The sequence below is a fragment of the Haliotis cracherodii genome, unplaced genomic scaffold, assembly GCF_022045235.1.
Source record: "Haliotis cracherodii isolate W230 unplaced genomic scaffold, xgHalCrac1.p SCAF_1, whole genome shotgun sequence".
NCBI lineage: Eukaryota > Metazoa > Mollusca > Gastropoda > Lepetellida > Haliotidae > Haliotis > Haliotis cracherodii.
In genome coordinates this window covers 47009031-47081119 of record NW_027266264.1, presented here as the reverse complement: position 1 = coordinate 47081119, position 72089 = coordinate 47009031, and the positions used below count along the sequence as shown (strand labels likewise).

General features: G+C 39.0%; 1 protein-coding gene across 1 annotated transcript; it reads right to left on the bottom strand.

Moving 5' to 3' along the window:
• Window positions 1–13539: 13539 nt before the first annotated feature.
• LOC139464874 (limbic system-associated membrane protein-like) lies at window positions 13540–62813 on the bottom strand. Its single transcript, XM_071246441.1, has 8 exons — window positions 62320–62813; window positions 28774–28901; window positions 25900–26104; window positions 24030–24179; window positions 23725–23853; window positions 21797–22084; window positions 21223–21468; window positions 13540–15934 (listed from the first exon to the last, which is right to left on the bottom strand). Exons 1-8 carry the CDS (start codon window positions 62393–62395, stop codon window positions 15810–15812), a joined length of 1347 nt encoding a protein of 448 aa, XP_071102542.1. The 5' UTR covers window positions 62396–62813; the 3' UTR covers window positions 13540–15809.
• Between the last annotated feature and the right edge of the window lie 9276 nt (window positions 62814–72089).

Below are 72089 nucleotides of genomic sequence, written 5' to 3'. Positions count from 1 at the left end.
CTTCATCAAAATTCATTCATCCCTTGTCCTCACTTGTGTCTTAACCGTCCCGGTAAGTAGTATTGATCTCTTCTCAATCTTGCCCCGTCTCAGATCGACATCAGTCGACCCCGATCTCTTTCGACGAACCCCCACAGTGACCAGAAACAGAGAAGACAGACATACCGTAGTTCTTCTCACAACTATCTATCCTGATACATATCGGCCCGCAGTGGAACCAATGTTGATGCCAAATCGTACCATTCAGAAGATAACAATTTAGATAGAGAAACGGTGGTTTCACGTATTGATGACATGTGATTGTAAAAGGTGATGCGTGATCATATTCTTGCTCAACTATTAAGTATAACTTTCTAAATAGAAGAACAACGGGGGAAATAAAGAGAGCAATGGATATTTATACAAATATTTTCGTCTTGACCGATTGCACGCCCTTTGATTGTTGTTACTAACGAGTGTACAAGTCATTTAACAACTTACTTCGATATTTAACATGAAGATGCAGCTTCGCGAGTGCGAAGACGAGCCGTAAACATTGCGAAGGGACATTCTCAACGAGGGAACTATTTTCCAAATTTTAATGCATGGAGGGAAAAACGATATTTAATGATGCTTGTGCATGACAACAATAGGTTAATATGCCCTTTGTTTCACAAATGGTATTCAATATGTGTATCAACAGTTTTAGGGATAAATGTATTCAGATAAAAAGGACATCGGACAAGAAATGTTTAAATCAGGGCAATGAGAACTTAAGGTATTCTGCTGATATATGATGTCATTCTCACCGTTGCGATGTGTGATGTAGGTAGGCAGTGTCGTTAATTGTTCAACTCAAGGGATCCCAAAATATTGGCATGATCGTCACATTACCCTGTCACTCGATATAGTCCTCTGAACTCAAAATATCCCGTGTGATTGGGTCCTACTTTGGAGATGCACCTGCAAAACATAGCTACTGAATGCACTTCGGAGGTCGGATAATGGATTACTTGTCGTCAGTTCAATTATTGTATATATGATGAAGCTATTGGCGGACGATCCTAACGCTGAGTACGTTATTGAAGAACTCCAGAATGCCCTACCCGTTGTCACCAGACCAGCATGCTCATGTCGAAGAGAGGAGTCAAGAAGACCTTCATCCATGGTTTGCATTCAGCTCACAGTAGGGGAATAGTTAGGTCACACTAATTGCTGTGCCATTAGCTCCGAGTCATTGAAAGACACCATACCACACATATCCGACTAATATGGCTGTGGATAAAATACAGCAGCAATCTTTTTTAAAACCCTTTTTCGGGCCATCGATCGCTGAGACATCCGACTATAGATGCCGGTGTATTTCCCTCTGTATCGTCCACTAATTTGGAAGGAGAAGTGATCCTATTCTATGTTGGGAAGACGGTATCCTTCATTACAGACCAAGACAGTACAGTAGTAGTTTAAACACAAGTAACACATGTTCTGTTCTGAGACAGTTTACGTTTTATCTAGCTTGGAGTTTGCCCCGACCCGTTGCGGGGTATTTGTCATTGTGAAGTAGAAATGTGCTAACAGTTTCGTTTATTAAAGTTTAATTGATTTAAGTCAAAGGATATACGACAACGACATGTACATGCAGAACACATACTAGTTTACGTCATGTGTTGTTTTTATGTAAAAACATGGTGTGTCATGACAGACACATCCACCCACCACAAATTTCTTTGTTCACGTGAATTTGAAGTGGATCCAGGAATCATAGACCAAGACAATTTCATATTTCTCGTCTCCTGCTGATATATTATATTAACGCGTTCTATTTGTATGTGTACACACTATAAAGTGTAGGATTACGAATGCCAGAACAAATCATGTGGGTGTGGCCCTGAAATAATTACTTTCCAATAAACATGACGCTGACGATATCTTAGTGTCGTGTAGATAAAAGTGGCATCGTTTGTAATGGAAAGGTAGTTTAACCGAGGACACAACAGAATCTGATCAGGACTACCAGCTGATATGCTGTATCGATCTCTATCTATTTCCGAGATGCGCTGATGACTGTCGCGTATTCGTTTCGTTAGATTTCCAAGTCTTGTATGGTGTTCCCGATTATATGCATGGTGATTTGGCATACTTTACACGCGTATCATGGATAATATCAAGGGCAAATAATGTCTAGACCGCATAACCCGGGCGCTCTCTGCAATTCTTGCTATTTATGAAATTGTTCGTGGTCACATGATATTCACCCGCTGTGAATATGATGCTGTATGATCAAGATTGGCTGCTACCAACACGCGTCTATTTCGCCATGTTATTAAAGCTGAAAAACAATCTAATATTCCGGCATATAACGCCTGACTGTACAATATTGCCATCAGTTGATCGTTTTGTGGATCACTTCATCAATAATCTATAGCACTGCGCGTTTAAAGCTAACAACCGGCGTTATAACCTAACGTCTTGACGTCAAGCGTTGGCGTCCAGCACCGCACAACACCGGCTTCATGTGTACGTGAGTGTCTGTTTACGGTTTGTACCCACCGATGTATCTGTTGTGACAGCGAATGCTGCTTCTGACAGGTTTTTAAATGGGCTGTCTGCGGGATTCTTTTGCATATTGTATCTTATGAAAACGCTTTCTCTTATGTCGGAATCGTAATTGCCTCGTATCCGAATCTCTAACAAAACCTGCAATGCCTAATTACATTTGGCCATTATAAACGGGACAATATTCTTTTATTGGTTTGAAAATTAATATGGCAACAAGTATTATTTCTCTTAGACGATTCAAATGATGATTTGTTCTTCTCTTGGATGTAATGAATTTACGGATGAAGAACTGATTTTGTACAATTCATTTTCCTTATCACGACTGATTATCTTTTGTCTCTTTGTGCAGTGTATCCTGAAACATTACATATTTACGTTACTTCTCTTTATCCTTCGGTGTCATCTACAGATGCTAAATGTCTTTGAAGAAGAGATAATTGGAAAGGTTTGAGTAGAATGATTCTACTGCCATGAAGTTACACAAGATTCCCCGACACATTTTGCGCCAAGAAGAACGTTACAAATTCATCTACTAGCTGGCATAAACTTCATACAATACTTGTATGTTGTTCTAAATCCATTACCAAACAACGGCACCATATCTTGGGATAGATGGTATATCTGTTTACGTCAAATCTTCTTGCACAGGTGAATAGTCAAGGATGAGGATGTTATTCAGTGAGTTTGAGAAAAAAAAACGCTTTTATTTCTTAGCAAGTGATCACAACGAAATATAAAAACACTTACGTGAAAACCATGTGTACAATCAAATGGAGGTTAAAATCAATGAGCTTCTCATTAACAACATTTTTTCGGAGAGGACAAAAGTGTAAATGCAATAAACATTGAAGATAACTTATTCAGAAGAGTAAATTGCATTTTCGATTTTCGAAGGTAGAGTGGGAAAAACTGCCATACCAAAATTGTGAGATCAGCTCAAGATCTTTCCCCCGCTGCTAGTAAAATTGAATCTAGAGAAATGCAGCTAAAAAGCATCGCCTTTCCCGACAATGTTGTGCGAAGACGGGTCCTTCAAGTTCCAATTATAGTTCTCACAGAGGGGACTGGGATTAATTTGCAACACTGACTTAATTGTTAGGATGTCTACATTGCCCTTTTGAGAAATTACAGATGTGTTAGGTTTTTATGATCAATTTATTTACATCCAAATTCCTCCCTTGATGACTTAAAAAGTCATGTGACAATCCACCGCGCATGCGCTTGAATATGGCATTTAGTGTCTGGACATTGTTTGGATCTGTATTTATGCACTCAAATGCCTCGAATAATGCACTTACAAGTTGAGTAATCACAGGACGTCCAGGGATAACAACACATTCTGTATCACTACTGATACGTTTTTCTTTCGTAGATTGTATGATAAAATCAAATCTAATATCGCATACTGGTACCCAAGTTGAAACCGGCAAAGGTTTATTGACGGCCATGATAGTAAGTAGGTGTACAATTTTTCATTTATTAGGTAAGCAATGTAATGTCATATGTCACATACAACTCTTGAATGGATTTGTGTCCTCCAATCGCCCCGCTGTAAAACGTACCTGCTCATTTGTACCATTCAATCTGGCTTATAATGCAGGGAGTGGACATTGTGCAACCATGTCCGTGTAAAATGCCAAATACATTTACCATTATATAATGATATTTCATATAAAGTGTAGACAGCCTCCGTGGTCTAGTGGTAGAGCGTCCACCCTGAGAGTGGAAGGTAGGTGGTTCGATCCCCGGCTGCGTCATACCAAGAGAGGTTGAAAGATGGTACTTGTTGTTACGCTGCCTGGCGCGCGGCCTTAAGGGGTTAAAACAAAAACTGGTCGGCTAGGAGTCGACTGTATCTGAGTGGAGTATTCATGTTAAACTGCGGCATGTTATCTCAGTGGACTAGCACTAGAAATCGGCATTGGTCCGGACTAGTACCAACAGCCACACACAGCCACACACAGCCACACACACACAGCCACAGCCACACACACACACACACACACACACACACACACACACACACACACACACGCACACACGCACGCACGCACGCACGCACACACACACACACACGCACACACACACACACATGCATGCACGTTGCTATATAAGTGCAATAATCTTGGTCGCGACGTAAAACTCCATTTCACCTAACCTCAAATAAGTGTAGGTTTACCCGAAAATGATAATTGTATGCATCTACATTGTTAACGCACACATCCCAATTCAAATGTCAAATCCTCGCACTTACCCCCGTCCAATACTGTCCATTTGATATGTTGATTCTTATTTCCACTCTATCATCGAGTATTTACATTTTCATAATACTGTAATCTTAGGGAAATGTACATGTCCTCCCGATCTTAATATACACATCAACCTGTAGGAATTGTTGGTTGTAATAGCGCCCCGATACCACATGTTTGGAAGAGTCGATTACATCGGGATCGGGTGGACAAGTCATGTGACTCATGCCCAGATGGGGTGGGTGTTTGCTCATGCTTTCAAACACTGGTATTCACGATCCTGGCTAAATATTTGATGTTACTGGACTATTGCCTATCGTGACGTTATACAGCCATATACTCTGTCACACATATACAGACTATTCCCCGGGACACCGTTCTTACGTATCAGAAACATTTCACGTAATGCGGGCGATTATGTAAAGTAAGAAACTATCAGTTTGCAGAACATGCCCTGGAATACATCAACAAGTTTATCCACTACATGAAAAAATAGATCACGGCCTACCTAGTATGTATGTCAGAACTAGATAAAAGACAGGCAATACGGCCATGAAAACATAACTGAGTACAACTTACTCGCGCCTTTTTGGACTGGAAGCATTGACTGGTCTCCATTCAGCAACTCGATGATCAATGTAACTAAATATTTAACGTCCAAACGGACAAATTAAAAATTGTAACAAAATCGTAGATCATGTTATACACATTTCGCTAATTTGTCCAACTTTCGATCGGCGACATGTCACACAATGGCTTTCTAAATTACTAACGACAAGTGCTTCAAACTAGTTGAAATAAGAAAGCAACTACTCGCCTTTAGCCGTGCATGGCTATCATTAGCCCTGGCCATTAATCTCGCCTTGGCTTCTCTTGCATCAGCCTCACGCTGTCTTACGTGTTGTCCTTTTTAAGAAGTCAGAATGAAGAAAATCGAAAGGTTTTAGCAACGAGCAAATTTGATAATGGACGAAGGAGCGATCCATGAGATGTGTAAAGACCAATTTGAAAAGGTCAGTGGGATTAGCCAAGGACAGTCAAGTTAATGCCCAAAATAAATGCTGGGCCCTCGTCACAAGTATCTGTCCTATTGATGACATCGATTCCTGAAGTCCTGTAATATCTGTCCACAGATCCACGTATCGGTATTGCCACTATTACGACGTTCTTCAAACCCAAGTCTCACCTAAACTATTGAACGTCTGTGTTTGAGCTGAAGGAAAACTGTTTTCTTTAAAATCTATGATCGCGAGCTAGGGTTTAACTCAAAGTCTTAAGTGGAAATAAAAAGGCCTCTTTATTGACTTTTAGGAACAGCCTTAAGAACAAGTGTAAACAGTCTTTTGGAATACTCCGAATTTAATTTCACTTGGCTCACTTAAGCAACTAGAAGCCTCATGGTGAAAATACGTGTAAAGTAACTGAAGAGAGGTAGGAAGACATATTGGTATCTAAGTGAACAGTCCAGAAATATAACGCATGCTTCTTTGAGCTTTCTAAGTGCAAAGAAGTGCCAGTATGTGTGTACGTGTGCGTGCTTGTTTCTTGGTGAAAAAGTCCGTATGTTGCTCGATCAAACGTCCAAGAACAAGATTTCCTTGAGCAAAGAAACAATAAACAACAAACACCATAATGTTAATGGTGTTGAAGTGTATTATCTTCTTAACATATTGAATACTAAACATACCTAGGCTAATTTGGCTAAAACCCAACCTAATTTACCCCCGAGTGAACCTTAAAAGCACCTCCCTTCTGCTGCCCGACACCAAATCCCCAAACCCATGTCTGAGATGGGCTTCTGTTTCCTCTTCATGTTGACGTTTACATGGCAGATTAGCAGCCAATCGATTGGAAGCTGTGAAGTGCACGTGGTTTTTGCCTTCAATGGGGGCCATGTCATATCAAATATCACACACATGTAGAAGTCGATGGTTCAGGGACTCCGTCCATGTCAGAAACTGTCACTCATGCACAATGTTACAGCTTTTTATTGGCAATTGAAGAATTGGGCTTTCTAAAAAGTATGAGATTGAAAATACTGAGTAGGATTTTCGACTCAACTAAAAACAGGAAAGGAATTTTGGGTTTTATAAACGTTGCTGTTGCTTATGTACAACTTTGACGGCTTTTACCACCGCGTTTGAAGTTTTCACTGTCATACAAAGAATGAGTTTGCTGTACCAAGGTATTACGTGAGTGTCATTGTCATAACTAGAACGAGTTTGCTGTACCAAGGTATTACGTGAGTGTCATTGTCATCAAAAGTTTTAGGCAGGTTCAACAGTATATAATAACGCTTGACATTGCTTTGTGAGTAGATATAAATTTTAAGTTTATCTCTAATATTCTGAATTTGGTAGCACCCAAGCATTTTGGAAAAGGATTGATGCATCAAGAACACACACACATGCTATTCGTTTGAATACAAATAATCAGTCAAGTAATGTGAACTTTGTTGCCGTGAAATGTTGAAAACACATCAAGAAAAGGGTCAGTTTTACACACACACACACACACACACACACACACACACACACACACACACACACACACACACACACACACACACACACACACACAAACACACACAAACACACACAAACACACACAAACACACACACACACGGTGTGTGACACAGTAATGGTACATTTAAAACTAAAGAAGGAAGACACACACACACACACACACAAACACACACACACACGGTGTGTGACACAGTAATGGTACATTTAAAACTAAAGAAGGAAGACACACACACACACACACACACACACACACACACACACTATTTGTAACTGATAATAAACTGATCCAAACTGATCAGACCTAGTTACATATGTGATGGACGATAACAGGGGTATAGTGCCACTATTCAGGGGAGTTAGTCTGCAGCACACATCTAACTTGAAGAGGTTGAACCCTTGCTTGACAGCGCAAATTCTGACTTTACTGTTTCAGCATTTGTGAGCTGTGGCTGTCACTGGGCGCGACGGTTTTGTGTCTATTTATACTTCGTTTGCAGAGGATTGTTCATGACTCAGTAAACATGTTCACGACATCGTGACAAGAATGCAGAACATACTTGAATATATACCCTCAACTTTATAGAATGAGTCATTAGGAAGCTGCTCAGATAGTGACTCATATCATTTGACCAAAAACTAATGATGCGAGTTTAAATTGAAGGGTGAGTACACATATTTTACTTGCAAAGCAAATACAGAAATAAATACATAATTACCCTGTACAATCGTTAGAAAGACGTTCCACACATAAAATATCGTTTCTCTGTGTTGGAAATACAATATTTACTGCAGGCGAAGAAAATTAATAAGCTTGGTAACTATTAATTGCCATACTTACAGATTAACAGTTTCAATGCGTTGACTGTAGTTTACTAAGGTCAAACATATACGGTGACACAGTAATGGTACATTTAAAACTAAAGAAGGAAGATAGGAAAGCTAACATGATAGTACAACAAAACGAATAGGAAAATATTTGAACACTTTTGAAAACAATTCAAGGTTTTCTCTTTGATAAACATTGTCCTATACAGGAGCTGACAATAGATGCGTGTATGCACAAGCACGAGTTGCCAATAGACAGTCAATTTAACGGTGTCTGGTTACACTTTTTATGGCCAAAATTATTACGCAGCGAGGTCTCCTTGTCCGTAATGAAATATCTTTGACTGCATAACAATGTCACATTTCATACCAAAGTCAGACACTTTACATTTGCAAGAAGGCACAGATTTAGTTTGGTATGAATATATTCAAGATAAAGCCGAAGTAATATCCATCCACTGCGAATGGTTGAATACAGTTAAAAATGGCTAAGTCCATGAGCCACAGTTTAAATGTGCAACCGTGGATAAGACCTAATGAGAAAAAGTATGTCAAATCATCATTTTCACATTGAACATACAATATCAGCCCCAGTGGTGGCCATTGAAGACATAACAAGTGAATACTGATACATGCAATTGTTACCAATTCTACGAGGAGGTGAAATGCACCCTCTGAAGAAAAGATTATTCTGTACACAACTTTGGTTATATACATTCCAAGTCAAAAGATCTGGTTCTTATTTATCCTAGTATGATAGGTTCGAAGCACAAAATTCCCTACTCTTCGTTTACAAAGAGTTGTTTAACAGGGTTGGAGACGAGCCCATCAGGCTTTTAATTAAGATATAAGCAAATTTAAACTTTCATATTCAAAGTATGCCGAGCAATGATTGTTTTCACAAGTTACGCTCAAATGTCTGGTAGTTTTCAACCCGTGAGAAATGTGAAAGGAAATGGAAATGTGATGTATGCCTTCCTCTCAGACCAAATACGCCTTAAAACTGTATCAAGCCACCATGGCCTGTCTTGACAAGTGGTTTGTTGTATACAAAGACGAACGACCATTCTCTAAAGTTATGTAGTCCTTATTAATTGGTTTCATTTAATTTGATTTATCAATTTAATTTTTCGTTTTATGAATGTTTATTTTTCATGATCTGAGAAACATTTGTGTTTCAGAAATACGAAGTCGCATACATAATTTTTATAAGCTATATTGGTATGTTTGAAATAGTTTATAGATTGTAGTTAGAAGCCACAAGAATATCCAAGTCACTTTGACACCTGCAATTATTTAAATGGAGAATGTTCCAATATGCATGTGTTTGTCACATTCGCACTTTAATTCATCTAACATCATTCGTTATTCGAAGTTACCAAAAATGCAAATTCTGGAGTTGATAAATTTAATCTACTTTAACCATAGATGTTATATGTAAATCAATTCTTCTTTTTGATAAGACGTATTAATAATACGTCTAACGAATCGATAACTTATCCAACACTATCGCGGAATTGTTTATGTGGTTACTTAGTGAATACGTCGTGTGTACGGGATGGTTCCGTACAACCAGGCTTGCTCATACTGACAAGTAAAGTATCATGTATGTTAATGTATATAATTTGCATGGCGTTAGGAACAAAGTGTAATACTGACAACTGTTGGATCTGTTACACCCATTGATGTTAGTGAACAACGTTCTGCCAATAACAAAAAATGTAAAATGTTTATTCCGATAGCCAAACTAAATATTTATACATGAATACAAGGGGAAAATGATGGTGTTAGACCAGTGGTTAATGCGTTCGCTTGTCACGCCAAAACATGGGCTCGAATCCCACATTGGTATTCAAGGTGTGAACGCCGTTATATTGATTAAATGCGGTTAAAAGTGGCAATAACCCATACTTACTGACTTTGTTTGTTAGATAGACAACCCTATATACAAAAGTGATGTCTGACTGGATCCACCCAACCCTCCCTATTTCAGATCACAATTCTCAAACTACCTTTATTTTACTTCACAATCCCCCGACCAAGCATATCTTGTTTCACAATCATCCACCCATCCATGTCTTATCACACAATCATCCAGCCATCCATAGCCTACTACATGATTCTCAAACCGTCCATACCTTATTACACAATCATGCAACATCCACATCTCACTACATAATCCGCAGACCACTCATTGGATGGGGTCCTCCCATTTGTCAGACACCCAGCTGTCAGACAGTGGAATATTGTTTAACTGCCACACACCCTTTTACTCATAATGATATGACCCAGACACTGACAATCTCTTGGAAATTTTAAGCGGCTTGGTTAAACTGTAAATATGTTTGAATTCAATTAAGTTTGCGGGATGGTGCTTACTGCTTGTTTTGAGCGAGTTTAATAGGCTTCGTTAACATAACCAGTTTGTTTGATAGTAGGCCAATTAAAAGTAAACTGTCATCCCTTTGAAGTGTACATTATTCATATTTTAAGGTTTCACAGTTTGTTGTCACTGATATGTTCACTGAGTAGATCTGTTTGATCTCATAGCTAACTTTATCCGGAATTGTTGTCACTGAAATTAGGAGCTATATCATATAAGAAACATGATCAGAAGATACCAAACCATGGCCGGAGCTGCATTACGCTAAGTTGAGTACGTCACATCTACAAGAGAAACATAACATGTACTGTTGGAAAGGTACTTGCACAACAATAATGCTGTGAGGCAGATCTGTACACACTGGCGATGTGTGCTGAAGACTTGTACTGGCAAATGCAGCACTGCTGATGATGACATCAGGACAAATTCAGACCATAGTCATCTCCCATAACAGCCTGCGAAGTTCAAGATGATCAGCAGACTCAGAAAACGGGCCAGAGAAACTGCCCATCTGCAGTCACTCTACAATGAGGAGTTAGCCATCCAAGATGAAGATCAGATTCCTTATCTATCATCATTCCTCAGCCGCGCCCTCTACAGAACATCGCCTCAAGACTATTACTGTCTTTCCCGTCTTTCCCCCGAGTAAAAACGCAACATAAAAAACGAATCGCTAGCACCATTTCAATGAATATGTGGGTATCATGCACCCATTTCTCGCGAGATCGAAAGTGCATGAACTGTCACGAACTGTAGTGGGTATAAAACTGTGTCCGATTCTTGGACCTAACAATAGGTCAACAATACCACTCCTAACTCAAATTCAGAGAAACCAGGCTATCGGACGTTTGGAAGCTGGAGAGTCTGTCCAAGATATTGCCCGTCATTTCAACGTTAACATAACCACAATTTACCGTCTCCTGCATCGATACAATGCTACCCAGCCACAGATGACCTTCCTCGGAGCGGTCGTCCTAGGGTCACCACACCGACAAGAACGGCAGATTACCCGTCAACACCAGCGACATCCGTTCCTAACTGTAAGTGAAAATGCTCGACAGACCATAGGAACACATAATCGACACATTAGCCGGGACACTGTGATCCGACGTCTCCGTTCCAACAACCTCAGATGTCGCCGACCAGCACGTCCTCCTGTTCTCCAGCCACGGCATCGACAAGCACGACTTCAGTGGGCACAGGGTCATCACAATTGGCGTCACCGTCAGTGGAGGCGTGTCATCTTCTCTGATGAAAGTCGCTTTTGTGTCTCCCATGTAGACGGAAGAGTCAGATTTTGGCGGCGTCGAGATGATCGTTTCGCTGACAGAAACGTTGTGGAAAAGGATCCATGGGGTGGACCTAGCGTCATGATATGGGCAGGGATTGAACTTAATGCGAGACTTGGACCCATGTGCTTTCTGAATGTTGGTCAAGGTCGGGGACACGGCGTCACTGCTCAGCGGTGATCAAGTGATCAGACCCCACGTTGTTCCTTTTTTTTCACAACATCAACAACTCATTTTCCAGCAGGACAACGCTCGTCCCCATGTTGCCAGAGCTACCATTGCCTTTCTGCAACAACACAACACCCTTGTTCTATCGTGGCCAGCCCTCAGCCTTGATCTGAACCCCATCGAACACGTGTGGGATGAGGCTCAAAGGCGTCTGCACTGCCGATGAACTACGCAAAGCTGCTCTGGATGTGTGCAGGAGGATCCCTAGGGCCTTCACAAATCGTCGGATCCACTCAATGTACGGGAGATGTGTGGCAGTGATCAATGCTAATGGTAGTCACACCAGGTATTGAATGACATTTTGGGTATTGACCCGAAACTGTAAGCCCTAAACATTGGAAAAAACAATTATGTCATCTGCCTTTTAATCCATTAAACTGTCTTCAGTCAATTTTTTGTCAATCTTGCCCTAATGGTATTTCTTTCTTTACTGTTGAAAATAAATAACATGTATACTGCATACTCGACTTGCGTTTCTTTTGCGTGTGAGTATAGAAGGGTTCCACTATTGGCTGAACAAGTCACTGATCGTCGTCTGATTGAAGTCGTGAAGAATATTGTAGAAACAGAGCCAGGCTTATCCAGATTGACTTCGGTACAGCGCCTCCAAGAATCAAGAGAACCAGCACTGAAAGGGAGGGGCACCTCCTTTGCCTGAAGGAACAGTTGCGTCAGGAAGTGAAGACCACAATGCAATTTCTGGATGCAGCAGGTGTCATTCCAACTCCGACCTGAATGACTGACAGTACATTGACAATGAAAGTAAATATTACTACATTCATAATGATTGATTGCCATTATATATTATGTATATGTTCTGTATTATACTTCATGTATATAAGGTAAAGTCCTTTAACTGAGCAAGTCGCTATATACGTGCAATAATCTTGGACGCGACGTTAAACCCCATTTCAACTCATCCTCACCTTTAATTGAGCAATATATTTCAAAGTATAAATCAATTATAAATCAAGAATCAACACTGATTTGTATAAATTTTGTACCAGTTGTCAGACAGTTGTTGACGACAGGTCAAGTCTATTCGGATTTAAGGGAATATTTCACATACCTGATGTGCCCTCAACCATACAGGTTGTTGTTTTAAGCTGTCTGATAAATAAGGTGTCTGACAAATGGGAGATGACCTATTGGATACTGCAATATCCGTCGACCATCAATATCCTAGAAAATGATCCTCAGACCGCCGATATCGACCATCCACTCATATTTTACTACACAACCGACCAACCACCGATATCGTTCTACACAATCAAACACCCGCTGATATACACGAATGTATGTGTGAATCTATTTTGTATGTAGTACAATTCGCATCTGACCTTTGAAGCTTTAGAAAGTTAGCAAACACTTTAACACAATTCATTACATCACAAACATTTTCATCAAATATTTGCATTTGCAAAACATAGAGAATAAAAAAAAACATGAATTAATATATGGTAACATTTTAATGACTCAATGAATATTTACATTAAATTACGGAAAAAAGTATCTCAGTCCACGAAAACATAAGGAGACTTTAAACTTCTAGTTGATAGGTCTCGCAGAAATAACCAAATGAAATACATTCATTTTTATATTAGCCGATCTATATACATGTACAAAGTAGAACACATCTATAGTATGTATGTTGTGTTATAATTGTGCTGAAAATACTTAGTAACAGGCAACAGGTTACATGTAAACATTAAACCACCAAGTATAATCCATCCTGTTGGCAAACGAGGTTAGACATGTGTCCTGAGGAACATATCATGTACGTACCAAGATGCGAATCACAGTAAAGATCAGAGGTAAAGAACATATTGAAATATTATGACTTTGGTGAATTTTGAAATAACGTTTATTATCACAAAAATGAAGAAAGTAGGCTTGTTTCACACTTTAAAATTAGACGCCACTGCAGACATATCGTTGAACACATGCATAGAGTGAATATATACTTGGTCCCGAACACGGAAAACATGACAATAATCAGATATTCGGCTGAGTGTATACCCAATAGGTATAGAAAACATTACTGGCTTGTACTGAATGAATCATATTGAATGACACGTTTTCAGTAAGAGAAAATATCATTGAAACCCACATGGCCTTGACTGGCCTTTATCGAGAATGGTGTGAAGCACTATTGGAGGCCTTGTTTGTTTCTTTTAGATTTGATGATAACACTTTCAATAAATAAATTAAGCTGTATTCAAAAAAAACTGTGATGACATGCCTACGACAAAAATGTAAAGTGAAACTCTTCCTCGAAAAGAAGCTGATGTAGGCCACAATATTCAGCGTTTAAGTACATTTGGTCACTTGAGATTTCTAAAATATGATCCAAGACAACTGGAAGGTGAGAATACCGAAGACTAAATCATAAGCCCAATATTGCCTCCACTTAAAGTGGTTGGAGATATCCGTGGAGTGATAAGCACGCCAGCTACTTTGGATTGCCCAATGGGTAAAAATATCAAGCCCATTCCAGGTGAATTGTAATTTTGTCATGACCATTTTCACATGTTTGTGTGTAGTTCACGTTGATTTATGAAGTAAGAGGAAATATCATCTCAATACCTATTCGAGTACCCACTAATCGGCATATCGGTTGTGCTTGCCAACCAACAACAAAGCGTCATAAAGATGATCCGAATGCAACTCTAAACAAATATACATTACCAAATATGTAAAAATACTTCATCTCTATTTGGTTGTTTGTGTTGAAAATAAAACGTAACTTCCATGAAACTATATAGAGCTCTATATACATAGAAACAGCAGTGACTTCAGTATTCACTAGCATCATGTGATTGTCGAAAAAGGAATTCGGGATGAATGGATTCATGCTGTACTCTATAGGGAGAAAGGCAAACATACAATACAACCAAATCCAACTTTTACACATGTCTGGACCGATTCATTTTGATTGCTGTTCAAGGTCAGCTATTAATCGCGTTTAATCTCTTGTCAGAAATAGAACCAGTTGTAACCGGGTCCCTTACAAAATATCCAGTCAAACATCTTGTGCTTGGGCATACCTTACAAATCAGACACAAATAATTGATACACATGAGTTTCCATACTTTTTTGAGCAAACAATGTTACTTTATGCCCCACAATAGTAAAAATCACTGATAACAAACGGGTCCATTTCCTCTTGTGTTCAACATCAACACACATCAGTTACGTTCACCCGTTATCCTCGATAACTGCAAATGCCGTATGTGCCTCAGAGCTAAAGCACGAGAGCGATCAAACATTTGCACACATTACAATAGCTTTCAGAAGTAATAACCTCACCGTTGTGCGTCTATCTAAGACCCAAAGTCAAAATCAGCAGAGGCCTAAAATGTGTGAAACGAAATAGTCTATATTTGTAGCCTTGTCGTTTGTGTTTGGTTGCAGTTTTCCTGGTGTTTCATGAAAGAAAACATCGTGTATACGTAATGATTCACACACAGCTTAGTATATGCTACCATAGTGTTTGACATCATATATTTTACTTCACATCCACATCAAGATAGCAATGGTGATATCCCTCTAAGTATCATATTTGATTCCCATATTCTTTGCATTGAAGATGTGTAAAGCCGTTCCTTGAAGGATGAATTGTTCTCCAGCCCCACCACACGACCACGGTCTCTCGATACGCACATCTATCGACAATGCTGGTGTCCACAACAGACTCTTGTCACCAGATCACATCGTTGAATATGTGTTTGCATTTCTCCATGTATCCAAACAGTCTGCAGGGAATGAATATCACTGAGCGTTTAAAACACTGGGCCTGAAGCTGCAGGCTATTGACATCATCATTGCTAGGACAATACTCACTGACGAAGCACTGCGTTTAGCCCCTGCACTATACGACCCTGTGCCGAATACCCCTGGAAAAGAGGAGAAAAGCAAGACATCAGTATCAAATCAAACCTTTCTAAATAAAGATCAAGTGACATATGCATGTGTGCCTTTAATGTCACAAGCATTGTTTCCTGAAGCTTTGTAATGACATTTCCTTGAACAAACTTTAGAGATAAGGACAGAGCATGAAGTTTCAAATGCGCACACAATATTCTGAGAATTCTTGCTCATAATAGGGAAAAACGGTTCGAGAACACGCAAAGTATGATCAGTCAACGGTAATGTGTAATTTTCAATTTGAAAATCATTTCCTGGTGTTAAATTGTTTTAGGTAAGGACGAGTGATGACACTTCCAAACTGACACTGTAACGCGCCTATTCATTTTTATGTCTCTTTCTCAACATTTTAACAAAGGTATGATCCTTAAAAACAGAGCGCATATTTTGAGACGGTTTTGTCTAAAGTTACAATCCAAATCATCGGCCTTAATTGACTTTGGATTTATTATCTGACAATGTATCAATATCGACCCAGGCTCTACATTCGGGAATTTAATATGTTGTTCACATTCTCAATCTGAACACTTTCTAATTGCATTTGAACTGCATTTTTTCACAAATTCCTCTCAATTGCTTCTGTCTTAAATGACTGTCATTGTGTTTTTGTCCTTCTCTATTGCAATCGGTAAAATATTGCAATGGGTCAGGGCACTTGGGCGATGTAGTAAGGCGCTTTCAGAACGAACTTAAGCACCAGGAGCAAGTCAATTTTTGAGGCCGATGCAAAGCGAAATCAGTTGGAAACTTGGAGAGAACAGAGACACCTTGTGATTCAGGGATTACACCAGAATGTCTATTTTGGGTGATGATTGACAGTTGTAATACCAACACTACCTGGAGTACACTGATGCCAGCTTGTTAGGTCTAATCGGACTGTTTACGCTACGCAGGCCAAAATAATATTATTAAGTAGGCAACCTGAATTTTACTGTCAAGGAATCTACAATTAGATGCATATCAGTGCCAGTGTTGAAGCTGGCCGTCATGTCGATGCTAGACAGACTAAGCCTTGGAGAAAATGGTTCAGTGAGCTTGAGGCTTAAGCGTCAAATCTGCAGTTCTTCAGGTGGAAATAAACATTAAACTACCTTCATAATTTTGTGAGATGTATCGATTTCCATGTTGTAACCTTCTCTAATGTGCACTTACTTACAAGCAATATCTTGTAGCCAAAAGGCTTTATGACTACACCATATGCACATAATTTAACATTTACCCTCAGGTACAAGTTTTCATCGTGTCATTAAGCGCCAGACATTACCTCACGGAACTTAAAAAAATACCAATACACTGTAGCTCACCTTGATATGTAGTTAGCATTTTTACACACGGATACACATTACTGCAAATAGTAATATTTACACATTATCTGCAAACCTAAGAAATTATTGATACTAACCTTATGAGAGAGAGAGAGAGAGAGAGAGAGAGAGAGAGAGAGAGAGAGATAGAGAGAGAGAGAGAGCGAGCTAAATAGTGTCTGTAAAGAGATTATTTACAATTTTGAACAAACTTTTTCAAATTAATTCAAAACCTAAACAAACATCTATGGCACAAATTCTTAATGTGGACGAGATGTCTTGAAAATATTTTAATCTACTATAATCATTGTGTGAACGGTACAGCACCACAATCAATATTGCAAATGTACGCCCCTCAGAGGTGTCTCCGTCCCAACACACAAAACAGATTGTGCATTCCAACAATGAAGCCCAAGTCCTATGGACCGAAATGTACGACTCTTGAACCAGGAACATGATCAGTTTGTGTCACGTGCTTGCTGGTTGATAAATGTGTTCACAGCGAACTACGACCGCCAGTCCAGCAAAACGCATAACTGTTTTATTGTTTTCATACAAGATTCTGACGCCCGTCCCCCAGAATGATTCATGTAATAGCCAAGGACACGCTCGGTGGATGTAGCGCAATATAAATGGACATATCATTGTTATTTACATATTAAAATTAAGAAATGCAGCAAAGAGGGTTTGGGTGATCCTGGCACAGTCAGGCTGGTAAGGCCCAGGGCCATACACTCAGCCCGGACAGCGAATGTGACTTCTCCCAGAAAGCGCTGCTTAGTCAAACCCACCCAGAGCCTTTCTGAAAGTGTGAAGACTCCCCAACACTGCAGCCTTCAGGATTACCCAGATTGTCCGAAGGGCTGTATTCCTGGCAACAAACCCGGGTACTATCCCAATGTCAGTCAACAGATTGGGAGGTAAAAAACCTAAGGCACCGAAAATAGTCGGGCAACTTGGTACTTGGGATGCTAGCGTGTCATTTCGAAAGCGAGGACCGCATATTTGCTATGTTTTTCCCGAATCCTGTCACTCACATTAGTGTCAATAGGGACAGAAACTTCAATGATATAAATGGTTTCATTGGATTTATCAAAATGTACAAGAGCAGATTTGTTGGCCTGGTTAGGTCTGAGGCTGTATACGGGCCTATTCCAAAAAAAATTGTATTTATCATTTTCCATGACGCCCTCTACATATTCCGGGTCGTACCATAGATGGACCACTGCGTCAAAACCACAAGCATGGCGAAGACGGTAATAAAATGATCGAGCCACTCCATCATGTCGCTTAAAATACTGTGTTTGTGCCAAAGCTTGACATGTCTTGGACAAACTTGTCAGGCCAGCCGACTTCTTCCGAGGACTAATATTATTATTATCACAAAGTTTCAGCCTTATAGGCCCTGTGCTGTTTCAGAAAAGGATATCTAAACTTTTGATACAATTTGATATGACGGACTTCAGATGCCAAGCTTCAGTTATGGTGTTGCTTCAGTTATATGTTTACAGATGCAATCGCCGCCGACGACGACGGGCCCGTGAAGATCCGGGGTAGAATAGGTCTTCAGCAACCCATACTTGCCGTGAGAGGCGACTATGCTTGTCATAAGAGGCGACTAACATGATTTGGTGGTCAGGCTCCTGACTTAATTGATGCATGTCATCGATCCCAAATGCGTGGATCGATGCTCATGATATCAGTCACTTGATTGTCTGGTCCAGACTCGATTATTTACAGACTGCCGTCATAGAGCTGGAATATTGCTGAGTGCGGCGTTAAAGAACAAACCAACCAACTAACCGACGACGACGGAAAACGGACATGCGTGCGGGATAAGCTCAAACGCCACTCGACTAGCTTTCAAATGGGATATCATAGTGTATAACAAGACATGTGATGCGATGCATCAATACTACGGCACTATTTTTCATCAAATTATGTTTACAATATAATAATTTCGCCGAAATATTTAAAACAATATGAACAATATTGGTATCAATTCAGTTCCTGTAATACATCTTTAAAACATGATTTTGAGTTCTATGGGATTACCTCCCTTTCATAATGAATTTGATAAATGCGACTTGACCTACTTTCGGCCTGAAAAAGCTACTGCGCTTCTTTACTCTTTAAAGACATTACAGCATTTGATAGGCGTTGGAAGATATACATGATACTTTTTATGAATAGCATATGCATATCAACGTACAAAGATAACGATATAATGACGAAGCGAATGGGATAAATAGGTGAGGATTCAGCTTAGTACACTGAGTGTGTCGTGATGACAAGGTGCTGGCTATTGTGACACAAGCAATAAGGCTATCAAGATGGCCATAGTGGTTGATGATGTGATTGTAGCTCAGTGGAGTACACACTGGGTAGGTAAATACCTTGGTCAGCTAGCATCATTGGGGAAAGAAGGGGAATCCTACATCAGCAATTACAGTACTTTTGTCAACAAGCTCACAGGTGTACGATGTAGCAGACCTGTTCAACAACATACCTCTGCAAGAAATCTTCAAAATCCTACACAGCAAGTTACAAACCCGGTAAGACGCATCCCATTCCCTAGACAGCACCTCCTGTTTCACAACCTTGTACTTCAATGGAATGGCAAGATTTATCAGCAGATTCATGGCCACAAATTACAGAAATCTTTAGGACTAATTTAGAATAAACTGGCTTAACATACAAAAGCCAGGACCCCGAAGCCCAAGCGGACCACCTCAACCTATAACACCAAAGATAGTTCACCTTGGAAAGAGAAAGCCACCACCAATTACCCTTCATCGATGAACAATTCGACAACAGTTATGACAACCTCCACACTGCCGTCTTGCGCAATCTCACTCAGACGGACCAGTACATCAGTCCATGTCAAACCACCATCCTCAGATCAAACAAGCCATAAGTGCCACCCTCGTTACACTCAAACGGTAAAGGACCTACCCGCCTGTTTACACAAATATATTGGAGAGACTTCACGCACCGTACTCACCAGAATAAATGAACACAAGACCTCTGTTGAAACACGAAATCTGCCCTTTGAGAAAATCTCATAAAAATTCCTGACAACTGTACATCCTGACCACTAACTAATATTCTCCAAACCAACATCGATGATTGGAAAAAGAGGAAGTTCCATGTATTTATGTTCTTCCAACTTCTAAATGTCTATTAGAGACTTTAATGACTTTCCAGAGTAAATAAGCGTAGGTCGAAACTATGTCAAGACCGGCATGTGGACATGACCTCCGTCTTATTATTTCGGTTAACTTTCTAACAAATGTCTATCATGTATTTCAGGTTTTAAATGAAACTAAAACTGAACACCTAACACAGCATCCAACATTTTTAGACGAAATGTAACAATGTGATTTAAAAAAATAAATAGTATGCTTGTATTTCTTATTCAATTACCCATAAGGTCATATTTCAATTAACCATAAGTCCTGTAGACCTTTCAGAAAAGTATCACGAACAGAAAGGAAAAGAAGTTATTCCGAATTCAATATCAGCACAGACACATTTATGAGAAAAAATATACTTCTTTGGAATTCCTTGGAACCTAGTAGAAAAAGCGCGGTAGACTATTCAGGTCACTTCCCCTTTCATTACTCAGTATTGTGACAAATTTTCTGACACTATGAAATTAGGGGTTCCCCATATCCCAGGCAATTTTGTTTAACAGAACAATTTACTGAGGGAGATTTATTTTACCTACATGTCAGTATGTTGAAATCTGATTTGTTGTGTGCCTGAGATTCCTGATAAAAAAATCCTAGCACACACACACACACACACACACACACACACACACCACCAAAAACCCCAAAGAGCAAGTTGATGACGGTGCCGTAAACCAAATCTCAGTAGCTAAAATGGTTCTTACAGCGACTGTAGTTCTCGTGAATATTGCGTAATAAGGCTAGGGATGTGAAGCTTACCCGTGAGTGGTTGTTTTCTGTCTTTGTTTTTGGCCACTGGCGTGACGGGTCTTTTACCCGGTGCTTTTGTATTCCAGCTGTTCCCTTGCCATTTGTTCTCATTCAGGAATGCATTATTGCCATCCCAGTTATTTGTGTCATGCGTTCTCTTATGGTCATCATTGTCGTTTTCCAGCACAACTATGTGACGAGGTATTGTCGTCGTCGTTGGCGGAGGAGGTGTTGTTGTTGTTACTGGAAATACCTCTGAAAATATATCATTCCGTATAGTATCAAAGTCACAGCATCAATTCAATAAGTGAACGTTGAGAAGCATAAATCACAAAGAAAGCAGCTGAAGTGAATCCAGTTCATGTTTACTGTCTGACAGTAGCCGCGGTAAAATTGCAGTTGCAGTAGAAGTAGTAAACACCTCGCAGTGGTAGTAACTTTAATTTTACAAGTAGTCGACATTGTAACGGTGGTAGTTGTAAAAGTAGTCGAAGTGGGGGCGATAGTGGAAGGGGCTGAAGCAGTCAGTTTATATATAAGCTGATCATTATGACACCAAACAAAGACATGGTCCACAGCATACCTACAAGCTTCATGATAGCTTTTGTTTTTCCTAAACTGTTGGAGGCCTCACAGACGTATTCCCCGAAATCTGAGCGGTCTATGTGAGCTATCCGAAGACTGAGTGTTATCTTGTCCTGGCCGTCGTTGTAAAGATCGAGCTCATATTTGATATTGTTTGAGAGACGCTTGTTGTTCCTTGTCCATGATGTAACACCTAGGGGCGAGGCACTGATTATACATTCCAAAATAGTCTCCTTGCCAACCATCTGACTTATCCTTGAATTGAGCAGGCGAATTTGAGGAGGATCTGCAACAGGAGGAGCGCATGGATAAGATGAGCAGGGTTAGATAGATAAATAGATTATCCTTTATTTACACCCGATATCATAAGGCTAACATATGACAAACATGGAGTTTTGATGACATATATCATCGAGAACGTAGATAGGCAGAATACAAAGCCACTGAGAGTTTCAAATTGGCGGCTAACACCATAAAGTACATACAAACAAGTGAGTGATCTGTTTCTTTACTCTGTTAAATCATTATAATGCACCGATATAAATCTTACACGGTTGCCGCCTCCGACAATTGAAATTGAAACATTAACGGTACATTGTGATATATACCACCGTGAATAATGGAGGGTAAATATATGTTTGGGGTTGTGTTTGGAGGTACATATGTAGTGCAATATTTATTCGACTCGTACAACAAGCTATGCTTGCGACCTCCAACGCGTAACCTATATCTTATCAATATCTTATCTATATATCTTCGCGGTAGAAATATGAAACATAGATACATGTCTATAATAGACATACACTTATACTTAGAGATGCATGCTAGACACATTCATTATTATTATTATTATTATTATTATTATTATTATTATTATTTACAGATTAAAATAAAAAATGCAGCAAAGAGGGTTGGGATGATCCTGGCACAGTCAGACTGGTTAGGCTCATCATCATCTTACACTTGTGCCAAAGCTGGGCATCCACTGACAATGTGTTGGACACTCTCATTAAATTCATTACATAATCTACATTTCATATTTACATTTTGATGCAAAATGACACATTGACGGTTTCCAGTGGGAAGTGACTCGTCCTGAGCACCAAACAGAAAGCCTTCTATTATTATTATTATTATTATTATTATTATTATTATTATAATTATATAATGTAGATATCCAGGTACAAGTATCTGCTCAAGTGCGGTATTATGTGTTCCCCGACTAGAGGATCCGTTTGCATTCCAGTTATTCCATTCTGTACGACCCAAGCTACCTACGGGCGCGAGGAGGTTTTTACATCCAACTCACATATCGGGTACCCATTTCCTGTTGGGTGTACAGAGGCATATTTGAACTAAGTCACTTGTCCAGGGTGTCACTACACGATTTGACAGTTGTGCTTCCGGTGTAGGTACGTATTCGTGTTTCCACCATATTATAATAATCGGAAGCTCCGCGTTCATACAGTTTGGCCCACGCTCTAAAAATTTGATTCTCCTGTGAGCCCAGTGGGATTTCAGGGTTAGAACAGGCCCCCAGCAGAATACAGCGAAATCCTTAATAGAGTCCAGAACAATCCTTAACTAGAGCTGAGGCAATTTAGACTTGAGTTGGACTTCTTTTTTAATATCTTTCTATAGGGTATGTGAAGCAGACTAAGATGCGATATAAGGATCGGGTTGTCAGTCTTGGTGACTTCGTGTCATAATATCAAGCAATGGAATGTCTGGTTCAAACTCGATTATATTTACAGGCCGCTGTGATAACATTATTGTGACTGACATCAAACAACAAACACACATATGAATTCACACAAAGTGAAAAGGCAATTCTTGAAAAGCCATACGCCATGAAGTCTATCTGTTAATTTGGATGCAGATAACAGTAAAGACATATTCATCGGCAAATCATAAATGGAAACTCACACTCGACAGTGACTTGAATCTGTCTATTCATGACTGGTGGAACAGTGTTATTGGCCAGGCACTCGTATGTGTCGGCACAGGATTGCGTGATGTTGTGAATACGTAACACGTTCCCTTCTTTGCCAACCTCTGAAACAAATAGATATTAGCTTTAAAAGATACATGTATGTAAGTTATTTAAATGCAAAATACTCCATCCTGTGTAGTAGACAATCTATACAGTTTAGTTGAACATTTTGGGTGCCATGTTCATTTAAAGGCATTTCAATACAACTGACAATGAAGAGAGTTGCTGTTTATCTTACTTTCTCTTAGTTTCGACCCCCACACGTTCAGCCTGTACCACGTGATAACAGGAGGTGGTATCCCCGTCGCATTACACATGAGTTCCACGTGGTCACCCACCCGTGCTTTCACGTCATTGGATTCTGTGTAGTCTATAATAGTAGGCGGAACTGCAACAAATAACGTATTTATATTTCCACTATACACGGCAGCTGATACACGAGGTTAAACACAACCAGTGAGCGCGATAATGTGGATGTTTTTCATGACGTTATGATGTTATATAGAAACACATTTTACACCAGATTATATAATTGAAACAGAATGACATCAGTACCAAAACTTGTTCCGGATTCCTATCGAATGATGGTATGATCTTGTCATGTGATAGGTTGAACTGATGGTGAAACATGTGTGCACTGCTTTACTATTCTCAGATATGCAGTCAACGGTAAGCTGACTACATACTGCGCCATTGTACTCAGATACGAAGTTTTGGCGTCTACCTACTGTGTCCCACTGTTCTGTATCATGCAGTCAACGTTTGCCGTCTACCCACTGTGTCCTAGTATTCTCACACATGCAGTCAACGGTTTACCGTCTACCAGTTGTCTTTCGATACTGACCATGTCAAATAGTTACATTTTATTGATGCTATAGACATCTGGTAATGGAGATGTTGTGATGTAGTGAAGATTCAACAGTCTAACATGGCATTGGCAAGGCGCAGGTTTCAAAGATCACGACCTCGAAGAAGTTATCATGTAGCCATTAAACAAGATGCCTCTCAAAAAAGATTTCCGTCGCTGCTTGAATCTTTTATTACATTGAACCACATAGATCGACCATACTTTGAAGGGAAACATACTGTATGGCACACTTTACTGTAAAGTGAATGTTTACTGTAATGCTGCAACTGAGTGTTTTGCTCAGCATCATAACAAAATGATCAGATACTGCAATGAAACAATTCACTTTCAGTTGTTTTCTTGCTTATCACGAGGGAATACATATGTGCCCCAGGTGAAGTTCTGCTGTAATTTGCTTGAACAGGCAAAGAATTACACTTCATAAAAATAAACTAAAATCAATTTTCATATCGACTTGAAATAAAAAATAACAACAGTAAAAATGTGCTGAAAAAGGAAGTTAAATAGTGTTCACTGCATCTATGTAATTACATCAGGGAGTTCGATGGCTCTGTAACTGAAACACTGGGGGCGGGTGTTCTGGCGGTTTCAAAACATGTATGCTCTACATTTTTAGATTAATTAAGAAAACAACCCCAAGGTTTTATGAATACATTCGGGCGGCATCCCAGAGACGTGAATATTATCCACCATGGAAGTTGCTGTTTCAAGTCCTGTATATGATGATCGGGAAGCACTGTACTTGTCTACGTTTCAGAAGACTGTTTACCTTTTTCGGCCTGTGTCAAAATAGTTGTTTCCTACATTAATCATATGGACATTGGGCTCTGTAGCCCATCTTAATTCACCGGCAAGTATTGTTTTTTGGGAGGCAAAACAGAATTGCCATAACGACCATGAGGAGGGAAATTTCTGAGTTGAAATAGACGCCAAATACGTCCACAAAATTATATCGTTCATGATCTTACAATATCACATTTCATAACTATACATTACCAAAAAAATCGTTTGGTTTCAAAAAGTCGGCCCTAAAACTGAAATCATCTAGGTTAACATTCAACATGATAGACAATGCCGGTTAAGGGCAGCTGGAACACATGTTTACAATAGAAGGATGGACTGATGGACGAAAGATATAGCGCCTTCGTTTCAAACGACTTTCACAAAATGTCATGGTATGACTGAACAATGTTTACAAACCCGTACTCACTCACTCACTCTGGCACTGTACATCACTTACCCTGGACAACTAGCTTCACCCTTTTTGATCTAACAGGGTCTGTGTTTATTTGACACTTGTATTCCCCTTTGTCTGTCACCGAAACATTCCTTATGTGGAGGTTCCAGTCGCTAAGAAAGGGTCTCTCAACGCTGATCCTCATATCAGTTAAGACTCGCCTGTCTCGGACACTGATTACAGTCTGTATTGGGTTCTGCCATAACACCTGCAGGAACAAACAACCTTATTAAAGACCCGCCTTTCTCGGACACTCATTACAGTCTGTGTGGAGTTCTGCCATAAGACCTGCATGAAGAAACCACGTTATTAAAGACCAGCCTGTCCCGGACACTGATTACAGTCTGTGTCGGGTTCTGCCATAACACCTGCAGGAACAAACCACGTGATTAAAGACCCGCCTTTCCAGGACACTGATGAAAGTAAGTATGGTGTTCTGCCATAACACCTGCAGGAAGAAAACACGTTATTAAAGACCAGCCTTTCCCGGACACTGATTACAGTCTGTGTGGGGACTTGCCATAACACCTGCAGGAACAAACCACGTTATTAAAGACCCGCCTTTCCCGGACACTGATTACAGTCTGTGTGGGGTTCTGCCATAACACCTGCAGGAACAAACCACGTGATTAAAGACCCGCCTTTCCAGGACACTGATGAAAGTAAGTATGGTGTTCTGCCATAACACCTGCAGGAAGAAAACACGTTATTAAAGACCAGCCTGTCCCGGACACTGATTACAGTCTGTGTGGGGACTTGCCATAACACCTGCAGGAACAAACCACGTTATTAAAGACCCGCCTTTCCCGGACACTGATTACAGTCTGTGTGGGGACTTGCCATAACACCTGCAGGAACAAACCATGTTATTAAAGATTCGCCTTTCGCGGACCCGTGCCCCGTGCCCCGTGGTTAATGAGAAGACGAATCTTTAACATTTCTCACAATAATAAATACATGTAATGATATAATAACTATTTCCTGGCATTTGACAGTCGCAAGGAAATCTTCGACTGAAAATATATGCCTTAAACTTCACGCAGACTCAATGTTACAAGTGGAGAGGAATATTTATATTTACTCGTTTCATAAACACAATGTTATAGGAACATCAAAAGCGCGTGATTGTCAATTTTTTAAAATTTCAAATGTGTTCCAATATTAGGACATGGAGATGAGGAAGAAAATCACACTGAAGTTTATAATTTTTAATTCACAAACATTGACATTCGATGGTTCACTGCTAAAGAAATATTTTAAAGCGAAGCCAACAAGCAATTAATCTCACTAATGTGTTTGAATACTGTTGAATCAAAATATTGACATATAGACAATGTCGTGCTCAATATGTCCGCCCGGCAGGGATCATTTGGGTTTACAATAAAGGGGATTTAGAGCAACACCGAAAGCAATCAAATTGCAGCTTTCCCAATCGATATACAGAAATATTCAAACAACACATGTAGAAATAATATATTAATCGCGCGGTTGCTGTTTTGCTAAAAACGAACCTAAACTCTGACGCCTGGTTTGATATCAAGTGACGGATTGAATAAATACTAGCATTGTCCTTAGGTACACGAATATACTAATTTATTTAGGGTTTTCACACAAATATAACTCTCTTCTTTGTCAAAGTACTCGAAGTCAAGTCGTACTTTGGCTTGTGATAACATGATCTGATCTGAACATTGCTAATCAGGGACACGGACGAGGAAGTGATCTAAAGTATAAGAAACATGCCGCGGGTGAAGGAAACATATCATATCTGTGTACGTTTGATAGATCTGAATCTGTCAGTCTTGTCATCAACATTGTATCCGATTCTTTATTGTCAGGTGTCTACTTATATGATGGATAAAATATTAGTAAGTACAGCTTTTAAATCGAATGGTTAACATCTATATCATTGATTGCTTATCGAGTATAACCTGTATATGATACTTCACAAATCACAAAGTTTGACTTTAATACAATTATGGACAACAATATCGTGTATGAAGAAGGTACGCCAATTTGAGGCTCTACACATGCACATTAAGGTATATGTCCATTAGAATTCCAGGGGGACCATAATGTTACTTTCATGACGTATCTGCCTCCAGTTAGTGGATTTTCCAAACAGTTTTGCAAAAATAAAAGATAATGCGTTGGGATGTTTCCTGATCACACTAAAGACGGTTCTGATATAATGAAAATTTACGTAGTTTGGTATCCCCCAAGTCTACCACATGGGTTCCTATTAGTATTATGATTTGCCTCTCATCATATTTGGGTATCTCATTAATACCTTTTATTAGGAATGCTTCGTGTTTGTTTCATCGCTCCTTTTGACAGTGCCTCATATACATTTCTATCATGCTCCCCTTTCGCATCGGGTCATGAATCTGTTTGCAGTGTGGTATGCTTCATCTCCATATTTTACATTATGTTATTCCAGTAATCTGAGTTTATAAGACATATATTTCTATTTTAACAAAATTACGTTTGCATGACGAATTAGTGTTGCGCAATGAAAAAAGCTCACCAGTCTGGGACATCTAGGGAAGCTGATGAATTCTCTGATTACTAAACTGAAATCATAGATCTTAACAAGTTGGATTTCCGCACATTTTGTTCACGAGGCAAAGGCATCGAACGATCAAAGTAAAACCCTTTGTACTTAACAATCTTTATGTCTTTCCTCGTTTAGCTGGAGCATTAAAATTACAGGTCTCGTAACTTATAATGAGCGACCCTGTTTGGTAATAAACAGTAGAATGGACATCTTTAAGTACTGTGTCCGTGAAAGATAATTTAACTGATATTGTTATTTGGAAAAAAAAACTAATGACGTTCTGTCCAGACATAAATATCATTAAGAGTGAAAATACTTACGCTGTACTGGTCGCCATAGCTCTCTGTATATTTAGGGTCAACGGTGCAAGGCAAAATGGCGGTTGATCCGGAAATGACCTTAACAGTTATTGGTGTTTCGTCGATAACTCGGTCGTCTTGAGCAAATCCTGAAACAACAATATATGTTTACAATGAAGAAATCACGTGATTCAACGTATGTTTTACTTCAAAATATAGTGTTGTAACATTGTTACTTCCAATTTAAACGTTGGATGTTATATTAGTGAGATATTAAGCTTTAGAGAAGAGATTTGCTGTTTAGAGAGAATATTACGACATCAATATAATATTATATCATTGTCATGGTAACACGCATTCGTATGACGTATCACCGTATTTAGAAGAGCACTTTCTGAGTTGTAAGATATGTTAATTTTGCAACATCGTCAAGAATGGTCAATAATGAGTACAAATGATGCTTATTATTCTAACATGGGCAATCTTGACCTAAGCCGACTTTCTTACGATATGTCGGCAGGACTGTAAGAACTATAGGCTGATAATAATTATCGTCTTAGGTCTTAGTTGCGCACATTAGAGTTCTCTCACAAAGAACGCATGTTTTATGTACTTAACGAACCTCCACGCATAAGAATTATTTTGTCAATAGTCATGTAAAATTTTGTGATGAGCTTTCGTTATCCATCTATAAAAATCGGGGCTTAACAAGCATCTATTAACAGACAGTAATCTTGTAATTAACTTTTACATATACTTTGATGTCGGAAATGTTTCACTTTACAGTTAACTTACTGTCGGAAATATCTTACTTTAGAGTTTACATATAATTAATGTCGGCAATATTTCACTTTACAGTTTACTTATTGTCGGAAATATCTTACTTTACGGTTTCCATGTAATCAATGTCGTAAATATTTCACTTTACAGTTCACGTGCTGTCGGAAATATCTTACTTTACAGTTTACTTATTGTCTTAAATATCTTACTTTACATATTACATATAATTTATGTCGGAAATATTTCACTTTACAGTTCACGTGCTTTCGGAAATATCTTACTTTACAGTTTACTTACTGTCGTAAATATCTTAATTTGCAGTTTACATATAATTAATGTCGGCAATATTTCACTTTACAGTTGACGTACTGTCGGAAATATCTTACTTTACGGCTTACTTACTGTCGGAAATATCTTACTTTACAGTTTACCTACTGTCGGAAATATCTTACTTTACGCTTACTATATAATTAATGTCATAAAGGGACCAGCCACTGCGAGATTTACAACTGACATCGAGATTCGCATGGGAGTTAATTTGACTTTCAGAAAAAAGTAGCATTAACGGCACATATATCCTCGAAACTAGAGTTGTCATACGAAAGATGCGACAGTGTCTGGCAGATCGACGGCCACTGTTAGCGAGTAATTTGGATTGCTATGGCCTTGTACATGTAGAATGATGCTAAAATTTAAAGGCACAATGTAAATGACGAGTGCTTCCTTTGATCTCGCTCCCACCTGTCATACAAATTTGCATTCATTAAAAAAACAACTTACAGTGAATGACAACTCTCATATGCTTAATATGTAGGGTTTATAACAATTATACTAAAAGTATATGAGCCCGTAGACATACTATTTAAGAACTAGTAATTGCATTTAAGATAACCAAATTGATTTAGACATATTTTATCACAAGGAAAGGGATTGGGCACACGTTTTCAAAACTAAGATATGCCTCTTTCATAATATTTACATGATTAGCTTTTATTCAGCATAACAATTGAAACACGTACAAAAGACAGAGAGAAACTTCAGGAGTTGTGAGCTCCCGTTTAACAACAATACTATATCAGGGACTAGTTTGTTTTTACAAATTTCAGTTATGTTATGAAACATTATATTCCTTGCAGTTTGATAAGGTGGACATTCTTTTAAGTAACTGATAATCGTTTTCACACGGAGAACTACAATGACAGTCAGGGATGCCTAATAAACCAATTCTAAATACGTCATAATTTAACTGAGAACCTAAGTAACGTAATTGTGTAAGCAATATATTGCTCGTCCTTAAAGCACAGGAGAAATATGATGGCGCACATTTTGTTTGTATTTTTGTTACTCTTTAAAGAGCTCAGAGAATCAATTACAAGGTCTATGCGGGGATCCATAATGATAATATATATTCGTGTTTGTGCGTTCATTACCAGAAGAAGATTAGAAACGTTAAAGGCCAACAATGGACTGATCTGGTTTTCAATGTAAATAATAATGATTATAGTTGTTTCTCCATTGAATCTATGATATTAAATATTGGAATGATGATGTTTAGCATTGGAATGGGGATGTTTAATATGGGAATTATGGTGTTTAGCATTGGAATGGGGATGTTTAATATATGGGAATGATGGTGTTTAGCATTGGAATGGTGATGTTTAATATGGGAATGATGATGTTTTTGCATTGGAATGGTGATGTTTAATATGGGAATGTTGATGTTAAGCATTGAAATGATGATGTTTAGTATCGGAAAGATGATGTTTAGCATTGGAAAGATAATGTTTAATTTTGGAAAGATGATGTTTATCATTGGAATGGTGATGTTTAATATGGGAATGATGATGTTTATCATTGGAATGGTGATGTTTAATATGGGAATGATGATGTTTAGCATTGGAATGGGGATGTTTAATATGGGAATGATGATGTTTGGCATTGGAATGGAGATGTTTAATATGGGAATGATGATGTTTAGCATTGGAATGGTGATGTTTAATATGGGAATGATGATGTTTAGCATTGGAAAGATGATGTTTAATATGGGAATGATGATGTTTAGCATTGGAAAGATGATGTTTAATATTAAAATACTGCTGCTGGATCACCATGATCATGGTATGGTCTAATAATGGATCGACCAAATGTTTAACTAATTTTACTAAGTGCATTTGTGGACTCATCAATCACTTTTTTTTCAAGATTCTTTATTTCAGTATTGGAGGCCTCGTGGCCCAGAGTACAATACATTTACATCTAATTTATTTGTGGATCTCACACAGTTGACTTACAATGTTTTCATGATATGTGACGTAATACATAATACATAATTATGTTTGTTTGTTTCTTGTGTTTTTCAAATTTCTCTTTAGGTACAAAGCAAGACCTTTGATTGTTGAATATGTTGTAGAGGACATTAGTTCAATTATTTTTTGACGAGAAGGATGTTTATGGTAATATTGTGGAATAAATGTATTTCTACTTTGCTTTTAGTATGAACAGACTAGTACAAAATGGTACGCGTCCTCAACAACTAATTCACCACACTGGTCACAGTATAGCATCAGCTGGTCAACATTTGTTTTCGCATTATTTTTACTATAACGCAGTTTTTTTTATTTTCAAACTATGCGAAAGAGTGCGGAACTTAGCTAATACACAGATCAAGTCTTTATCTAAAACACCCGATGTGATATACATCTCTGGCGCTAGTAATGACTTGCATGGATTATAATGTGACAGGAAATGTGAGCTGGTAATCTTTTGAAACCATTTCTGTATCTCCATATCTACACATCTCTGTTTAAACATAGTTATGAAACCCTTCGTGTTTCCACAATCCTGAGCAATCCAGACATAAGCAAAACCTGTTTGATAAAACAACATCCTGACATGTGAAACCCAGTTCAAAGCCCCAATCGCATCATGTGACTGTAACATTTTATAACAGGCATAGGGATAACGCTTCGGATTCATACGAATAAGTCTACACCAATATTTTAGACACCTACTAAAATAATTTATACATAGGTTATAACGGCCAACTTCGCCCAAAACGGCACTTGAAGGTGCTCGTTTTCCCAGTTTCAAAAATCTTTTAAAAAATAAACTTTGTACTCTTTCTATAGATCCTCTGTATGCATATCCCCAAATTACACTGCCATAATATAGAATGGGTGCAATTTTTGAATCAAACAAAGCAACAATAGTCTTCAAAGATATATCTGGATAAGTTTTCATAAGTTGAAATAACGGAAAACACGACTTTCTAGCTTGTAATGAAATAGTCTCACAAGCTTTAGACCAGATTAACCTGGAAGAAAATATAATGCCCAGGTATTTATAATGTGAAGTTGCTGACATTTCCATAGATTTATAAAACCATTTTTCCATTTTTTTAGATACCCACCGTTTCTGAAACAATAATATTTGATTTTTCCATATTTACCTCCATTGCCCATTTATTGCAAAATAATTCTAATATATCTAATTTTCTTTGCAATTCTATCACGGAGTCTGCAAGTAGGACAACATCATCTGCAAAGAGCAGCAGCTTAATTGTCTCAATAACTTCACTTACAAAAATGCCCCGGCATTCACTTGCCTCAATTTCAGACACTAATCGATTAATAAAGAGGATAAACAATAATGGGCTCAACATATAGCCCTGTCTTACACCACAAGAGGTGTTAAAAACATCCGATCTGCTATTACTTATCTCCACACATGCACAAACATTTTTATACATATTTTCAATAATTTTATGCATTTTACCAAAAACGCCTTTTTGGAGAAGTACAAAAAACAGTTTCTTTCAATCAACAAAATCGAACGCCTTTCTAAAATCTATAAAGGCGGCATAAAGGCGATGTTTTGGTTTTCTTAAATACTTTTGACACAACGCCTGCAAAAAAAAAATATTATCAGTTGTTGAATGATCCTCTCTAAATCCAGCTTTGGATTCCGATAACATCTCGTTGATTTCAGCCCAGTATCTAAGTCTATGTTCAACAACAGAAGTCGTCTATTGAAATGTATATGGGATACTTGAGAAAGCAATATGTGAACTAATTTAATATTTGAGACTAATGTTGATCCCATGTTGGCCATATATTCACTTATGTATCACGTAAGCATACGTTCCACTTGTTGGAAGTTGTGTCACTGTGTGAATATATGACTGGAAGTTTCGTGCCCAACAGTTACAAATGGCCCAGCTTTTGTAAATACCCCAAGCTCCACGCATACACGCTTAGATCTATTACCAAGGTTCCAGCTCTCGACATGTGAAGTGTTCAAGTTATTGTGAATGTATGTCTCCCCATGTCCTGGTATTATCTGAAGAGTCCACTTTGGTTGACAACATTGCCTTAACAGATAATATTTCTTTTCGAAATATCCCGATAAAGAATTCTGGGATTCATCTATTATAACAGTTATGGAAAACATGCTGAAACAGAAACAACAAGAAATAAAAGTTGTCGATTCCCCATGCCCTTTAAAATATGTGCATGAAACCACAAAAATATTCCTAAAGCTTGTGTGTACAACTAATATTATGACAAATGACTAAATCAAATTAATCACAATTTTCATTAAAATTTTAATGCTTCCCAATGACATGGACTAGTAATAGTGCTTTTCCATAGACACAGCTTTTCGTAATAGTAATCTTTGTGATATAAAGTTTTCAAAACATCAAAAGAATTAAACGTTGAATGTAATATGATGCTGTGTTTGCTTTGCTTGTTTAATATGCACAATATGCTCAACGTTCCACCGTTGTGTACGATGTCACCAAGCATCCAAGTCTAACTGCGCAATCCACGTAGGCGAAACAAAAACATCGGTCGCTGGGACCAGTTTTAATTCAGAATCCCGAGAAAGTGGCATGATGCATGCTTCCCTTACAAAACTTCACCCAGAATAATTGAATATAAATAAATATAGTTGTCGTATGACAGGAGTACCGCTGTGCGGCTTAAGGCAACAAACATTTACACCAGGTGACACTCACTGATTTTCAGTGATTCATTCATATAATTTTCAACGCTATTTTGCCTTTTACGCCCAATGAAATTTATTACGACTGATAATCCAGACTGATTATTATCTGGCTTTGACGTTTCTTATTACAAGTTATGCTTCGCAAAGTGATACCCTCATTCGAACCTAAGTCCAAATTATTCGTATTTTAGAATCACAAAATCAAATAATTTAGAAAACTCTAAAATTCACCTGTTATGCGCATGTGTGATGGGCATAACTAGTATCTCACAAAGTATCATACAGTTTAATATTGAGTTACGCTGTGAAACAGAAATCTACCTTCATTTGAACAGCCTCTTGCACTGGACATGCAAATTACAACAATTTATACTAAATCCTAAATAAGCAAAGGCGCGAGTTAAGAGCATACACAGTTTTATGAAACAATACCGAACGGTTTATAAATTATGCTTCTGAAACGAAATATGACGAACAAATAGACGAATTCCCTTTGTATATTCCCCGCAAAACCTCGTCTGGGCGGGAGATAATAACAACTTTTGTTTTGCAAACAGATTAAATGTGTCTTCTTCAATATCACAGAACCATTCTATCAGTACGTTAGGAATGACTCTTACACCTTCGTGACATGATTGCATCCTGTTGGTTATTAACTGTAGTTTGTACAATATGGGCAGTGCTGTCGAATTTGTACAATGTCGTTAGTACCGTTGTGGATATGAACTCCAAGCATCTCATATTCCGAATTCGCTGCATTAATCATCATAACAATAATAACGAAGCATCGTTAACGTTTCAACTCCTAATCATGTGGAGTAAACACAATGAGATACACTTAGTTTCCTTGACTGGCTATTTCGAATCTGCGTCTCCATGACACCGAGATATAGCCATGATCTGAGATCGTGATCCAGCATTTACTGAGGCTACAGATGGCCAGGGTGTGAGTCGGGCTTGAAGTGTCAGGAAGACCACTCGACTATGGCACTCGATCAATGGGCAAAGGAAACAATCACTCACAACAATCAACACATAACTAGCATATCACCCTGTCCTACTTGTAAATAGCATTGGAAATAATGCGGCCCTAGCGTGCCAACATTTCATACACTCGGGTTTCAGGGCTCATAACCCCAGACGCAAACACGTGTCCAACAGCAACCATTAGTGGGCGCCATTTTGGGAAATATTTGCCGGACGCCCATCTTCTATTACCGTGTGTCAATCACATACGATAAGCGACGTGCTCGCTTCAACAATCGGGCCAAATTGATAGATTGTAAAAACAAATCTAGGTTGGACTGGGATCGATCTCATTCCGATTGGTTTTCCGGTTTATGAGGAGCGCAATGCAGCGAAATGCTAGGGAACTATTCAAGCGAGGCTACAGCTAATAGTGAGCCTAACTGTAAGCGTCACTGATACAGGCCACCGTCAGTTGATAAAGTCATCTATTGCTAACATAACATAAGAGAGTCAGGCAGAAAATCACCAGGGTCGAACGCAGGACAGATACGGCAGATAACGAGGAGGTAGAAATTGCATTCACAACATGTGCTCAGATGAACCAGTTGCTGCTGGATGGTCATGACAAAAAGCATGTTTTATCGCTGTTTATATCCCATAAGTTTGTAAATGTCAAAACAGCTTTTAGCGAAATTAGGCAAAATGTCGATCTAGATCGCAACAATTTATCACTGTTGTTAGCTACATGACCTCATCACTGGGTCAACAAATCATTGATCCAATAATACAGTGTCTTTATCAACCTGACTTCTTCAGTGCTACAGTCTCCATCTCTGGTCGCACGATCTAATGTTCTCTGACAACTTCTCTGAACTGAGCTTGCGTGTGTCGAAACCATCATGCCTCCCATTGCTTTTCTCTGTGCGAAAACTAGTCTAAAGTAAGCCTCGAAGTGCCGGGCAAGGAAATAGAAGCTAATGAACGAAAGACAAGACGACCAGTGAATGATCTTTCTTTCGACGCCAATTTTGAGTTTAATAGATCTTCTTGCTTTAATATCAACGACTAAAAGACTTCTTTTTAAACTGATTCCACGATTTCACCAACATTTCATAGTTACATTAGTTGTTCCTGATTTTCAATAGATTAAACTTTCGAGTCAAGGTAAAAAAATCAAGATATTTCTTTGCATTCTTCCAGTCTTTCTGAACTCATAAGAGAAAATCTGATATACATGTATAAAACGGTGTGTATAAAGTCAACATCAAGCATTGATTTTATACTTCGTGTCGTGTATATAGAGACATTACTGGTCTATTTCAAACGTGTACAAATTTTAGCAGAGGTTTTGTACGAAAATGGTTTGCGATTCAATTCCCTCGAGTGGTTGTATATTATTCTGTCTGTTGAGCAATCGACAACGCCAACGTTACCCGGGCTGCAGGATGAGCCACCAGTCGCCTGCTGTGGTACGCGCATGGATTTTCGCAATCTGTGAGATGCAGTTTTTCCTGACCTGTATGCCGGGCGGCGGATATTAAGTAAACGCTATTCCCGGCCTGTTGCTTAGAAAGACGAAAGCGTATTAGGTCACTTTCCATGACATCCTCATGGAAAGACAATGATGTCCTCACAAAACCGGAAAGAGTTATAGGTACTTGAATACCTACTTCTTATCCAACACCGTAATATTTGTATTCGCGTTTTTATTAAACGCAAAATTGTATCGAAACTTTAAAATGTAAATGAGATCTCATTGTTCGCATGAGATTTGATTAACGCTTAACGCAAACGCTTTTGTTTTTGCTTTTTTCATTAGGCCAGTAGTAAGTTGCATGAAATGCAAAAACATTCATAACTATGACGGCAATGTTACTATACTATTTTTAATTCAAATGTAAAAAACTAACTGTCGGTAGTCTCTTCATAAATAGATATTATGAATGCTACATGCGATAACTCTATTCCATTACTACCGCCTCAGCCATGTTTATAAGCCTGTGACGACGTCTTGTGCGCCCTTACACGCTCTGCCATTACAACGAGTTACGTTTTATCAGTCTTGAGGAACATGACAAGGTCTAGTGTACCATTTGTATTGGAGACATAATTCTAAGTGGGACCGTTTGTCTGGTCTCCAGTCAAATCTCTGCTAAGAGTGGCCTGAGGAAAACTGTTTTCTAGAGACACTAAATCCTATTACCCTCACATGATGCTTTCAACCATTACAGTCGGACCAATTCTCTCATAAACAGTTATAAAGTAAATTGATCTGTTTATTGGCTTATTCCAATTCAGAGCGCAATGTCGTGGTATTACAGGACATAAACAGTCACGATGTTGCGACGATGTTTTACAAGCAGAAAATTGCTCAGGGCTGTAACAGAGGACTCTGCATAGCCGTGGATGTAGTGCGCGGATAAGGCGAGTAACTCGTTGCTGCCCTTCACGAAGCTAATGTGTCTCTAATTCTCCCAATCTCACAAACACGGGGCCTCATCCTGACTGTGTATTTGAGCGTTCCAGGGACAATTTGCTCAATGTATTCAGATCACAGCTGAATCGGATTGCATCCAGGCGTCGCTAAGCCAGATTTACAACTTGGTCACTAAGCCCCTTTTCTGTGTGTCCAAAAAGAAGCCGCGGCAGAAATATAATGCGTTTCCTCTCCGTGATGAAGATTTGGACATCCTTTCAGTTGATTCCTTTCACGCAAGAGCAGTTTTTATACCTTTGAAGGAACTCTCATTACGGTAATAGCCCATAAAAGCTGCAAGTCAACTCCTGAACAATACGCAACTAGTATGTAAGAGCAAACAGTTAACTTCAGGCATAACAGTTCCATATGCGATAACAATTTTATGGAACATCATGTTTAATGCTTTCATGGCCATTCAGTTAAAGGCCCGTTTAAAAAATCTGTTTTATCGCCGTTTGTCCATATAGTACATTATAATAGGGAAAACGTAAATGTCACGGAATTTTGACACCCACACACAGTTTCTTATTATAGATGTATTTTGCGTCTGTACGAAGGACACATTGTGTCGTTTGCTGTGACATCATGTCAGTTCCACTGGTAGAACGGCGAGATTATAGCTGAGTATGTTGTCACAGTGATGTAATATGATATTTAACAATGTAGAAATAAACCACCGTATAATTGTAAAGCACACACTAGGTTACTGGGCCCAAAACACCGGAGGCTTGTTTGTACTGTCACTGTCATGACAGAAGCCTTCTGCTGACTCTAATAGGAAAGGACGTTTGTAAAAAAACATAATTCCTCATTATGCGGTCTTACAACCCCAGTCTGCCTAACCTTACGTTGGGATATTTTTCAACAGGCGCTTTGTCGCGTGCAGGACGTCAAGATTTACTGTGTTTCAGTACTTGGGGAGATCTTAAATGCTTTTCTCCGACGTTTACAAAACTGTCAATCTGTCGCCGCAAGCAACCGAATTACAGTTGAGTTTCTCTAAACTTTTAAACCATAACGTTCTGGTTAATGCCTTATATTGCAAGGCTGATGAGTGTCGCTAGTCTAGAGCGCCATGTCTTGAATTAAATGAAGCATTTTAGAAAGTTAGTGTAAAGCTATGATTTATTGTCCAAAACTGCCGCTAACGGACTAGTGAGCACAAGCAGATGACAACAGGAAAATAGCTCACATAACCTGCGTTGTGCAAATACTTATGGAAACCATTCCCAATGTTCTTCCTTCCAAGGTCATGGTGAGATATACTGCAAGACACTGTGGTGACTCATAGAGATAAAAGCGACAAAACCATTCCTATAGTCATAAGGGATCACAAGCTAAGAGTCCGTTGTGCGATTCCAACTAACATTACTTGACGTAAACTACTAAAATACACACCGCAATCCCGTTTTTGAAGATTCAAGGTTACCACCGCGGCCGAGAGATGATCTTAAAAGTTAGGTTTTTCGATTTCTTTGAGATATTTCCCATAAGTGAACTTGTCGTGTTCATGTTTTGTTAACATTTTGACAAAGTTTTTAACAATCATTGCGACCTAATGTTATATTCAACAAGAAAGTGATGACTTTAGAAAATCGTCTTTCACAGCCACTTTCCAACCATTAACCTTCTTCACATATTACCGTAATAAGCAGTTATCTCGACAACATGTTATTTCTAATACTGTTTGACATTCGAATATATATTGTGAAAGTTAATGGATTGCAAATCGCACGATATGTCTGGCAACATAACTACCGGAGGCCACTGCGTGTCCGCGTGTACGCCATGAAGGATGCCAGTAATAGTTAGTATATCGTCCATGGCATTATTATCAACCAAGCCATTTTCTGAAACCCAATTTTAATGCCTGAAGGTGTTCACTACAACACTCGAATATTGACATCTATAGATGTTATAGATTTACTGTATAACGTTGAAACGTTGCATGAGGTATTCCCCGAAAGCCTTGTATACCGTCATTAGGGTCACCTGAACTATCGTAAAATTTCACGGTCTTTTCGAAACTGGTTGAGTCAACAGCGTTCAAAATTTCTTTGTCTTTCTGTTCGGAGAGAGTCATGCCCAAAGCAACATTACACACACACACACACACACACACACAGGTCAGCATACATAATCCCACGCAGTAATACCCTTCATTGAATGTGATTTAGATGCCTCTGTCCCATTACAGCTTAAAAATATATCGTTTGATTATAGGTGAGGTGAAATGGGGTTTAACGTCGCGTCCAAGATTATTGCACTTATATAGCGACGTGCATGTACGTGTGTGTGTTTGTGTGGCTGCTTATAGTGCTAGCTCACTGAGATACCATGCCGCAGTTTAACATGAATATCCCACTCAGACACAGTACTGACACCGAGCCGACCAGTCCTTGTTTTAGCCCCTTAATGCCGAGCGCCAGACAGGGTAACAACAAGTACCATCTTTTAACGTCTTTTGGTATGACGCGGCCGGGGATCGAACCCCGGACCTTCCGCTCTCCGAGCGGACGCTCTACCACAAGACCACGGAGGCGGTCTCGTTTGATTATAAATAGTAGACTCAATATTAACCAGAAACCCGAAAACGTATTGTCATCCTTCCTGGAATATTTTAATTGACTTTCTTTTAAGCTCTTAACATTTCTTGATGATTTATATATAAGTGTATAATGTATGATTTGGAGGGATAAATCTCCAAGTACCTAAATTAGTCCGCTTCAGGTACACAGTTATATCCTGTGTAACGTTATCAAGGCTTACACACAATGTTAGAATACATATACAATACATACAATCTTACAATACACAAACAGTATGTATCATATACAATACAATACACTATGAGGGTAGAATTATTTTTTATACATTAGATATAAATAATATTTATATATTAATCGAACGAAGCGTGGTTTATTTCACGATAAAACATTGTTCTATTACGATGTCATTTATGGAGATTCGAACATGCGCTCGCAACTTGATGCCGTCGTAAATTGGACGCTGTATTCTTTAGAGGGAAGTATCGAGTGAGTTGTTCACCATAGATGTAGCTGGATAGCGCAGATTAACACAATGGCCAAACGATCCTTCTCCATCCCTCCTGCAGTGTTCGAGTCAATTCATAAAGTGTTGCAGGCCGTGGTTGACGGTGCCGATTTCAAATCTGGCGATCTGCGTGTTTGAGGAAGCACAGTTACGTTGTTTTTGGCTGAAAAGGCTCCGGTGACGCGAGACATGTTCGGCTTGGCGCTATCATATCACTTGGACGTCAGTGGCGTAGGAAGGAGGTGTTACTACAAAATTTCGTCCCCGTAACGCAAAGCCGTCAGATTACCGTGCACGTGGACAAGATTCGCACATCATGACACTTCCTTCCCCAACAGTCTACTTGAGGTACACGATTACGGGCAAAACGTTCGTCAACACGTCCGTACCCACGGATTTGGCCATTACGTCTTTGCAAGAGTAAAAGTGTTTCATCACAAACCACATTCATCTCCAATGCCGTAGACTCCAGATCTGAACGTAAGTAAACCAACGAACGCGTTGTAGACGGTGATGGCGTCGTTACGACGTAGCCAAAAGTAAGGTCTCCTGGCTCTCAGCTCAACCTGGCGAAGACGATTCTGTACAGTCTGTCCTCGCATGCTGGCAGCTGTGTGTTCGGCCGTGACATTCCGATCACGTAAATGCATTATCCGGATGTACCGATCTTTGGCAGGTGTAGTGACCCATAATGTTGAAATAGTACAACGAGACGTGAAATTGTACTGGGTGACATTTAGACGACGGGCAACTGATGTCTGAGACTCTTTAGTCTTAAGCCGACCTATGGCGATATTGTGTGTTGCAGGTTTAAATTGTGGCATAGTTAAGTTAGTTCAAAATTTCAAAAGCATATAACAAATTTGTTGACAAATGTTTTCTTTTTGTAGCCAAGTAGAGCCAACGATTTGCACTCGGAAACGTTTAAGATGGCGTTTGGGAGAAATGTGTCAGAAATTTGTGAACAACGCACCAAAATTGAATATTTCATAACACAATGGCACATTCCTGTACCAAATACCGTATACATAGATGATCCATTCCGTATTTCATTAATTGTAAAGCTATACGGTAAAAGAAACAATATTCATTGTAATGCAATCGGTTATGCCTTTTTTGGGAGAGTGTATCTTACAATACACATGTTACAATTATACAATGATACAATACATACTGAGTATACAATGTATATCCTATAACGTACAATACTTCACTACTGAGTGTGTATTGAGTGTCATTGGAACTGTCACTGCGAAACAAACCAAGGATCATAACGAGCCCCAAATCTTGTATTCGAACCTATGACCCGCGGATTGAGCATGCCGTTGAAATGGAAACTGACGAGACGGGTTGAAGGTTTTAAACAGTTCAAAGCCTAGTTGCAATGGATGTGAGATGAAACCTGTTCACTTATACATCATGATTTTCTGTGAAGATATCATTGTGTGTTTAATTTACACTGCCTGGTCGAATGAAGAATGCGGCCGAGGAACATAATTACGTCTGTACAAAGATCTGGGGCACGTTCCACAAAACGATCTTAGCGTTAAGATTATCCCAATTCTTTAACATAGACTCTCGACAGTCGTAGCTTCATGATCGCTTTGTGGAACGGGGTCCAGGCTTTTTAGGACAAGACATTTGTGTTTTAATGTATATTTATAATCAGTGAAAGTTTTCCCCGTTCACAACATTACTTTATGAACATGAAGCAGTTTACTTTGTCAGTATTCACATTTCTAAACAGGATGAAGTGAAAAAAGGTTCAGTGATCACTCGTGACTTCTGAGTGTACTTTCTTACATCGAGGGAAAAGAAAACTTAACCAACACCCCAGAACTTGCATCCAAGGCACGTCTCTTCATATCCGCTGTAGAATCATGCTGTGCCTAATATGGTCCCCAGTATTTTCATCGTAAGCTGCATTCTAAACTACTCCCTGTGGTGAAATTATTCGACAAATATAAAGCCATTAAAATGCATGTGTACACAGAGGCTGACACGGGGCCGTGGATTTATTCCATTTAGCACGTGCAGCATACGGTCTTCAATCTCCATTATAATACAGCTTTCCTCTCTTGGTTGTGTTCCGGGGTTATATATATTAGCATCAATCTCTGAAGAGCCTTTGAAGGGTAAACCCATCGCGGAAATGCATCTAATAACACAATGATGCCATTACAATAGTACAACTGCACTAGTTTCATACATTTGATATTTAAGTGCAATTATGTAATTGACTTAAAAGTACTTCGAACTCTAGAGGGTCCAGCCGCGGGTTACTGTCGAGCCGTGGAAGTATCCTAAACAATATAGCCAAATATGACAATGTTCGTTTATAAAAAATGTATTCTAATTGTATTTTCCATATTATAACAGTAGTTATTATTTTTCTTCCTATAAATGGTTCACTATATTCCTGTTGTCTATAATCATATAAACTGCTTCAGCATGACAGTGTTTGGAATCAAGAATTTCTTAACATGTATATATTTGAGTGAGTGAGGGAGTATGGTTTTACGCCACTTTAATCAATATTTCAGTTATATCACAGCAGGGGACACCAGAAATTGGCTTCACACACTGTACCCGTGTGACGAGCGAACGCTTTTAACCGCCAGGCAACACCACCAACCCTGAATATATTTGAAGCGTTTCGTGGTTTTCGTGTGAAGAGTTTGTTCTTTTGTTGTTTCACGCCGCACTCGGCAACATTATAGCTATATGCCAGCGGTCTGTAAATAATCGAGTCTAGACCAAACAGTCCAGTGACTGACGTCGTGAGCATCGATCCACGCAGTTGGGATACGATGAAGTGCAATTAGCTAAATCACCAAGCCTGACCAACCAATCCATTTGGTCGCCTCTTTCGACAAGCTTGTGTTGCAAGGGACCCATATTCTTTTCCGGAACTTGAAGATATTTGAACACACGCTTTGTGCCACATGCTACAGTTCGTTACAGCTAAACCGACACATGAAGCTTGTTTGACACAGTTACACAATTTATATTCTCATTGGAAGCATAATTATTTTATGAAATAAGAATGACCCAGAAAGATGATTCATAATCGATCAGATGTGGCCAGGTTTTTTCTATAGTACAACCTCTGATTGTTTATAACTACAAAGAAAAATTCAATCATTAAGTAACATCTAAAGGCAGACGTGCCCTTTCTGAGATCACAACAACTCTCGGTGCCCTTTCCCCGTGTTTTCTATATTATAACAACGGGACTTCTTCCATGCCTGTAGCATGCTTCATCCTTCACTGACCTCGGGGCGTGTTGCTTGACATTTTTTGCCGGGCTAATTGGTTGAGTGTGCTCAGATCGAACATGAACTAGCTACTTTTTCTCGGATCAATTTTGTACCATGTCTCATTCTTTTCAAGTGAAGGATAAATTTGCTTTGTTGGGGAAAGGATGCGCCTACCTAATATCATCATTGGTGTCATTTTAGGATATTCATTAGGGGCTATTGGAGACCGAGTTGATGCCGGGTGTGTTCCTGGACCAAAGTCTTATTTGATACTTGTTAAAGGTCAAAAGATGACAAAATGATGCGAGCTGGGGAGGTTGTAATCCTGCCAGATCCCTTGACGGTGTAATGCTGTAACACTCACCAACAAAATGTTTGACATTGTTGTGAACCATGGCTCATGCCAAACAACTCGTCCAGTTGCCAAAACGAGTGTATGTACAGACAGTGTTTTACAAAGGTTTTACAAGTGTTTTCACTACTTTATGAAATTGGTTCATAACGTTCTGCACAGCGAGCCATCACTGATGAACATTGTGACTCGGCTGTATGAAGGTTTAGGATGGTATTGCTTTGGAGAGACAACGGACTGTTATAGTCAGTAGATGGTGTTTCTCAACATTGTCTACAATGTCCTTGTATTATATTTCAAATCCTCTAAATACAATTTGGTTTACCATGCTCTATTTTCTAACAGCAGTAATTGTTACTTTGGGGATTATGTTTACAATGCCACGCGTCTTATAACAGGCGACCCTCCATTGTTGACACACCAGGAAGCACCTCGAAAGGGCCTGCATGTCCGGAATTATTCTCACACAATTCAAAACGAATAACAAATTATGTGATCGCATAATTAGCTACCAGAGGTGATGGCCATGGCCATGGCACTGTAGCTCACCTGGATATGTTGTCAACAGTTTTCAATGTCAACAAAGTCAGCCACTAAACAAAAGTTACAGTTAGCATTGATATCAAATAGTTTCTGTATAAATATTGAGGACTTTAAAAACTCACACTTAAATCCGAATGATATGAACTAAATATGATACAAAGAGTAAAAGACCGCACCTGGCGATCGTATTGAAATTCATGGAGTTTCAGACCAGGCGCGCTAAACATGATAACCGTAGGTCATTCCAAATAATCATCAATTTATTCCTAAATCATCGAAATGTTGTAATGTTGTATATCCGATCTCGGGGTGTTTACACAATCCGTATAGTTTCATCAGCGTAATGTCCGTTGTGAAAGCATACCACAAGTGTGTGGCGTGAAGCGATGGCACTCATATGGGGAGTTGTACCCAAACGCCAAAGTGCATGAGATGGAGACAAATACATGGGCACACAAAGACGCCACTATGCTATGTACAGTCAAACCTACAACCTTCAAAAACCCTACTAAACAAAATTACCAACTAAAACAATTGTGATAGAGATAATTTATGGATGTCAACTTCTTTATTATGAGGAACACAGAGTTTTAGTCTAAAGAAGTAAGCATATACTCCGAAATGTTGTGTTCCTCAACATAAAGAAATTGAGATCCATAAATTCTCTCCTTTATGGGTAGCTCTTCCAAATGTCATTCTTAGACTTAAAACACTTACAGATATTGTGTTTTGGAGCAACTTGTGTGCTGTTCGTTTTAATACTGTTGTTGCCATGTGGTTTCACTGTCAAAAGTGCTTTCAATATGTGAAAGGTGTTCTATGTTGAAGCTACCACGTAGAGTGATACCACCCTGTTGCTGCCACTCACGATGTATCAAACAGCCGGAGTGCGAGTTTGATGTTGGTGGTAGTATCTACTTATCTCTGATCTTTCCCTGAGTCCATGTTGAAACACTCACTCAATAGCGGCGTATCTTACCTGACAGATTCGTGTTACTCTCTTTACAATCTCCACATCTCACCTTTAATCAAACTAGCGCATTCAGTAGGATATTTACTGATGTTAAATCTGAGTATCTATATATCCCCTCCAAAGTAAACCGGAGTAGTTTTTGGAAGGAAAGCATATGTATTGGTAGTTCTACGTCTGGGTAAAATGTGGTTACTTATAAGGTTTTTATTAGTACGCATTATTATGTTAAACTTGTTTTGGGAGATAATGATTTGAGTATTTGCCGTTCAAATAAATCCCACGAAATGAATTCTGTAAACTGATCTTCAAAACATACAAATTATTTTTCTTATCTCGACAGATCTGTGATTATTGTATTGGTGACGTCAGAAATCAAATAGTCGAAGTGGTTAGGCTATAACCATGCAATACCAAAATCTCTTCGGATAAAGATGCTAACACGTTAGCCTACTGGAACCTGCAGGTGCAAGACTTGCAAGAAAACACTTCACACGTAGAATAACTAGTTACAAGAGCTATTGTGAACTATGCTAGCATAAAAACCTAACACATGGTACTAATTCTGTGTAAAGTAACTCTCACCTCCCACAATTGACTATGCACAAAAAAATATTATCTCCGTTGCTATTTCTAGAAAGAAAGGCCAAGCTGAAAAGAGAATGAATTAACGCCTCTCATACTCCCAGTTAAGGTGCCTGGTTGACGCTAATCAAAGATTAGTGCCGTACGAATTGACTCTATAACATCAATTTACATGATCAGATCGCTAAAGCTCCTTGCCGAGAGACGGTATTCACCAATATAAAGGTTCAAAGACGGAGATAGACTTGGTCTGATTTCTCGGCACTCCTAACTATATTCAATAATGGTAGCTTGCAGATTTGCCAAGCAAAACTCGACCGCTTGGAGACCTTCAAAACTGCAATTAAAAGCAATTCGGTGCGACAATTGTTGGAATCTGATGGGTCAACGCGCGCAATAGACACCAGGAAATGAACAACGCACCTCTCTGACGAGCCTGACGTTGGGTGTAGGTTTCAGACAGGAAGAACATTAGGCACTGACATCTTGAGCCGACATCGGGACAAGTTTGCTGTCTGTGCCTGCTGCATGATGGGCATTGCAAATCACACATACATCTCAATGTCATATATGTTCATACTGGTTGCTGCAACAGTGACGGTGCGGTTATCAAAGCACACATAACATTTGTGATAAACACTTTGAGATGATATATGTCCGCTATCTTTACGCATTGCAAATAGCGTCTGGTGCAAACTTAATTTTAGTTTGGCTATTTATATGAGATGTCGTGATAAGCAATGTGCTATATGTACATAGTGACTATCAACAAAAGATCATGCGTGTCGGCTAATGACGAAAGTTTACATATAAACGGAATAGTTGTTGTCATATGCCCCCCTCTCCCCTCGTTTGCAGACTTAACGCAGTGCGTTTGCGGAATTAACTCGCTATCCTTGCAAAAGAGCCACGGCATAGAAACACAAGATCGACTGATTTCAACTTGTATCTATTCATTGTACATAGCGTTTATTGACTACTGCTAGGCACACAGTGCCACGACACTAAAGCTGCTGTCTGAAGCTGCTGTCAGCTGTATACATATTGCAGCGAGTACACTAAGCCCTAATGATGATGTCATCAGAATGAGAAACATAGACGCCAAACTCCTTCTCCCTCAATCTTGAAATTTCAGGGGAGATAAAATTTACAGAACCAAATATGCAATTTGAGAGAATTTAAGAGTTTGGTCTAAATTTGAAATATTTAAAAACAAATACTTAATTTTGTACTAAAATATTTTTCAATATGGCTATTGTGGCGGCTATATTGATTCTGACCTCTAAAACAAATTCAGGTGTCATTGGTGGGAACGAGTGAACCTGCAGCTTCATTGGTCATTGGTTTCTGTCTCTGATGTCTCACCCAAGTTGTTGCAGAGACTTGGCAACTCATGATGTAAATGTTAGTACCCGCGGCTGGCAAGACGCATCACACTGCAACCAACCTGTTTATCATATAATCAAATGTTACTTCTCCATTATTGACAATAGCATTCGTCCTCAGTTATTCAAATATATCTAAACTACCGTGCAGCCTGCTACCAACTGGGATCACAAGTTTAAGATCATTATTGCTTCTGTGAAAGGGTATACCAAAAAGTGGAGCAATAGATAAGATGTCTTTCGGAGTGGGTCAGTGCGCGATGTTGTCATCGGTAAAATGCACAAACAGAATGGGAATTGGAATAAACCCATTCGGTACCGGCCAGCTGTAATCTAAAGTCTGGCCCCCTTTATGTTTGTAGTTGTTGCCACTGCCAGTGCGCCAAACAACATAGCAAAGATACGTAAAGTAATTGTTTGAACTTTATATACGTGACACATCGATTGATGTCATATATAAGGTAATGCAAACTGAGGAAGGGAATCTGCCCAAACCACTAACCAGTACTAGTCCAGTCAAGAAATAGGCTTTCTATATTCACTGAAAGTATTTGAGACAAGTGGAACTGATGAATCTAAACAAACCTCAAAGGAGTTGCTTGAAGTTTTGCTCTTTCTGAAACAAACAGGTTTAAGGGTGTCAAAGCATTGGGATTTTTGTCATCCTTGTACACCACTATCCCACATGACAAACATAGGAAACACTCCATTACTCGATCCATGGGGTATTTGTCACCACAATGGACAATGTGCCAAAAATGAAAACAAATATATTAGTCTATGTGAAATTCGGTGATGGGACATTTATTAACCTGCTCTCCTCCTTGCTGATCTGTCCCTTTGTGCATGCAAGTCATAATTATTCTGGAATTGGTAAAAATAAACTACTTAAGAAGTTAAGCTTAGGTATATCGATGATCTGATATGCCCAGCACCGTGGAGATGGCTTTCGCTGACTTTCTGGAGGCACGGCATGGTATCCTAATTGTGTAGATCGATGCTCATAATGTCAATCAATGGCTTGTCTGGTCCAGATTCGGGTATTAACAGAGTGTGGCGTTAAATAATAAACAAACAAACAAAGGAAAGGATATCGCTCAGTAATGGTAAAATAGACAATTCCCCTTCCGCTGATTGACCCACCTGAGCTAAACTGAAAGAGACAAGTGAAACCGCCTCATCTGTGTCATATTTAGATATATCTAATTCATAAAGATTCTCAGTGACACAACACTGTCTTCAAGACTATGTGAAAGAGGAATGGCTTTAATTGTCCAATCAATCAACTTCGAAGATTTCAAAGAACGTCATACGACTCTAGCTCAAAAGTTGTTTGATCAGTTTGAAAAATACAGGTCCTTACTAAGGCTTAAAAAATGTTTTATTTTACCCATATGGAGGACATTTCCAAATTTGACACATCAGTGAAAACAATTACGTCCGCGATTCCCTTTTTTGCCATCTGTAACCATTCATGTTTTTTTTTTCATGTGAACAACAAACTTGTCGCTGCATGTGTTTGTGGGTGTCGCGAACACCTAGTATCGTCACTGTTGGATAGTGATGCAATAACACATGCCTCGGATATGGTCGGAATGGTACAGTGGACTCGGCTTTCAGCAGTATGATTATGGAGAGGGTCTTAACACTTTTATTTACGACGTACAACAGGTGACATACGACTGACGATGGACGACGGACAAACTTGCCATGTCACAAGCTCACTTCACTTTCAGCTGGATGCGCTAAAACGTACGTATGCTTACCCGGAATTTCCACAGGCGTACGTTTCTTTACTTAATGTGCTTCTTTGAACCAGTTGTATTATTTAAAGGGCAAAAAGTAATCTTGCCCACCATCTTCCAAGGTTTCATCTGATGTTAATTGACATGGTACGGGAACTCACAAGGCAATGCCAAGGTCGTTTCGTAACTGCGCAGCAATCACGTTGAATGCAGCGAGTCAGTGATAAGGCCACAGCCAATTTAATATTTCTTCTTCGGATCTTTTCACACACTGTGAGGATATAGAGGACACATTTTATGCTTTTGAAATGACAAAATCTGGAGCTTTCAAACGTTGAGAAAATTTGATTTTTTTTAGCACATGTTAATTTGTCAAGAAGTTATAGGAGAGTTATAGTGTGTCCTTCTTTTGGCTTCAAGAGAGCGTTTATCAGGGCCCTACACCTGGTTTAGTTCCCATTCATGATCAGAATATAACCACAATTTTGTTTTCAATTCTCTGTAAAAAGGACTTGGAGATTATCTAGGTCGAGAAAAGGAACATTGTGTTTGTTGATTAATTCTGCTTTGTTGCATTTACAACACACTGTTTGAATAATATTTCAACAGATTGTAATTCGTTCATATAAACACACAAAGACAGATTATTACTATTTAAAACTTAAACTAATTAGACTTTTTTTAGACTTTATTCTGAAATTAAATAATGCATATTTCAAAATAGTCACATTCATGGAGACATCTTCTCAACTGTCATCAAAAACAGAATTATCAAGCGCAATTTAAAGTGCCATCAAATGTGTCGGCATCGTATACTCAGATTAACGCTTTCCAATTAATCTCTCTTTGATATTTCGTCGTGCACGTGAAGACATTGATATCGCTCTCTATTGTTGCACCCCATACAAGACAACATCATTATGTATTGGAATTCATATATACTAAGGGGAAAAGGTTACTGTGCTTCAAATAAGGATAAATAAAAATACATTTATTCTGGAAGTAAATAGTGCATCTTGTCATGTATATTCGTGAAGACTTTAAGGTCGTGATTCACAATTTGCACTGCATGTAAATGCATGGAGCACAATTTGGATGTTTGGCTGTTTATTGGGAGCAAACGTGTTACAAAATGGCAACACTCATGACACCGTCCACGTGTAACGTCACATCAACAAGACAACCATATTCGGTTGGTTCATCTACGGAATCGATACCAAACAGCCACATCAACAGCTCCGGCAATTACTAGGTTGAGGTGTGAGAACCGTACACAACCGTTTAAGTAAGCATAACATCCGGCTGTGGCGTCCAGCGATAAGCCCAATTTAGCTTCCAAGTCACCGTCTGACGCCCATGATGGTGTAGACAGGTTCAGAGGTTCAGAAGACAAGACTGGGTCGTGCAAGGGTCTACAGGCGTCCATGAGTACGTTTTCGCAACGATTGCGTTATTAAACGTCGTGTGTTTTGGGGTTGAAGTGCAATCTCGTTCAAGATCATGTGTGTGACAGTCTTTTTGAGGCTGCATAACATTGTTGTAACTGACACGGCCGACTGTTTCTCCGGACCTCTCCCCGATACAACATGTCTAGTATGAGATATACGACGCCAATGTCGAGGACCAGAACTGCCGGTAACGCTAGCTCAGATGGGCCAATCGATGATGCGTATTTGGAACAACATCCCAAGGATGTTCAATCATCTTCAATCACCTGGTGTCTTCAAAGCACCACCGCTGCCTCCCCTGTACCTAGGCAAATGGTGATCACACCCGATGTTGACGTTGTTAATTGAGTTACCTGTTACCGTGTTTGGGTTTTGTCAATGTATTTGTTGTGACAAAAATAGTTCTGACGAATGACCAAATATTATATTTATTATTTTGGATAACATCACATGTTTTCACCACTTTATATGAAACACAGTTACTATTCTTCCGCCAGTATATATTGACATACAGAACAAACCACTTGTCGAAGAAGACCGGGGTACTGTGTTACCGTCTTATTGCATGCTGTGGTCAAAATGAAAGTCAAACCTCAAATGTTCTTTCAGTATCAAAGAACTGTTCACCAGAAAGAGAACACGTAATATCCTCAAAGAAATCATAAGGATTTATTGAGTTGCTTCTTAGAAATGGCTATTGATGAATAGGAACATGGTCGCAAAGGCAACATGATGTCTAGGAACAGGGTCGCTATGACAACATGATAACTAGGAACACGCTCGCTATAACAACATGATAACTAGGAACACGGTTGCTATGACAACATGATAACTAGGAACACGGTCGCTTTGGCAATAAGATGACTAGGAACACGGTCGCTATGACAACATGATAACTAGGAACACGGTCGCTATGGCAATATGATGACTAGGAACACAGTAGCGATGAGAACTAAGAATATGATCGTAGTAACTGTCACATGTGGTTGTGCGTAAGCTGTATCGTCAGTCCATCGAACTTAAACAACGACCAAAATTCCAGCAATGAAATGCATGTGTACTGACTCATTGCAACTGAACATATGCTGTACTGAGCCACGTCTCTTTGCGTAGGATGATAATCAGTAATATAGACTATACACTTCTAACCTGTCAATCACTGAGGATTACATTGTCAATTTCTTAATACTTGTTGAAAATAATACGCATTCTAAGTTTCTGTTTAATGTCAGTATTCCGATATAAATAATATACATGACGCGTGTTGTAAAAAGTCTCTTCTCAATGATATATACAAAAACAATTATCTGCTCAATCAGTGTTATCAAGTGGGAATAATACATATATCTCATACTTACTACCCAAACACATGGCAGAGATGGCTGTGCTATATAATGAACTATATCTTGATCATCGATAATTTACTGTTATTTCGTGTCTCATATTGCGCTTTACAGACAGATTGTTGTTATAATGACAATGTCGTTGGAAAACTACAGTGAAACAGCTGTCGGTGTTTTTTTCCTGGTAGGAGATGTAATTAGTTAGCTTTCTCCTGGTCTGAATTCAGAGTGTTTCATATTTTCTAAGATATATAACTTTAATAATCTAGATGATTTAATCTATACGTCACAGTAAAGGGTCTACAAAAAAGACTTGACAAACTATCTGTCTATTGTAAAAAATGGAGCCTCTGTGTTAATGTTTAGAAAACAAAAGCAGTTGTTTTTAGAAAAGGTGGTAGACTTAGGAAATATGAAAAATTTTATCTGGACAATAGACCATTAGAAATAGTTCTTTCCTATAAATATTTAGGTGTTCAGTTCTCTAGCAGTGGTTCCTGGTACAAAACACAGAAAACTCTGTCTTTTCAAATGTCCAAGGTTTTGAATACAATGCGCTCCCAATGCAATAATTTTAGAAATTTATCATTGCCAGTATTGCTGTATATTTTTTATGTTAAATTGTTTCCAGTGTTGACTTATGGATCTGAAATTTGGGGTTTTCATCCATCGCCAGACGCAACCCGTGTTTATGATACTTACTTTAAGCAATTACTCTGTCTTGGTAGAAACACACCAAATGTTGTTGCTAGAGGTGAAGTTGGATATTGTTCATTAAAAGCTAAGATGTACATCAAAATAATTAAGTATTGGCTGAGATTAATTTATCAACAAGATAATGTGATTTTACAGCAGGCATATTCTTTTCAATATAGGTTAGCTGAATTAGATAAGAGTTGTTGGGCATATAATGTTAAAATGCTTTTATTTAAGTACGGTTTTGGATTTGTTTGGAAAAACCAAAATGTTAATTGTATCACTTCCTTTTTGTCAGAGTTTGAAGAGCGTTGTAAAGAGATTGATTACCAAATGTGGTTTGAGGATTTGTCAAAATATTCTAAATTGAAAATGAGTCTGTTAAGACTGTCTTTAAATTCGAAGAATATCTATCACTTGTCATTGTACATCCTTATAGAAATGCTCTGATTAAATTTAGATGTTCAAACCATAAACTTATGATTGAATACGGACGTACACTTGGTATAAGTGCGAATGAAAGATTCTGTCCATTGTGTATCGTACCTTGTGTCGAAACTGAATACCATTTTTGTATGATATGCCCATTCTATAATGATATAAGAAGTCTATTACCGAAATACTATGTACAAAACCCAACTCTTCTTAAATTCCAACAACTACTGTCATCACAAAATGCCTACACTGTAAATGTCTTAGCGAAATATATTTTCCTGTCCATGAAAAAAAGATGTAAACAACTCAATATTAATTAATTGTCACTTTGATTGACCAATGTATAATATTGTATGGCGCTCAATTGAATTGAAAAAAAATCATTGAAATATGTATTGTATAATGGGCCGGTGGCCCCTTTACTGCAATAAACTCTCTCTCTATACGTCACATTGAACACGGAAGGGGCCAGAGTGCATTCGATTGCGCTAAGCCCATTTATCAACTCAAACTATTAGGATGGCATATTTTAAAATACCATAACAACATCGAATAAAATGAACATTTCTAACGTACAGTGACATTCCACTGATGACGCCATTACATAAATGCAGTCACGTCAAACTTTGTGACGCTACTCTCACTTTTGCCTGTCGTAAAATGGGAATTAATTTATTTTTTGTTTGATATATATAACACCGCATCTTGGACGATGTCGCATGATGCTGGCTGCATCGCTTCATATGAGCGACGGATTGACGTACACTGTCGTCAAAGGACTGGTTTGGCAGTGAAGACCTTCATAACTTTCAACGGGATATTTTATGCAATGTATGTGTATGAACGTTAACCCCGCAATCCGCTTATTTGCGAATCATATAACCTGGGCAATGCTAATCAAACGTCAGGGACAGTCCTGCCTGTTTGCATATTCAGTGCCATCTCTAACATGAACCGGCGATTCCAAATCACACGCTCGCAAGCAAAGAAGGTCTTAAACAATCATACTATACTAAGAGTAATGAAAGCATGACATTATTTCATAGTTTGATGAAATGCATGACAAATGAAGAAATGCAATAGTACAATTCTTATGTTCGATATTATGTTTGAAATCTACAAGCTCTTTAAACATTTACTACTCATGGGGTTGGAAAGCTAAACGTTCATCACTTTGGTGAAAGCCATGAGCTCCGGTGACAAACCGAGAAACATAACCAGGGCGAACCGGAATTCGCACCAACGGTTTCTGGCATGCCCACCGGACGATAACTCTGCACAGATAATTGTGGGGCCTTAGACGACTCGTCAACCAGTGTTTCCGTCCAGTGATGAGGGGCACACATGAACATGTGTAGACATCAGCTGTTCAGTGATGAAGGCCACACGTGAACATGTGTAGACATCAACTGTTCAATGATGAAAGCCACCCGTGAACATGTGTAGACATCAGCTGTTCAATGACGAAGGCCACACACGAACATATGTAGACAGCAGCTGTTCAATGATGAAGGCCACACGTGAACATGCGTAGACATCAGCTGTTCAATGATGAAGACCACACATGAACATATGTAGCCATCAGCTGTTCAATGATGAAGGGCACACATGAACATGTGTAGACATCAGCTGTTCAATGATGAAGGCCACACGTGAACATGTGTAGACATCAGCTGTTCAATGATGAAGACCACACGTGAACATGTGTAGACATCAGCTGTTCAATGATGAAGGCCACACATGAACATATGTAGACATCAGCTGTTCAATGATGAAGGGCACACATGAACATGTGTAGACATCAGCTGTTCAATGATGAAGGCCACACGTGAACATGTGTAGACATCAGCTGTTCAGTGATGAAGGCCACACATGAACATGTGTAGACATCAGCTGTTCAATGATGAAGGGCACACATGAACATATGTAGACATCAGCTGTTCAGTGATGAAGGCCACACGTGAACATGTGTAGACATCAGCTGTTCAATGATGAAGGGCACACATGAACATATGTAGACATCAGCTGTTCAATGATGAAGGCCACACATGAACATATGTAGACATCAGCTGTTTAATGATGAAGGGCACACATGAACATATGTAGACATCAGCTGTTCAATGATGAAGGGCACACATGAACATATGTAGACATCAGCTGTTCAATGATGAAGGCCACACATGAACATGTGTAGACATCAGCTGTTCAATGATGAAGACCACACGTGAACATGTGTAGACATCAGCTGTTCAATGATGAAGGCCACACATGAACATATGTAGACATCAGCTGTTCAATGATGAAGGGCACACATGAACATGTGTAGACATCAGCTGTTCAATGATGAAGGCCACACGTGAACATATGTAGACATCAGCTGTTCAGTGATGAAGGCCACACATGAACATATGTAGACATCAGCTGTTCAATGATGAAGGGCACACATGAACATATGTAGACATCAGCTGTTCAGTGATGAAGGCCACACGTGAACATATGTAGACATCAGCTGTTCAATGATGAAGGCCACACGTGAACATGTGTAGACATCAGCTGTTCAATGATGAAGGGCACACATGAACATATGTAGACATCAGCTGTTCAATGATGAAGGCCACACATGAACATATGTAGACATCAGCTGTTCAATGATGAAGGCCACACGTGAACATGTGTAGACATCAGCTGTTCAATGATGAAGGGCACACATGAACATATGTAGACATCAGCTGTTTAATGATGAAGGCCACACGTCAACATATGTAGACATCAGCTGTTCAATGATGAAGGCCACACGTGAACATGCGTAGACATCAGCTGTTCAGTGATTAAGGCTACACATGAACATATGTAGACATCAACTGTTCAGTGATGAAGGGAATACATGTGTAGTACATTCAGAATACTACGTTCATTCTCGTTAGATACCATTTTTAAGAAACGAGTGGACTTTCTGTAGTGTCAGATACGAGGTCAGATACGATAGCACGTTCACGAGGTTCGTAAAATGGAATCTGGCGAGAATGAGTAGGGTATTTAATTTATTACCCACATTAAAGTGTAAATATATAACAATTTTTTAAACTGAAACTGGTTGCAAATCTGGTTGCGCATGAATATTAATATATGCCCAAACATTGGCATTCTCACAGAGATCCATAGGGAATGTTAGTGATCACATTTGGGATGTTTCGGGCCACAAACTAAGAAGCCAGGCATTCCACGGAGTTTTCGAATTATTTGTAACGGAACTGTTCACTTTGAGTCATCTGATCGTGCAGTCGTGTACCTTCATCCATAAATATACACCTTCTGAAACAGTGCCACAAAATACGCTTCGAAGATGCTGATGGCACAACGTAAGTTAAGATATCCGTCCAGATAATTTAAACTGCCATAATTTCGTCACGTTGAACTATTTATAATTATTAGTTAAATCAAACTGAAAGTCGCGAAAGCGGGTCGGGTGCATCAGGCTTATAGATATCCCGATCTGTCGGTATTCGTACATTGACATAGCTCGATTATATAATGTCTGTAGTAGCTCTATGCATAACTAATAAAGACTTCAAAGGGAATTTGATGCGTGTGACTATCTTGTTTGGTTTAATACAATGTTGTAAATATCTCGTTTTCATGAGATTCCTAAAGTTATGTCTCGTAAAGTTTTGTGAAAGTGAATGATGTCTCGTGATTTTCTATGAAAGTAAAAAGTAGTTCCGGTGTGACAGAGGTCAAGGTTATCCAATCAAAACGAATAAAACGAGGTCAACTTTGTACGACACACGTGTGACGTACGGATTTAGTATTTTAACACTCGTATCTTCACCACGTGGGTAATAAATCTACCGTAAAACTAGACCAACTGTTGAATGAGGAAGGGCACATATGAATATGTGCACTACCAACTGTTGAATCATGAAGGGCACAGACGACCACGTGCAGATATCCGCTGTTGAATTATGAAAGGCACATGTGGATATGTGTAGTACATCTGCCGTTGAATGATGAAGTGCATATATGAGCATGTGCACTACCAACCTTTGAATGATGAAAGGCCTATATGAGCATGTGCACTACCAACTGTTGAATGATGAAGTGCACATATGAACATGTGCCTACCAACTGTTGAATGATGAAGGGCACCTATGAATATGTGTATAAAATCAACTGTTGAATGATGAAGGGCACCTATGAATATGTGTAGAAAATCAACTGTTGAATGATGAAGGGCACAGGCTAACATGTGTAGGCATCACTTATTAAATGATAAAGGGCACATATGAATATGTATAGTACATCTGTCGTTGAATGATGAAGTGCACAAATGAATATGTGTAGCATATCAACTGATGAATGGCTAAGCAAGAGTACATCAGCCGTTGAATGATGAAGTCCACAAATGGGCGTGTGTGGTACATCTACTGATGAACAATGATGTAACATCACAGGTCACATCATTCAGTTTAGTTGCGAACTAATCTCGATTTACCACACATAAGGAACATGTAGAAGTGGGAATATTATCATTGTTGGTACATGCCTAAACTGATTCAATAAATCAAACCACACAAGTGTTAGGGTGAACTCGTATCTGAATGCCAGTATTTGCTAATGAATATCAGATAACATTTGTAGAGGCAAGCCTTTGAGATCTGTGGTCAATGAATATTGATCCTGATTGTGTGGCTTTGCGCCGCTGTGGTCAGTCGTACAGCAAGAGCAATCTGATATCTTAATCAGTTTCACTGACTGAAGGATACATTTGGTCTTAAAATCGTTACAGGGTACATTACTTCATTACTAGTATTGATTCATCACAAAGTTTATTTTATCACATATTAACATTATCAAATTTTGTGATGAATATATCACGATTGAAAAATCAGGGCTTGTTTGTTGAAAATTTGTTTGTTTTTTGTCCTCACTGATTTCATCTAACCTCAATACCATATATATGTATACACATTAACAACATTATGAATGTAACCCACATTAACAACATTACAAATGAAACCTCCGTCATATAGCTGGAATATTGCTGAGTGCGGCGTTAAACAACAAACAAACAAACAAATGTAAACAACATAATTGTTTTTGTACTATTATATATAATGTCGAGGAGCGAAATGTCATTCACTGTTCTTCGGAAAAGCGTCATATTAGATGCTATTGTGAGATCAGTAACAAGTTTAGATACCGAATCAACTGTGGTAACTCAAATGACTGCCGAAAACTCCGGATATAAATATCAGTTGATACAACATAAAATTTGACAAGAAAATGTAACTTTTCTGAGGCTCCACTGACCGTGGGTTTGAAATCAAGGATTACCCCTGATAATGTTCCTTGGTCTGTCAGCACCATGCTAGAACTAATGAATTTCAACTTAGAGGCAAACGTTTAATACCTGCGTCCTTTATGTTTGAATTCCCTCCCACATTAAGCAGACCCGATATGAAATAATAGATCTCCTGTTGATCTCACGTACTTACATTTATTGGCCGTTTATGTCAATATAAAGGTAGATAATGTCTCAAATATACATAGAGCCAGGAATGAAAATAAACTTTAAGAATAAAATTGATTTTGAAAAAAATCCGAAACGAACCTATTTTCAAAAGTTTCTACACATACATTATAAAATTCTAATATTTAACAGGAGTTATTGACTCATGAATGGGCAGACAACGAACTAGAGGTACCAGATCTACAGATTGAACTTATAGACAGCTTGATAATACTGTAACTGAGTATGTAAAGAAAAGCGATGACATCTAAGGGTTATGTAAGAGACACCAGAAGAAAGATCAGCTGATAAGGTCCAATATGAGTGAAGTGCAACAATCATGCAATCTGACTGCTCTTCTCAAGTGACAGTAACTCCATGGCCCCTTTAATAGAATGCTTTTCATGTGGACGTCGGCCATGCCATGACAACAGGGTCGATATGATCTTAGATTTAACATTGATTTTTTTCTTTTTTCTTTGTTGTGTTTCACAGGTCTTTCCGGAGTTATCCAACAAAGGACGTGATGCAACAGTTCCCGAATGCAACTCGAGAGACAAACCGATTGTATTTTAATCCGATGTATTGTTTCTGTCAGATTCATAAAAGGTTATGTGAGTAAAAGACCGAACGACGCATTTATATTGATGAATAATGAATAAGTAAAATGTACTGGAAATCCTGAACGTGTTTGGCATCATAATCGGTGAGTATAATTATCATCAAGGTTGGTATAATTCTTTATGACAGTGTTTACATTCATAAGAATAAAGCTGAAGTATTGATGCAAATTGTCTTATTCAGCGGAATCACAATGTGGAAGCAGTAAATCTAATTCTTTCACCTAAGGGAAATCAAACAACGCAGCATAAATATTCACATGCCCTTCGTAGAAACCCGTCTGCTTTTGAACACAACTTGAGAGAATCGGCAATATTGAAACATCAATTTTCGACACTGCTAGCGACAAAAGTCATGGTTGAGATTAGAAATGGTGACAGAAAATGTGTGTGTATTCCCTAGGCTTATTTCTTTGAATGCAGATGTTGTTGGTTGTAGACAGCAACGTTTTACACCGTTCATGTTATAAGCAAATCTTATCTGACTATTTTACTTTTCATTTTGATACTGCAATAATTATGCGAATTATTACTGCGAAAATACGACCTATTGTATTTTGGATCTGTTAATTAAGTTATATGAAAAGTCTTCGCATACGTTCTTTGTTCTAACTCAGGAACAATTACTGTTGTAAACATCAGTAGTCACACAACACTTTGATATAGACTTTCGGCAAAAAATAAAACGAAGTAACAATAACTTTGTTGAAATAAGTGCTTTTATTAAAGTTCACGTTATGTATTAAGCATTATAAATGTCTTCAGACGGAATTTCTTCTCACAATGATTCGAGTAAGAAATAGATATCCATGTCATAGATATAATAAAATAAACTACTTCATTAAACCTATATACTCCATCAAATGAATAATATTCGTCATTTAACACATTGAAAATCATTCTGAAATATGCCAAGAATGACTTTCAAAAGCAATGATATCATTGAAGCTGTTAGCGCTCAATGTACACCGTATTCCAATTCCTTCATCAGTGATGAGGGTGATACACGACTCCGGACGCAGGTATAATTGTAAGAGAATATGCCTTTTATACTTAATCATGGATGAAATGAAAAGCGACCGATAACGTGCACATGACAACATTTCTGAAATCATAATGTAGCATATACCACATTGCCTTCAATGTTAACAGATGTAGCGCTTTTGCAAGTTAACGCAATGAATATGTTTGAAGTCGTATGGTGCAGTCTTATCATTTGAGCCAATGTTTAACCCGTAGGACAATCACATCGTCTCTACTAATGTCCCAAAACTGTAAAGGCCACAATAGCACATAAGCGTTGTGGATATATGTGCACTATATTGTGGCGTCAGATTTGGAGCATTACCAATTAGACCTATTAGGGATATTACTTGACTTAAAGCGTGAGATGACTTTCCATGAAGTCTGAAAGTAAATTGAGCCTTTGAGCACTGTTGAGGAACACTTACCATTGTTATCAGAGGAGGTTCTCCTCTTGACATATTTAATATCTTTGATATGTTTCATTCACGTGTTACATTTCTGTTGTGAAGTTTTTTTTAAAAGTAGTTTCTTATAATTGATCATTTGTTTAACGTTATTGCATATTTAAAGGAATATTAATGTTATTTGTTCATGCACAGCCAATATTGTCCGAATGTATACGACATTATGTCGGACTACAATGATAAAAATTCATTAGGATATTACAGGGCGGTTGACATTTCATCCATGTAGTCGGTAGGGAATGGAAACAAAGTGGTGTGTATATCAGTTCAGCATCATAACTCATCACCGAGCCAGGCTTTATACAGTGGTAAGTGTTCCATGCTGTCATACATATGTTGATGCATGTTCTGCTTTGTACTCCTAATTGTGATACGCTTACGTCACCCATACGGGTCATGAATATCGTAACCGTTATTATAATCTCCTCATGAACATGCATGCTTTGTCTTCCGGAGGTTCATGTTTTGGTGTCACGTGCTTCTTACAATAGCTATGTATGCAATTTAAGATGATGCTAATTTGAAGATCCTGCTTGTGAAACTGATACAAACATCTGTTGAAGATTACCCTGACATTTATCAACATCTTTGTATAAATACATTTAAAAGAAATGACATTATCATACAAGCATGAATACAGATATTGAGCTGATTTATTTTACTATAATACTGTTAACATATTTGACAGATTTATATTCAAAGCATATGCATGCTCCATGTGATAAATCAATAAGTAAAACAACGTTAATGCAAGAAATAGAAACCTATAAAAATATTCAGGGAAATTACAAGGATATAGTCACGACTAACTGATTAATCACATTTTACAGCCTTATAAACCGACGTGCAAAATCTATTGTAAGACATACAAAACGAAACTTTTTTTGTAAAACTTACCAAATTCGAACGCCACACATACGGCGAGAAGAAGTTCTATGTCTAGCATGGTCCTAAGTCCGACTGTATATTCCATCAGAGAGCAAAGTCGAAATCAACACATCTCCCAGCTACTCCAACACGTTGCGACATCACAGGGCCATGCCCTTAATTCAGCACCACTGCACTTAGCGGAATCCCATCCCAACAACGATAACACGGTATTGTCAGCTTGAGATTCACACTTGCCGCTTTGGCGAGATTTAGCCAGATACCAATTACCATCCGCTGTGTGATGCCCTGTAAAACAATAGTGATCCTCAACTGAGAGGCTAAGGCTCGCCCGTCACGACGCGTGCTGTCGCTTGAGGCACGTGCGGAGTGCGAGAGGAGCTGTTCCTAGGACCAAGGCCTGCCTACTGGTCCAGTCTCTCGTCAATCGCTGTATGATTGATCTGATGGTCCGACTGCCCTGCTATAATTGATACTTTGTTTGTCAGGTTTGCACCGCCCATTACCACTCGGTCTGTCGAGGGACGCAGACTATACCAAGGGGACACATAATTGAAAAGGCAATTAGGAGACGTTAGGTGTAGTCGCTTGGAAGAAATCTGGAAATATGTGTAAATTTACGGATAGATGCCTCTCTGAACGTGCAATCGCTTTGTTTCATTGACGGTGGTAGTTATATCATATAAGAAGGCAATAATGACCATTTAATGTGCTGTGCCAGATGTCACAAGATAATCGTATTCAGCTTTTGCTCATCAATGTGCACGTTCTTTACCCTGGCCTGTACTCCAATACCAATTTGGTTCATTTCCTGGTTGTCCGTGTATACAGCGAGGGTGGTCCTCTCTTATTCCTTTCTCAATTGACGGACACCAGGGAGTAAGTTCTGAAATAGATTCGTGAGATGTAAGTGAAGTGGACTGTGGATCACGCGACATGGATTAACACAATGGATTCTGCAGGTGACCATGTGGTTAACATGCAGTCGAACATCCCTACATAATGGCGTTGGCGTCTGGTACACGAGGAAACGATAGATACTTCAAGGGGTGCTAATCAGAAACAGTCTATGCAAATAAACATACAAGAATCTCATAGGTTGCCTGTTTTCGAATTTAATCTCCCAACCAAATTACATGCCCGTAGGTCTATTTAAAAACAAATTCCCTGCATGAAGCATTGTTGGTGATGTCATTGACTCAAAAGAGTGACTCAAAATTCGGAATCATTAAGCCTGCTTCCAAACTTTAACGTCCCATCTCCATAGCCACCAATATGCCAGATGCCAGTTTCATATGTAAGATAAAGTATGCAATTTTTTAAAATTCATATGCAAGGATAGTATTGCCAAATGAAACATGCGCTTCGTCACTGTAAGTCAAAACATCATATAATTATATTGAGACGTAATGTTGCAAGACATTGTATATGCGTTTTACGTAGGAGGTGGAATAGCGTTCCGTGTAGCTTGTTCCACAGTTCTGATTTCCTATCACTCATACACTCCCGGGAGATGAGCAGCCAATAATTGGAAGGGGTCGAGCGACATTGCATTATCTTCCAAGGTACGTAGTTGAGATGGCTACATTTATCATCCACTGTCAGCGAAAAAGGGAGAATTTTAGTACCTGCTGTTCTCTTTGTGGCATTAACCGTTATATAATGACAACACCTAATGATATTGTCTGGTGTTGTCACCAGGTTGGAGTATTCTATAACTCATATCAATATCTGCCTTTTTGCCAGTGCGTCGTACACACACCATGCCTGCAATGCGAAACACCTAGCCTCTGGGTATATATTATTAATGTAGGCGATATCAAACGTTGGCCATCTTCATGTAACACAACTTAGTTTGGGACCTCTGAGCATATTTGTTTCAAAAGTCGTCGGATACTGTTTGTATTACATACACATACATACACAAGTAATGGGTGATTGAAAATAATAGATTCGTTTACACTTAAATTATTGGATTTGTTTTCGACAAGGTTAGTGTTTGACAGCAATCATATTCGCTGTAGAACAATTAGGCTTTTTCTTACACAACACAAAATGATGTCCTCATGAAATGTGACGTTCGTGAAATAGAAATGTTGACATATTTGTTATCAACCTTCCTTATTTCATTAATATAAAATGTCGATAAAGACACCTGCAAATTACGTGTATAGTATACCTGTACGAGGTGCATCTCTAGTTCAATCTATTGTCAAGCTTTTCAGTGGTTGATGTAGGCGTAAGTATAAAAGACCGTGGCGACTGATGGCATCCCGTTAATATGCAGTTCCATCATCTTTCGTATCAGTCTAGGATCGATAGCCATCGAGCAGAATGTCACGGACACGGGCACTATGCAACATGACCGAGCATGCCCCTTCACGTAGGTACTAACAGAGCCAGTGTTTGTTATGGAAGATTGATAACGCATATCCTAACCGTGCCATGCGTCAAAATATGTCGTATATTACAAATTATAGAGTTACTCCCCTTTGATCACGTACATTGTATTAACTAATTCTAGCGGGCATCTGCATCAGCAACGCAGCACCTTATCACAGAATGTATAAAGGAATTTGAATGTTAGTGGTGAGTACAAATTTGTTATTGATCGCAAGAATAATACAGAGTGAGATGACGGATGCGGTTTTACAGAGGAGTTCTTATAAGCAGCTCTGTTTGCACAGACGTGAACGCACATTCCGCTTACAACGAAGTCGTCTTAAGGTAAAGTTCGACAACGCTGATTTATAATTGAACATTTTCTTCAACTGTGAACATTTGATGTAAAATGGCGGTCTCATTGCAAGGACCGTTGACATCTGATGATTTGAATGTAATGGGAAATGTATGTCACGACTCACCTAAAGAGGTCCTGAATTCATCGAGGCCTCGAAGTGAGCCACATTGTGCCTATGTAGTTTGATATTTTATTGTATGAAAGTTATGATTAAATGGTTACTATGTCCGTTCCAACGGTAGACAGGCTGAAGGAGGAGGCTTGAAGTGAGAACGTCAGGACATTTCTGTTGGTACTTTTCTACAGGTGCAGAGAAGCGCAGGACAGAATAGCCTTCGACTCCTACACAGACGTATATATATGTATGATGTGTTCTCTCCTACCATTACACTACCACACCAAAACTGAATAATGTGATCTCACCGAAAACGTTCTCCTGGACGCCTGTAGACCTTTGCACGACCAGAGCTGTCCAGATAATGGCCTTTCTGGCGCTGTCTACAAGAATCTAGACGTGCCCTAACGATGACGTGGAAGCAAACTTGGGCGTATCGCGGGACAGATGTGCTCACTTAACCGGTTGCCTACGGTCCTGCATCTAATGGGTCTTAACTTTGGAATTTTCCGACCTGTTAATGTGTCAGTTTGGTGTCGATTCCGTAGATGGACCAACCGAATATGGTTGTCTTATTGACTTGACATATAACACGTGGACGACCGATCCGTGGCAAGGCATAATGTTGCCCTGCTGAACATGACGTCTCCAAAGATCACCACGCCCACGGGTCGTAGACGTTGATCTTCACTAAGTCGTGGCATTGCGTTAGCGCTATTTACGGTTAAACAAAGGCGTTTTAATGAACACCTCTTTCGAGTGTCATGCTCCCAACAAACACGCAAACATCCAAATGTACGCCATGCACAAACATGTACATGCAACTTGTGAAACACGACCTTAAAGTCGAGGAGATGTCTTCATGGATGTGTAATAAATGATGCATGACTTAATTTCAGGATACATGTATTTTTATTGAACTTCCCCTTTTCACAGTTACCCTTTTCCCGTTAGTATGTATGAATACTGATACACAATGATGCCTGGTGTTGTCGCCAGACTCTTACCATTGAAGAGATGGGGGAACAACAATAAACAGGTAACAACAGTCATCTCCCACAGGGCCGTGAAGAACGAAATAAGCCCCTGTATGTATGTCATCATCAAGGCAAGATAATTATGGCAAACGCAATCGTACATCGCAGACACATGGCAGTTTTAGAAAATTGATGGCACTTATTTTTTACCGGATATTTCGAGTTTCGCCTGAAAATTCTGTTTACAGATGAATGTGTACTCACTGGTGTATTCATATAATTGTGTGGTGCCTTTACTGTACTCACGACTGATTGACTCAAATTACATTTCGATCATGACGCAAGGTAATCATGTAATTTAACTGAATCTAGCAATTGCTCTCCGCAGGGTGGTTATAATTTTTGTGGAAAATGGAATAAGCGAATTAATTACCACATTCCAACTTGAGCTAACATCTTAAGACAAAACGGAAACGACTGGGAGAAAATAATTCCGGTCCCCGAGCAAGCAGGTTCGGTCGTTTCCGCCAATTAGATAGTCGTCCACCTTTGAACGTCTGTTCAATGTAACCATCAATTACCTCCCTTGATTGAGCAGTGGGCATGTTGATAATCCCCAGTGCATCAGTGAAACCTAATTTCAGTCATAGTTGATTACCAGTGTGACTATAGATTACTATATGTCACAAGTGTTTGTAAATAAGATGACACGGCGTAGAATGTTGTGTGAAGCATCATTACAGATACCTGTACTTTTGTTCGTTTGTGTATTATTCAACACCACCTTGGAAATATGCATACTACAAAGACATGTAAATACTCCAATCAGGGCCAGACAAAACAGTGGTTGATATCATAAACAAGGCCACATCATCGGGGCACGATCAACCAAGTCACTAAGCCTGACCACCCAATCCATGTACATCGCCTCTTACGACAAGCATAGATTGTTTGGTATGTGTTTTAACCCGGAAACACCAAGGAGGACCAGTACTTTAGTAAGAAATAACTACGTTGTATTATGATAGTGCTCAGACTACGTTGTCTGTTGACAACCGAGTTAGGGCCAGGCAAAGTGATGGTTGATAGCATGACCTGAAGCACATCAAACAGGCCACACGCTGTAATCACCTGCTTTTCACTTCAGACGGTTAGAGGTATTTGGAAACGGGTACCTATTCAACACCGGAAACTCCGTTGGGTATCAGATTGACATGTTGGACGCCTCCCATTGTCCTTAATAGGCGTCATGTTGCATATAGACGTACATGCATGAAAAGTATTAGAAGGGCACATTACAAAACAGTGTCCTTGAAAAGAAATTTTGCAAAATGTATGTGCTTCAAATGTGTTTGGGTGATCCTGCCACAGTCAGGCTGATTAGGCTCATCACCAGCCCAGGGCTCTTGCCCCCTATACACGCAGCCCAGACAGCGAATGGGACTTTTCCCAGGAAGCGCTGCCTGGTCAAACCCACCCAAAACCTTTCGTAGAATGTGAAGGCTCCCCGACACTGCTGCCTTCTGCATTACCCAGATTGTCAGAAGGGCTGTATTCCTGGTAGCAAACCCGGGTACTATGCCAATGTCAGTCAACAGATTGGGAGGTACCAAATCTAAGAACAATGGGGATTCGGATAACTTAGTACTTGGGATGCAAGCGTGACATTTCAAAAGCGAGATCCACATTTTTGCCATGTTTTTCCTGAATCTTTTCAATCACATTAGTGTCAAAAGGGACAGAAACTTCAATAATATAAATGATTTCATTGGATTTATCAAACAGGACAAGATCAGGTTTGTTGGCCTGGGTAGGTCTCAGGCTGTATACTAGCTTATTCCAAAGAATTTTGAATTTAACATTTTCCATGACGCCCTTTGCATAATCTGGATCGTACCATGGATGGGCCTCTGTGTCAAAACCACAAGCATGGCGAAGACGGTAATAAAATGATCGAGCTACACCATCATGTCGCATACGATACTGTGTTTGTGCCAAAGCTAGGTATCCACTTACATACAGTCGCATAAAATTCATTACATAATCTACATTTCATATATACATTTTGATGTTAAATCACACATTGACGGTTTCGACTTGGAAGTGAATGGCCCTGAACAGCAAACAGAAAGCCTTCTGTTTCTTTTTTCAGGCCAGTCGACCTCATCCAAGCGAAGGACTCTGGAGGGTTGCTATCTTCTCAACACACTGCACATACACTCTATGCAGTGGTCGTGCAGTAACCTCTCCTTTAAAAACTAAGTCTGGGCCGACTTGATATGGCACTTCGCTTGGTTGACACTCATTTCTGTACCGCCAGGCAATACAGCAGTACAGAACCATCGAACATTAAGATTATGTCCCACATCCTTGGCTCGTTTCAGAAAACTGTGGAATGCCTTGTTTTCATCATGAGTCTTGGCATGCTTCACAAAAGGATCATCAGACAAATAGTTGTGTGCAAAAGTGCACAAAACAATTCTATCATGAAGAGCCTCCACATTAATCGAACCACGCTCTCCCAACGTAACTGGTGAATATAAGCGATTGAGGAAAGAACGAGGGTGGTGGGATCTATGGGCATTCTGGGCACTCTGTAGTTTGTCCCTAATCTGCATCCCTAAGTACGTATAGGCCTGACCTTCCACAAGATGGTCAATAACTCCTCCTCCAAGTTAACTGACTGATCCTCCCTCTCCCGATATCATTAGAAAACGTCTCGACAAGCAGAATCTGTTGTTTAAGTGTAGATCCTCCATTGGCAATAAGTTCAAGGTCATCCCTTTAAAGTAGGTGAGTAAGGGATGTTGGATTATTATTATTATTGTTATTATTATTATTATTTCTGTTAACAACCGATCCCTTCAATTTGCATTTTTAACCGTTGTCATGCCATTGTGAACATCCCCGATTACATTCCACATTCCTCGTCTTCATTCCATCATGGACAGCACTCCGAGCTTTCAAGCCTTAGGCAACTTGCCTGTTTGTTTCATGTTTCCCTGGAGTTGCTGCCTGGATGCCGGGGAAACCCTAGAAGTGAGGACTTGAGTCTGGTTACACTTTAGCATGACGCACTGTTGCTGGAAACCGTCTAATTTGCTTACTATTGCATCCAGCGGTACAGAATACATGACCTTGTTTTGATACATTTGCCGTGAGCCACCGTCCATACAACATCAGTCATTTAGATACAATACTGTGCCATGTAATCGCAACGTGCTTTATGCAGCGCAGGCAGTTGCTTGACATTACCAATGCTTCTGCTGTTTGTCCGTGGCTCGTCAACATATCCATGTGGTACCTAGCATCTTGGCTAATCAGTCGTAAGAAACATGTTATAAGCATCCTATTATTCTGTTACTTTCAACTGCGGTGAGGACACCTTCAGCCATTATGCCCCAAAAAGGAAACACTGTTACTAAAAACGATAAAATCGACAAAATATATACATTGTTTAGCAGTTACCCGAACATTATGAACGTTTTTCACTACAACACTTTTCACCACAATATATACCATGTGATAGAAAGACGACTAAGGAGTACCATGGTTTTGATAAGCAGGATATAAGAAATAACGCTTAATCTATGTTCTGATAACCATTAAAACGTTACAGATGGTGGTTTGTGTGTCGAGCAAACTTTGTGTACCTACGAGTAACATGCAGTGTTTACTTCGAACAAGACACACAGATACAAATTAATCAATACACACCGTTTTCCCATCTGTCGCTGGGGCCGTTAATGGTGATCATATTCCCTGGTCATGAGAAGTTGTGTGTATTTGATTGCAATATGTGTTGTTCTTTCTGGTCAGCCTTGTAATGTACAATAGACTTGTTAAGTGAGTGTTATTTGCTGTGAGGGTAATTTATTGAATGTGATCGATATCTGTGGCTGCCTGTGCTTTACAAGTCTGCATTGAAGTAGTGTTGGTTCATTACACCGAGGCATTGTAGGCAACCTAACCTTCCACTAGCGCTCAGTGCAATACATTGCATGTTGTGATGGAAAAAGACTTTACTAATATAGTCAGAGGGTAATGGTTGAGGGGTAACGTTTCGTTACATTACCTACACCTGTGAATGTTAACTATAATAACATCTTATTCTTGTAAAATAAACCGACTGTTTAATGCAAAATGTCCGATTTTGCCATGGCATTACTATAAGGATATTGTTTTCATCAATGAATATCATTTTTTCAGATGCATATTTACTGTTCCACTATCCAATGTCACAGAATTCCTTTGCATAAGCTATTGGGTTTATCTGTTGTAAATCAGGTCTGAAATACCTCAAAGAACCATCCAATGATATAACTAACTAGCGATACCCTGCGCGTGGGATAATAGTTCGATTATTCCTGTACGTTTGACGCATTAAAGCAGTGATGATGGGATTATGGTAAAGTGACTATTTGAAGCAAGACAAATGAGTGAAGATAAGAGTGTCATATGCCTTTATCCCTCTGTGCAAAGGGTATAGATAACTACGTTAGGATAATTCTGCAGTGGCACCTCATTGAGAGCGGAATGGATAACAGCGTAAAAGAAGACGAGATATAAGCATCTACTGAAGGCAACTAGCACTGTGCAAGCTATGGGAGGATATGTCGTTCTTGTGTTAAAACATAGAAGAGGGTTTTATGCACATTTCATCATTCCTTATCACCTGGAACATTTCACCTGTAATATGTGTTTTATCAATTCTAATCGAGGGTATCATGTAACTAAGGTCTAAGGTATTTCCTCATGCAAATGGTAACAGTAAATTGTCCTCTTAAACGAATAAAAGTTCAACTGTAACTATACGTTTAAACCTCAGGTTGTTCTCTGGAATAAATTTTATTATAATATAGACAATGGTACACATACTTCGTCATCCTAATTGTGTAGTCGGAGGATATCGGGTTTTATTTGGTCGTGTTTTCTTTGTGCATGATGCAGTAGTACATACTGAGTCCACACTTTATATGATTATCAGAATACAGGAGTAAGGTCAAGACAAATATGACAATGTTTATTTATTAGGAGTTAATCTCCATATAGAGAGCTCTGTCGTATAGCAGTGGTCAAGCTGGACAGTCGCTATCTGAAATGACATCGTTCAGATGCCAACTATTCACGCCTCGTCCAACACAATCATCATACATGATAATACATTGACTTATCAATGCCTTTAGACAATACAATGTGTATCCTTTCGATTAGGAACGCGACTAACCTATTTCAATATGTCTTTATAGTTCATTTCATTTTAGACATCATAAGCTCTAAAGTCTTCATGCGATAAATAAGTGCAATTCTATCACGGGTACGTGAAGTAACCCATTGACATTTTCCAACAGTATGTTTCACCATGTCACTAACATTTAGGATCTAAATGTACTGTGTTTTCGAGGTAGAGCAAGGTACGAACGTAAATCTTGGCTGTCAGCGATGACATTGAGTAAAGCAGCATTGGTGGAGTCCACTGTTTTGAAACGGGTTTCGCTCTGAATTAACAGAATACCAATACAAAGCTTCCAAAAATGAGATGATGGGATAATGTATATACTCAAACATGTTCCTTGCACATCAACATATTTTATTCACATATATGACATGCGTTGAAAGTATGTAGCACAGCTACCTCTTTAGCCAAAATGAAGTGGACATCCCTAAAGAGAATTAAGCATTTCACAGATAGTGACAAACATAAAACTATTCTAAAGTTGAAGATTAATTATTTACTTAGGCTTGTTGGAAATAAAGATTACAAACTATGTACGTTTGCAAAAAGAATTGATTAAATATCCATGACTTGGTTTCATCGCAACATCTTGCCAATTTGCAGGGTATGCACTCAAGAATGTCATTTCTTTGGAATCAACATCGTCCATTGTAGGGGTGATTTGAAAAACTGCTGAACTAACGTATTTCTCAATATCTCATTAAACCACAG

What these genes read in the sequence shown, in the direction of transcription:
- LOC139464874 (XM_071246441.1), bottom strand. Translation starts at nt 62,395, where the DNA reads ATGGAATATACAGTCGGACTTAGGACCATGCTAGACATAGAACTTCTT. An exon ending in GGGGTCGAAACTAAGAGAAA is followed by an intron (nt 23,854 to 24,029) that starts GTAAGATAAACA and finishes TATTTGTTTCAG; the next exon opens with AGGTTGGCAAAGAAGGGAAC. An exon ending in CAGAAAACAACCACTCACGG is followed by an intron (nt 15,935 to 21,222) that starts GTAAGCTTCACA and finishes CCTCTTTTCCAG; the next exon opens with GGGTATTCGGCACAGGGTCG.